The sequence below is a fragment of the Cajanus cajan genome, chromosome 3 (assembly GCF_000230855.2).
Source record: "Cajanus cajan strain Asha chromosome 3, NIPB_CcT2T_4, whole genome shotgun sequence".
Taxonomy (NCBI): domain Eukaryota; kingdom Viridiplantae; phylum Streptophyta; class Magnoliopsida; order Fabales; family Fabaceae; genus Cajanus; species Cajanus cajan.
In genome coordinates, this window is record NC_138519.1 from 53,627,489 (window position 1) to 53,699,577 (window position 72,089).

At 33.3% G+C, this 72,089-nt stretch overlaps 3 protein-coding genes and 1 long non-coding RNA gene across 9 annotated transcripts in view; 3 read left to right on the forward strand and 1 right to left on the reverse strand.

Annotated features, from left to right (window-relative positions):
* LOC114915808 (CAAX prenyl protease 1 homolog) overlaps positions 1-2,600 on the forward strand; it is an 11,361-nt gene extending 8,761 nt beyond the window's left edge. For all 5 annotated transcript variants that reach the window (XR_014432480.1, XR_014432481.1, XR_014432482.1 and 2 more), the window contains 5 exons: positions 289-360; positions 550-615; positions 2,027-2,096; positions 2,195-2,288; positions 2,380-2,600. Coding sequence is in view for 2 of the 5 variants with exons in the window: in XM_083070952.1 (XP_082927078.1) it covers positions 289-360; positions 550-615; positions 2,027-2,053 (165 nt within the window). In the remaining 3 variants the exon portion in view is untranslated. The remainder of the gene's footprint in view (positions 1-288; positions 361-549; positions 616-2,026; positions 2,097-2,194; positions 2,289-2,379) is intronic.
* Positions 2,601-15,799: 13,199 nt separating this feature from the next.
* On the forward strand, positions 15,800-23,418 carry LOC109814277 (beta-glucuronosyltransferase GlcAT14C). Of its 2 annotated transcripts, none has more exons than XM_020378662.3 (4): positions 15,800-16,555; positions 21,112-21,187; positions 21,286-21,404; positions 22,805-23,418. In XM_020378662.3, the coding sequence occupies exons 1-4, from the start codon at positions 16,003-16,005 to the stop codon at positions 23,317-23,319; spliced, it is 1,263 nt and encodes a 420-aa protein (XP_020234251.1). In that variant the 5' UTR covers positions 15,800-16,002; the 3' UTR covers positions 23,320-23,418. The 2 variants fall into 2 exon arrangements, with proteins under 2 accessions (XP_020234251.1, XP_020234252.1); XM_020378663.3 differs by having other exon boundaries at positions 15,803-16,555; positions 21,289-21,404.
* Positions 23,419-38,620: 15,202 nt separating this feature from the next.
* On the forward strand, positions 38,621-43,524 carry LOC114916897 (uncharacterized). Its single transcript, XR_003805558.2, has 3 exons — positions 38,621-38,713; positions 42,187-42,244; positions 42,366-43,524. It is a non-coding gene; the product is annotated as an uncharacterized LOC114916897 (long non-coding RNA).
* LOC109814269 (beta-amyrin 11-oxidase) lies at positions 40,356-54,532 on the reverse strand. The gene is made up of 8 exons (XM_020378649.3): positions 54,197-54,532; positions 53,362-53,848; positions 52,765-53,028; positions 41,509-41,598; positions 41,300-41,378; positions 41,082-41,188; positions 40,878-40,999; positions 40,356-40,558 (listed from the first exon to the last, which is right to left on the reverse strand). The coding sequence occupies exons 1-8, from the start codon at positions 54,427-54,429 to the stop codon at positions 40,468-40,470; spliced, it is 1,473 nt and encodes a 490-aa protein (XP_020234238.1). The 5' UTR covers positions 54,430-54,532; the 3' UTR covers positions 40,356-40,467.
* Between the last annotated feature and the right edge of the window lie 17,557 nt (positions 54,533-72,089).

Sequence of the window (72,089 nt, forward strand, 5' to 3'; positions counted from 1 at the left end):
TGTTATTTATCTCATTATAATTGTATGTTCCTCTTCTTTTAATTACACTATATAATCAGAATCAATTAACAATCTGATTATATTTTTTTCTTTTAAGATAACCTGCTACCTGCATGGTCTATATTCAATTAACATGATATATATAATGTTTAAGCATTCGAAATAGTTAATTAAGTATTTTGCAGGAGGTCCCAAGTTTGAGCCTCCGTGCCATTATTCTTTTTATATAACCTTGGCTGATTTTATTTCCGTAGCACTTGACATCCTTTCACCTGCATTTAATTGCAGCATACTGTAATCCCCCTACAACAATTGGTCAGCTTTGGTTTGAACCTTGTGAGCAGATCATTTGAATTTCAGGTTACTTGCTTTTTCTTCTCTTTTCATCCCTCTTTTCTTGTCAATGTATTTTGTTTACCAGTTACTTTGTCCAAATACATTTCCATTTTCACCTACCCTTTTATAACTCCAACCAAGACCAAGCATAGACTTGATCTTCCATGTGTGTGTGCTATTTCTCCTTTTGATTTTGGTTGTGTATTTATGCAGGCTGATGCCTTTGCTAAGAAGCTTGGATACGCCTCTGAACTACGATCTGGTCTTGTGAAACTACAGGTGACATTTTATTATCAATACTTGCATATGATTGAAGCTACTTCTTTCTACTCGATCTTTACACTTCTTTAATTTTTACATATTTCAAAATTTTAAATACTTTCTAAATTAACTCTTATATATTAGAAACAAACTTCTACCTTGTGTGAAAAATTTTAAGAATAAAAAAAGAGAAATAGAATAAAAACTTATATAAAAAAATATAGCAGGTTTTGTAAGAGGAATTTAGTTATATGGGAGCTTAGGGAAGAGAAAGAGATGGAGAGCTATGAACAATCTGATGGTTAGTTATGAGCAGAGAGCCTTGCCCCCTATAGGAGCTTAGCACTTGGCAATAGGAATATTGGTTCCTCTGTAATCTCTCATTCTCATAAATAATAAACATGTTTATTTCCAGTAGTGACTATTTTCCCTGTTGATTTCCTATTGTCTAAGAAATGTTCCCATTTTGGTTAGTTAGTAAATAAAAGAAACAGATCATAAAATTAGAAATAAAAAGGTTATGAGAGTAGTAGTTTCCAAAAATATGAAAGCCCGGTGAAGTCAGTTTTTCAGCTCCATAATAGAACTTCCGGTGCCAAAGCCACATGTTTGCTGAAATTGTACATATATGAATGGATTTGCTGAAAACATGAGAAGAATGATAAGACAGGTAAGTATTAAAATCACATGAACCAACTTACGCGAGAGAGAAAATTCTGGGTGCTATCTGGTTATTCTGCTCAATGTCTTTCACCATAACCTAGAAAGAGAAGAAATGAAAGGGAAAACAAATAGAAATACCCTAGAGTTAAAGTCTTTCCAAAATGAGCACCTAAATGTTAATTATTTGAACAGGTGACCCCAACCTTAGATTTCAACCTATTCCTTCAACCGAATAATAATTCACTCTACAATTAAGAATTTTATGAACGAGAAGTGAAGTTTTAATTTTACAACATTCATCTTTCTTGCATTTAAATGTAAAAAGTAAGTGGTCATACATGATCACGTGGCATCCTTTTAAAGTGACACGTCAATCAAACTGGCAGTGGTAACTTCCTCGGTTTGTTCATACAAAATTAATAGATGTACACCTTGTTATCATATATACTAGACTAGAAAAAGAGAGAAAAATATAAATGTGATAAATAATTAATATGATTAAATAAGAAGATAAATAGAGAGAAAATAAAAAAATCACTGAATTTATATTAACGGTTGGATTTTATATATCAATTCTTGTATGAATAAACAATTCAATAAATCCTTAAGAATATATGAATAAGGATAATAAGCTAATTACAAAAAATATTACAAATAAACATACTTGATTTATTAGATAGGTAAATTGTTTAAAAATATCTAATTTCTTTTATTGATTATCATTACATTTGACTTTACACTAATCATAATATCATTTTATAATTAGGGCCATGGAAGGATATCATATACTTAAGGGTTCAAAGATGAAGAAAAAAATGAGTTGGGTCTCTCCTAAAGTAAGATTTTAATTCTAGCAATGATATTTTTTTTAAGTAATTTAGTAATTTTTTTTAATTACTATTCTATTGAAATTGATTTTATATTCTTTTTGTAGTCTCAAACAAAAAGGAAATTATGAGTGCGGATACTATGTAATGAAGACAATGCATACTATTGTCGATTCACAAATAGTATCTGGGTGGACTGAAGTAAGTTTTACAATTTTGAAAGTTTTTGTTTTAACTTCCCATTCTATATATTTTATGAATTATTACTAATTATTTTAATTTTTCTTAACAGATATTCATAGATCAATCACCATTGCCGCTAGAAGACATAAACATCATTAGGGAGCAATGGGCCACATTTTTTATTGACCATTACTTTAACTAGTTTGGGCTTATGTTTTATAGTATTGCTTCAACTAGTTAGAACTTACATTTCATTGAGCAATGTAGTCCATTTATGTATTAGATGTATTTAAAACTATTCAATTATATATATATGATTAACATTTATCATCTTGTCATTTGTATGCGATTTGTGCTTCATTGAGAAAATATTTTAAACTGTCTGGTTTTTCTGCAAGTTTTTTGTTCTGAGCTGCTCTCAAAACAAGTCAAATATACAAAAAAAAATCACTACTTTTAAGATCGGTTATGCCATAACCGATTTTAAAAGTAGACTTTTAAAATCGGTTGTTACATAACCGATTTTAAAAGTCTTGACTTTTAAGATCGGTTACAAAACAACCGATTTTAAAAGTCTTGACTTTTAAGATCGGTTATATAACAACCGATTTTAAAAGTAGACTTTTAAGATCGGTTGCTGTTATAACCGATTTTAAAAGTCAAGACTTTTAAGATCGGTTATAAATCAACCGATTTTAAAAGTCTCTTTTAAAATCGGTTGATAACCGATCTTAAAAGTCTACCTTTTCAAAATCGGCTCTTTTAAGATCGGTTCCATAACCGATTTTAAAAGTCCAAAATAATCGATTTTAAAAGCCTTTTTTCCACTAGTGTGATTTTGAGTGCTCTGTAGACACTATGTGAATATGATGAGATGATGTGAAAAATGATGATTATGTGAATATGATGAGATGATGTGAAAAGTGATGACTATGAGAATATGATGAGATGATGTGAAAAGTGATAATGAGACATGATAATGTGATATGGGAATGAGAAATGATAATGAGATATGAGAATGCATAGAGTCTTGAATGACATGCATCATTTGCATAAGTGTTTTAAGGGTACGATATGGAATACACCGCCAGAGAAGGCCCCCTAGTGTAAAAGCTTTGGAGATTAGTCCTGGGGATAACTCGGTTTGGAAGTCCCAGTCTCGCCCATTGTGTGCATGGGATGTATCTTGCGCGGCTTAGCTATCTCGATGAGACTCTGGTAGTATATCCTTCTAGTGAGAGTGCGCAGAGGGTGTGACCCGGCATGTACTCCTAGACTACTCTTCGTGTATTGCTAGCGGCAATATGCCATGTGATGTTTTACTGGCGCCACATGCATGATAATATGTAGTCCGTGTCCATGCATATGCATTCTTAATGTTATATGATAAAGTGATGGTTTATGTCTTGGATGAGTGTGATGTTATTATTAATTTATCTATGTTATACTTATTTTGTTTGTGTTTGGCTATTCGGCGTATATTTCTACACTGTGAGCCAGAGTGAGATGTTTCTCACTCCCTTTTCTCGTGTTGTTCTGTTTTGACTGTTATACAGGTGATCATCAGCGTGAGGCTGAGGATGTTGGTGATGAAGCTTAGGCTTCTATGTTGGGTTTTGCTCTGATAGGACATGTGACATCGGGACATAGATAGAATTAGTTTAAAGATGTTCTTATTAAATTATTTTAGAAAATTCAGTTTTATTTCTTTGTAATTTTACCGGCATGTTATTTGGATTAAGTTTATGAATGTGAACTCTTTACCCTTACGTGGCTGGAAATTTGATTTTTAATGATGAGAATTTTTATATTTTTTATAATTACGGTATATGTATGTTGGGGTAGAGGGTGTCACATTAAGTGGTATCAGAGCCAGGTTGATCCAATCGGCCGTGAGCTATGTACTTATCACGACTCTGTTGTGTACTCTGACTGTGTCTTGTTTGTTGTGTACTATGGTGATGTTTTGCTTTGATGATGATGATGTTCTTCTTGTGTTGATATTGTTGAGTTTGATATTGTTATTTTGTAATTAGAGGAATGATAGTCATGATAGTTTTAGCTAATACCATTATGACCGCTTTTCTTCATTCTTATGATTGCTTATTTGTTTGATACTTCTTGCTTATGTAAGAAGTAGTGGTTGAGTGATATCGCTTGTGTTGCAAGCATATGTGCGAGCTGTGATAGACGAGATATTGTGCTAATATTGTAGGAACTATTGAGGCCTTAGATTTGGGTAAGAGATGATTTTTATTTTTTAGTGTATTAAGAGTTTACGATTGGTGAAATTTTTGAAAGCTATAGTTGTAGCGATAGAATCCAAGGATGGTGTATGTTGAGAATTGGAGTTTTGGTATTCTTAAGGAGATTGAAGTGTTGATGATTTCTAGAGTTTGATGGTTGCATGTTGACCTTTTATGGTTTAGGTAGCATGTGAATTTTATTTTCTAAGCCTTTTGTACTGAATATGTGAGTTGTTTGGTTTAGATTTGTAGTGGAAAGCTTGAATATGGAGTTGAGGTGTGAGTTTGGAAGGGTTGAGGTATTTTTGTGGCCTTAGATATATTGATATATTATTGCTGTTTGGTGTAGAGGATATTTTCGCTGCAGTTTTTTTGTGCCAGTATGAGTACTATATTGACAGATTTAGATTTTATGGTCTTCAGAAAAGTTGTAGCCTTGGACGTTATCTTTCCAATGGAACTGGAATCAGGTAAAACGGAGGTCTAGAACTCTAGTTATAGCTACTTTGGTGATCAAAGGTCTAGCTGTAAGCGCTGAGTATATCTGCTGCGGTTTTTGAAATTTTTAGCTAAGAAGATGATCTTTTTAGAATCTTATGTCTTCATAGGAGTTGTATCTTATTCTCTTAGCTTTCTTTTGAGATAGGTTTGAGATCATTTGGATGAGTAGAACTCTCTGTGTGTTATTTTCTTTGATAGTTGTTGAAAGGAGAAGTAGGCTGTAATAATGTTTTCGGGTTAGTAGGCAATGCAAGGATAAGAATTGATTTTGTTAAGATGTTTTGGGGTGTTTTTATGTGGATTGAGAGGTTGTTTAAGGTTGTATGATGCTATGTGGTAAAGGTTGTTCATGTACATACTTATGCATGGTATATATGAAGGTTTAAAGTAGGTATTTTAATATGATTTAATATGCATGTATGTTGATATGTGGATAGATGACCTTAGGGATCAATTGGTGAATGTTGTGTGGTTAGTGAGCTTGATCTTAGGGTGTGATATGATAATATTGTAGTTGAGGGTGGAGATATATCCAAGACGGTTGTATGTTAAGTTATCTAAGTATTACTATTTTATTTTATTTTATCTTATTTTATTTTATGTATTGATTGATTGATTGATTGATTTATTTATTTTGATTGTATGAGATAAGTTTTCTAGTTCCTGTAAATTCCAGTTGAGGTAAACATGGATCTGTCTCAGGTAGAAGTTGTGTTTAAGTGGGGAGATATCTAAATCAGTTAGTGAGGGTAAGAGTTTTATGAAGTTAGCTTATTATTATTGGAGATTTATTGAAGGAATTTCTAAGATAGCATTGCCCTTAACTACGTTCATTAGGAGGAGTATTGTATTTATGTGGGATAGTAAGTATGAGAGTAGTTCCAACACTTAAGGCAAGATTGACTAGTGTTAATATTATTGGATTTTAGTAAGATTTTTGTGGTATATAGTAGTACTTATAAGATGAATTTGGATGCATTGTTGATGCAAGAAGGAAAGGTAGTAGCTTATGTTTCTAGGCAATTGAAAATTCATGAGAGGAACTACCTTATCTATGAGTTAGTGGTTATGATATTACATTAAGATTTGGAGACACTACTTATATGATTCTAAGCTTGAGGTATTTAGCGATTGTTAGAGTCTTAAATATCTTTTGACCAAAGGAGATAGTTGGAATTTCTTAAGGATTAGGATTTTAATCTCAGTTGCTATCTGGGTAAAGGCAATATGGTGACAGATGCCTTGAGTAGGATGATCTTTCATCTATCGTTTTGATAATTTAAAGGTTAAATTTGATTGAAGAGTTTAGAGATTTAAGCTTGATTTGTGAGCTTACCCTTAGAAGCATTGAATTGAGTATGTCGAAGGTGACTAGTGAATTAATGGATGAGATTAGAGAAGCCTAAGAGTTAGATCCTTTCTTAATGAACCAAGTGGAGAGGATTGGTAAAGGTATAGATAGCCCTTTTCGAGTGGAAGTTGATGGTGTTTTGTGGTTTCAGGATAGAATCTATGTGCCTAATAATCCCGAATTAAGGAAGATGATCTTAGAAGAAGACAATAAGTGTACTCTTAGTATTCACTTAGGAGTTATTGAGATGGATTAAGACCTTAGGCGGATGTATGAGAGTGGCGTAGCGGAAGCGTGGTGGTCTAAGGTGAAGAGAGGAGTAGAGGAAGTTGTGGACTCATGTGTAGTATTCCAGAAGTCTAAGTTGAAACATTAGAAAGTCAAATGCAGGAGACATATCCATTTTTATTTGTTTCAGGTAATTTCGGGGACGAAATTTTTAAAAGGAGGGGAGAATTGTAACACCCCGAATTTTTCTACTAATACAATGAATAATTATTATTTATTTTTGTATTTATGAAGATTATTTTCTTATAATTATTTTGATTAATTAAATGGGTTTGATTGAAGTTTTAAAGGTTTTTAATAATAATCATTTATGAAAATTATTTTGTATAATATTATTAATTATGATATTTTGTTATAATTATTATTTGAAGAAAATCATGTTTTAAATTGTTTTGATATTTTATTTTAATTTGATATATATATATATATGTTATTTATTTATTTATTAATTAACAATCCTGAATTTTTGTAGCTCTGGAACGGGCCGTTCCGGATGTGTTTTTAAAGGACGAAGTCTTGACTCAGAACGGGCCGTTCTGGTTTGGAACGGGCCGTTCTGGGAGAGATTTTTGTACATGTTCTATGTGCTCAGAACGGGTCGTTCCACCTTGAAACGGGCCGTTCCACCTTGAAACGGGCCGTTCCGAAAACCCCAGAATGGGCCGTTCTGGTTTTGGAACGAGCCGTTCTTGGAGAGGTTTTTAGACATGTTTTATTTGTCCAGAACGGGCCGTTCCAGATTCGGAACTGGCCATTCTGGCCGCGACCTGATGCTTATAAATAGAACGTTTTTCACTCTCTAAAACTCATTTTTTCATTTTCTAATCTTCTCCCTCCTTTCTCTCTGAAGACGAAGGGGAACCTAGAGGGGGCTTCCAACAAGATTCGGCTCCTGCTTATCGAGGTAAGGGGGGAGTGAGAAACCTCGCTCTGGGTGTGGGATTGTATGCTGGGTAGTGGGATTGGCCCCCAATCCTGTGTTTGTTGCATTTTTTGTATGCTTATGTATGAGGGGTTTTTTCCAATTGTATCTGTTTTGCCTATTGTTTTCTTATATGTAATTAATCGTATGAATTGAGATTTCTATGGGTTCCTATGGGAAACCCTAAGGGAATGCATTGATAATTGTAAGAGGAAAATTTTAAATGTTTTCTGTTTTACCTTCTGAGTTTTTTGTTGTGTTTCTTGATATTTGCTGAGTGTAAATATGTATATAATCTTGAAAATAAACAAGTTTTGATATGAATTAGAGTGCTCTGTGGGTTCCCAGAAACAGGCAAAATATGAATGTTTTCTGTTTTGCTTTCTGATTGTTTTGATGTATTCCTTGTTGAATGAGATGTATAAATATGTGTTTATTTTTGAAAATAGATCAGTTTTGATATGATTTTGAGTGCTCTGTAGACACTATGTGAATATGATGAGATGATGTGAAAAATGATGATTATGTGAATATGATGAGATGATGTGAAAAGTGATGACTATGTGAATATGATGAGATGATGTGAAAAGTGATAATGAGACATGATAATGTAATATGGGAATGAGAAATGATAATGAGATATGAGAATGCATAGAGTCTTGAATGACATGCATCATTTGCATAAGTGTTTTAAGAGTACGATATGGAATACACCGCCAGAGAAGGCTAGTGTAAAAGCTTTGGGGATTAGTCCTTGGGGATAGCTCGGTTTGGAAGTCCCAGTCTCGCCCATTGTGTGCATGGGATGTATCTTGCGCGGCTTAGCTATCCCGACGAGACTCTGGTAGTATATCCTTCTAGTGAGAGTGCGCAGAGGGTGTGAGCCGGCATGTACTCCTAGACTACTCTTCGTGTATTGCTAGCGGCAATATGCCATGTGATGTTTTACTGGCGCCACATGCATGATAATATGTAGTCCGTGTCCATGCATATGCATTCTTAATGTTATATGATAAAGTGATGGTTTATGTCTTGGATGAGTGTGATGTTATTATTAATTTATCTATGTTATACTTATTTTGTTTGTGTTTGGCTATTCGGCGTATATTTCTACACTGTGAGCCAGAGTGAGATGTTTCTCACTCCCTTTTCTCGTGTTGTTCTGTTTTGACTATTATACAGGTGATCATCAGCGTGAGGCTGAGGATGTTGGTGATGAAGCTTAGGCTTCTATGTTAGGTTTTGCTCTGATAGGACATGTGACATCGGGACATAGATAGAATTAGTTTAAAGATGTTCTTATTAAATTATTTTAGAAAATTCAGTTTTATTTCTTTGTAATTTTACCGGCATGTTATTTGGATTAAGTTTATGAATGTGAACTCTTTACCCTTACGTGACTGGAAATTTGATTTTTAATGATGAAATTTTTTATATTTTTTATATTTACAGTATATGTATGTTGGGGTAGAGGGTGTCACAGCTTTAGCTACAATATAAGTCAAAGGAGGAACAAGTCTATAACACTAAAGATGCATAATAACACCAAAGCCTCAACTTCCAAAGCTTGAAGGTAGAAAATGTTAAGTCAGACGAAGAAACTCCGAACAAGGTTTTGAGTGAGACAAATATAATACATGTTGTTATCTCTAACAAGTGTGTTAGTGTTTCAAAAAAACATAAGAACATGTAAAATGAAGAACAAACATATGTACCAAACGAAGCCAAGCCTAACACAAAAAGAAGATGGTCAAGTATCAGACAATACAGATGAGTTAGGACAAAGCACATCACAAATATCCAAACAAAAGTCAAAAAGAGTAACTAGACGAAGGACAACATAGAATGAAAGACTGTCCACACATAAGTTGATTAGATAAAAAGAAAAAGTCAATAGGTCAAGATCGTACGGGTAGACGAAGTTCAGAACTTGAGTCTCACATGAACTATCAGACGCAGACAAAGACTTCATGGAAGGTTTCATAGAAACAAGATTCAAGGAACGAATCAAACATCGTCTATACCCATAAAAAGGACTTACGAGGCTATCAAATGTTGAAAAGAAGAAGAAAGAAGAAAAGTAAGCACAAAAACGTCAAATCACAAGTGTGTCAAAAAAAGGACACCTAATTTTTTGATAAAGATAAGGTCTCTGCAACTAATCCCTAGGATTTTGTGAAAGTTAGAATCTGCAGATTCAGAATAGTATACACATTGTTCATAAACAGGAAGCAACATTTAATGCAAGATTAAGTGCATTAAATGAAAAGATCAAACTAGTCATGAACGACTATATCAGCTTCAACGGACAAATGCAACGAGAAAATTTCCACGAGACCATATATATATCACTACTTCAAACCTTGAAAAGTTGGCTTTCAAATACGAAATAAAAAGTGATATCAAGCCCACATAGCAACGAAGCCAGAGAAAGAGCGTATAGAGTCAAATGTACCATAGTGTATTCGTCTATGTAAACTAAGGAGTTCCAAACGTGTACATCTTATGAACAAAACCTTAGTGAGTGTACCAACTTATGTATCCTCTCCATGAGAGTAAACCAAACACTCAATCGTTATAAAGACTAAGGTTGCATACCTTAGTAAGTGTAGAAACCTTTGTATCCTCTCTGTGAGAGTAACCCAAACACTCAAACCTGATTATACGTCTAATATTGTAAAGCCTGAAGAGGCTAGGAAAAGAATACTTGTAAAGCCCGGAGGGGCTTGTCAAAGAATACTCACTACGAGCCTAAAGAGGCTGATTAAAGAATACTAGCACTAATAAGTGAAGCTGGCGGGCCAGGAGTGGTCGAGAATACTTGGACCAGGAGTGGTTCTAACCTGGACGGTCCATAATACTCATTGCTAGCCAGAAGTGGATGATAAAAATATACTAGCGCTAGTGAGTGAAGCTGGCGGGCCAGGAGCGGTTGAGAATACTTGGGGAACCAGAAGCGGTTTAAGAATACTAGCGCTGGTGAGTGAAGCTGGCGGGCCAGGAGTGGTCAAGAATACTTGGGGAACTAGAAGTGGTTTAAGAATACTAGAGCAGGTGAGTGAACCTAGCCAACCAGGAGTGGTTGAGAATACTCGTGACCAGGAGTGGCCGTGACTGGGATGGTCTAGAATACTCAAGGCTTGGAGAGGTCGAGAATACTTGGACCAGGAGTGGTTCTGACCTAGGTGGTCCATAATACTCAATGCTAGCCTGAAAAGGGTGATAAGAAGATACTAGCGTTGACGAGTGAAGTCAACGGGCCAGAGTGGTCAACAATGCTTTTGTACTTCATTTCATATCTAGTAGAACCTTTTAGTTGAAGGAGACTGGACGTAACTCAGTTGAGCGAACCAATATTAAAATGATTACACTGTTTTATCTATATTTCATATGCAAACTCTTCTTAATTGACAAATCATGTTAAAAACTTCGTCTACTGTCTACTCCTCATTAAAACCATTTTTCAGACGAAGACGCAAATTTTGTTTAACAAATATATTATACTGAAAAGTTTTATCTACTGCTTATCCTTAAATGAAACTATCTTGAAAAGGAAAATGCAAGAACTTTAATTATTATCATAAACCATTTTCCTCAGTAGAAAATAAATCTTTCAGACGCAATGACCTTGTGTTAAGCAAATTTTGCATAACCGTCTAAGATCTAAAAGTACATTGGACGAAGAACATTACTCTTGCGAAAATGATTTTAAAAATACATTTGTTCACACACACATATTAAACCCCCTTCTATGTGTTTTTTCGCTAACTTCAGAAAAGTTGTAACACCCTAAGTTTTCTAAAATTATTAAAAATGATGCTTTGATCAATTAAATGAATTTTAAAAAATATTTTAAAGGCTTTTAATAATTATGGGTGTTTTTAATAAATGTTTGGAAAATTTTTTTGTACAATGTTTATCATAGAAATATGTGTTTCTATGATATTTTGTTATAATAAGTATTTAGAGAAAAATATGTGTTTTTATTATAATTTTTTATGTATTTTATTTTAATTATAATTATATTGGGAGAAATATATTTATTTTATATATTATTTATAAGTTTTAATATTTGAGAAAAGGGAAGTGTGACTATGGTTAAAGTGTTTTACTAAAGGGTTAAACATGATTTGGAAAGTTTTTAAAGGGATTAACGTCAGTTTTCCTTTTTACACTTTCTCGTATTTCTTATGTTTCTTCTCTATGCGTTAAAGAACTGCCTGTAGATCAAGAAGGAGATCATCCCGAAGATCCATATCCTTCGACTAGTGTTCACCAAGGTAAGGAGGCGAGTAATCTTGCTCTAGGCTTGAGATAATTGTTGGATAGTAAGATCGACTTCCAATTTCTTCTCTATTATATATGTTGTATGAGGGAAAAAATACAATGTGTGACTCATGTTGTAATTTTTTCTTCCATATGATTCTTCAACTCTCTTTGTAAAGTATTGAATGTATATGCATTACTAATTTAGTATATTGAACTAATCTCGTGAATCTTAGATTGCCCATGGATTCTTATGGGAACCCTGAGAATTCATTTGGTGATTGTATAAGGAGATGTTTGAGCATGTGCTTATGTGTAATTCGTTCCTTTTAGAAGTGTAACTTTACCTTTGGATGCTCTTACCAATTGGATTTGGATTGAAGGTGTTAAGGAATGGTGTAGGGAAGGATAAAAATCTATGAATAACATAATATATCGAGTTCTGAACCATTGTAACTCGCTTTAAGAAGCCATAGTCTCACTCAAGCGAGTCCTGAAAGAGAGTTTTAGGTAACCCTCGCTCTAAGCAAGTTTTATCTAGCTCTGAGCAAGTTGATCTCACTTAAGTGAATGATTGGCTCACTTAAGCCAATAAATGGCCGGATTTTCTTTTGTGATTTTCATGAAAGTTGTAGCCCTAGATGTTAGCTTTCAAATTTTGTTGGAATCATCTTAAAACAAGGATCTAAAACTCAAGTTATGATTGAAGTAAATGATGTGAAATAATATAGAAAACTTGACAAATTGATATGTGTGGATCCTGTGAAGGTTATGTGATGACAAATTGACCAATTATGAATATGGATGGTAATAATATGATATTGCATTGAGTCTTGTGTGATATGCATCATATGCACATGAATTGACAAGTCGACAAATCAATACATATACACACACACACATACATACATACATACACACGAACACACAATATATATATATATATATATGTGTGTGTGTGTGTGTATATATATATATATATATGATTAGAAGCACATATATATGCAAATCATAGTTCATGTCCATTGCATCTCGTGTGCAAATACATATTGTGTATTGAGTAATTAAGATGAATGATGTGGCAAATTGTGGATGATGTATTTGTACCTTGTTGTTGATAGTTTAGTTGTATACAATATATGATGATGATGATATCTTGTTATTGTGTGTTGGACTATCTGATCTTATTCTATGTCGTGAGCTAGAGTGAAATGTTTCTCATTCTCCATTTTTTGTGTGTTATTTTATATGTATGCTATTGCAGGTGAGACTCATCATGATGTTGATGATGCTAGTGACGAGGCTTAGACCTTATGTGAGAATACTTTGATAGGATGTGACATCAAGGCATAGTTAGGATTTGGTATTCATGTTGTTCAATTGTATTTAGGGACATAGTCTTGGATTTATTTTGTAATGTTTTAGTATAGGTTATTGTTGGATTTAGTGACATGTTTATTTGTTATGTGGTGTCCTTCAGAGTTGATACTATTTAGTTGGTTATTCGTATATGAACTTAATTTTTAGTTAAAAAATGTCTTTATTATAGTTATTGTATATGTGGGGTAGAAGGTATTATATTTAGTGGTATCAAAACTTGGTTAATTCAAGCCAAACTGTGTTAGTTTCGTGACTGCATGTTTTGTGTGTACTCTAATGTGATGTGTGATTGGTTGTTTTGTGATATGTTTATTTGCTTTGACTCCTTTGTTGATTTGCTTATTGGATACTCCTTATATTAATAAAAGAGAATGATAAGTAAAAGGTTCTGAGAAAGCCTCCAGATAGTGTACCTCCTAATGAAGGAATTGAACTTCAAAAGAAAGTTGACATTCTGAGCATAAGCTTAGCGAAGATTGTCATTGGGAGTGAAAATCTTGATAAGATAGGGTATCTAAGGAGTCTAAACCTCCTTTATATTATCAGGAGTCTAATCAGAATGAGTATACTCTTAATAACTATGACAAGTTAGGGGGGACACATTATGATCCCTTAGGGAAGGTGTCCAAGCCATTCATAGGAAAAACATCCAGTTCCCACTCTAGCAAGGCATTTAGACCTTACAAAGAGAGACCCACACAATTGCATCATCATAGGAAGGCATCTAATATCTTCATGACAAACAAAAAAGACCAAAGGTCATTTGGGTACCTCAAAATATGGTTATTCCTATCGTAGACTTGCTTAATAGTAGGAAGAATACCCTACTTATGATACCTAAAGAAAGTGGTTCACCTTGAACTAGTGTGAGATTTTTGGAACACCTTTGAGTTTGGGCATACTCAGACAAAAAGTATTCTTAGGAAGGTTATGCGAGTCAACATTCCCAAAATTGCTACTGCTACATGATATTTATATGAAGGTGTTAAGATTCATTAGAATTGCGTGAAAGGTGCTAGAGGGAGACGTGTTGTAGACAAAGTTTTATTGAGGATTAATGCCTCCAACATCATAACTATTGTGACGGATGACTGTATATTAGGGGTGACAAAACAATCCATTTATCAATCATCCATCTAATTCATTCATAAGTAAATCCATTCAATTCTTCCATTATACAAATATAACAATGATAGATTGAATCTAATCCATCATTTTAATTTTATGGATTGATATTGATCTATTCACTATTTTTTAAAATTCATTGGATTAAATAAAGTGAGGGTATTTGATTAAGATTTAAAAGACTATTTTGACATAAAAAAATATTTTTGAACTATTAAAGATTATATAATAATATAATGAATTATAATATTTTTTAAGATTTTTTTAAAATATTTAAATTTTAAAACAATTTCATAGATGGATCAAATATCCATCCATTTAAAAAAAATTAATGAATGGATTGAATAGTTTTATTTTTCTTCCTTAAATGAATCAAATATATTAGGTTTTTAAATAATTTTTAGTAAATCTAAATAGATTAATAGATTATTTTTTATCCAATCCATTATAATGCAACTTAAAAATTATTTGATGTATCCATTTGACACTTTTGTATACACATATTCAACAACATGCTCAACAAATGAATCCTTCACAAGGCTGAGCCATTTCATCTCTTAGGCAACACATGTCAACCATGTAAATGTTTGCTGTTGACAAAGCTTTTAGTATGCCTTTCTTTCTGTTTATAAACATGTTGAGGGACATGAAAGGGATGAACAGGCTCAAGCAGGGGATTACCTACTTTGTGCTATTTTCCACAATCAAGGTGTTTACGACGTCTTCAAAGGTCTTACTAATGAACCGAGAGAAATATTCTCTACACTTGAAGCAAGTTGACTTTGGGCATTAGAACCTGATATAGATGAAATTGAACGATTATGTTATTGTGCCTATGGTTATGCCAAATGAAGATTAATTTTGTTATAAAACAGGTAAGTGATGAATATGAAATAACTAATTATGTTTGAATTGCTTATGCATGGACTCAAGCTTGCGGCCTAGGATTTATTCTATTGCTTTGGGACATATTTCTAAAATTTGTACACATTATTTTTATCCTGATTTTTCTTCTTATAATATATATATATATATATATATATATATATATATATATATATTATTTTCATTCCTTTAAATTTTAAAATCATTATTTTTTATCTTTAATAATCCTTGATAGATAAATAATTTTTATTTTAAAAATCTAAAAATTATTTAAAAGTATTATATACTAATGATTGTGAATAACATTTGAAATAACATTTAATCTTTCAATAAACAAATAAATAATTAAAAATAATCATATAACAAGAACTAAAAATATTATATCTAAATTTTAGATGGATAAAATATAGATTTTTTTAAAAACAATTTTTTAAAAAATTTTCTCATTGTATATACTAAAAATATATTTAAATCTTTCTAAAAAAAATAAAATTTAAACCTTGATTTTTATATTAATCAATCCGAGGTTCATTTTCAACGATTCATTTAGAGTACCACCTTATTTGACACCATCTTTCACCCACGCTAGTTAGTAGGTCTCCATCACAATGTTTTCCAAATCTAAAAGAAGGTAGTATTTCCCTCTCGGTCTGCGGATTTACAATTTTCTGACACAAACAAAAACATCGAGGCCGACAAAAAACATAAGAATGAATGAGAGGGTAAACCGAACCACCCACAAGTGGTAACAGTTGGAAATCGAAAAACATGAAACGAAACCACAATTTCCAGCACCACCCCTACCGACCCCCACGCAAATGGGTGATGGTCATCACCACCGTCACAATATGCATTCTCTTCCTCCTCCTTCTTCTCCTTCCCCACACCAAACCCTCTTCTTCTTCTTCTTCTTCTTATGCTGCTTCTGCAGCGTGGTCTTCTTCGCTGAATTTGACGGAAAAGCTAGAAGTGGGTCTTCCTAGATTGGCGTACATGTTGTCGGGCACCAAAGGGGAGGGAGCGCAGATGAAGAGGGTCCTTCAGGCAGTGTACCACCCCAGGAACTACTACCTGCTCCATCTCGATCTAGAAGCTTCCGATGCCGAGAGGCTTGAGCTTGCCAAATACGTCAAGTCCGAGACTGTCTTTGCGGCGTTTCGGAACGTCATGGTCGTGGGTAAGCCTGATTTGGTCACCCACAAGGGCCCCACCATGACCGCTTCTACTCTTCACGGGATTGCGCTGTTGCTCAAGAGGCTTCCCCATTGGGATTGGTTTCTCAATCTCAGTGCCTCTGATTACCCTCTCCTCTCCCAGGATGGTCAGTTACTCCTCGTTGCTTTTTAAATGTCTCCTATTGCTCTCTTGTCGATATATAGATCCCACATTCGGTAACATAGTCTATTTAAGTTGTGAACAACTCTCATTGTATGTGGGAGAAGTTTGGAGGACTCCACATAGTAAAGGCCTGATAGTAGGTGGCCTCATTAGTCTCACAATAATCAATAATCTTTAGGATAGGATTTCGAACCATGTTAAAGAAGGGATTAGAGTCTAACTCAACTTTATAGAGCTGACTTGTAAAGTTTGGAGGACTGGACATAGTAAAGGCCTTATAGTAGGTAGTCTCATTAGTCCAACAACAATCAATAATTAATACGATAAGATATGAAACCATGTTAACGAAGTGATTGGAGTCTAATTCTTGTAAAGTTTGGAGGGCTAGACATAATAAAGGCCTAATAGTAGGTAGTCTCATTAGTCCAACAACAGTCAATAATCGTTAGGATAGGATTTGAAACCATATTAAAGAAGTGATTGGAGTCTAATTCAACTTTACAAAATTGATTTGTAAGGTGATGATTGCTCTTTACTTATACACTAAATTGACCATACCATTGGTCCATGTTAGATCTCCAACAGAGATGTTATCAAACCACTAGAGATGTGTAATCCTGCTTGGTCCTTGGCATGGTGTGTGTGTATTGAAGATCTCATATGTTGATTTGTAACAGTGTATATACATGTAGGGGTCCTTCCTCACCTCATGAACTAACTTTGGGGGTTGAATTAGACTCACAATCAAATTCTAAGTAGATAATGGTAAATACTAAATTGAGAGTGACTAATGATAGATAAATTGGGTATGTTTGTGGATCTTTTACAAGCTTTGTTGGTTCTGGACATAATTACACAGTGATAGGATTTGTAATTTGCTTAATTAATTTTAATGTTCAACATTTTTTCTTATGGTAATGATGATTAGATAATTTATTCTTATCCTCCTAGACTCCAAGCTAGACTCACCTGGGCCATTTATAAATCGTTACTGATTAGTCTATACAATAACAACAACAAATTCTTGTCCTACTAGGTGAGGTTGGCGACATAGATCGCATGATGCTATTCAGCTCATTTAAAGACTAAATCTTCATATGTTACTAACCAGGTGGTCCCTCTTAACAATTTCCTTTAAAATCCTCTTTGATCTCCCTTTCTTCCTTTTTACATGGCTAAAATTTTTTAAGTTAATTCCTTTCCATGTTTTCGGGTATGATTGTCAGAAGCGGAACTTAATTGCATTTGTATCTCATATAGTGTGTTCAGTGATTTCACTATGTATGAAACACGATTTCATTATTTTGTGGTTTTCTTCTCAAGGACTTTGGCAGGTACTGAGGTTAAATCCCCAAATGAATAATAGAAACTGGTTGGCCTGAATAATAGCTATCCTGAACGAGAGAATATATGTATAGGTTATTAACTAAATAACATTTGGAACTAGAACTATAGGTTAAATATCATGCATTTCCCTTATTGCTCGAGCTGAATTACAAGGATGCTGCTGAAGGGATGACTGTTGGAAACTGTTAACAAACCGCAGATCTTATGCTATTTTTATAGGAAAATAAAAGTCATGTTGACTAATTCAATAAAGCTGTTTTATCTTCCTATTTTTTAGGCACAGTTTGTTAGTGGTTTTGCCTATTTATTAGAAGTTTTCTTTTGGCTATTCTGTTTATAAATACGTTGCTCTATCTCTGAATAAAATATGCATTCTGCAGTTCCAATTTCTTCTACGTTTCCTCTCTACTTTAGCTTTTAATATTTCCAATAATCAACAAAGTGTTATACAGAGCAGACTTCTTACGGGACCTGTGTTATGGATGCTGAGGCAAGTTTTTCATAGGCTGCTCTTCCTATATTTGATGGAGAAAACTACAACGTATGGGCTGTGAGAATGGAGTCCTACTTGAAGGCTTTAGGTCTCTGGGAAACTGTAGAAGAAGATTACAATGTTCCTCTACTACCTAACAATTCCACAGTGGCCCAGATGAAAAATCACAAGGAAAAAAAAACCAGAAAAGCAAAGGCAAAAGCTTGTCTATTTGCTGAAGTTTCGAAAACAATTTTCAAAAGAATCATGATTCTTAAAACCATAAGAGCAATATGAAATTATTTGAAGGAAGAGTATGCTGGAAATGACCGGATACGAGACATGCAAGTTTTGAATTTAATACGAGAATTCAAATTGCAAAGGACGGACGAGTGTGAGTCAATCAAAGAGTACTTAAACAGGTTGCTTTACATTGCTAACAAGGTAAGGTTATTGACCACAAAATTTGCAAATGCAAGAATTATACAAAAAATTCTTGTAACAGTGCCTGAAAAATATAAAGTCTCTATAACAACTTTGGAGAACACAAAGGATATGTCCAAGATCACCTTGGCAGAAGCAAAGAAGAATGATGAGATAGGAGATTACAATACAAGGTGCTTTCCAAGCACAACACTCAGGAGGGGGCATATATAAGAAGAACAACAAAAGGAAGCAATACAAGAAATGTTTGCTCCGATTGTACACCTTGATACAAATAGAATGCTACTTGCTGTGATTGTGCATAAAGGAAGGAAAATTTATCATTTAGATGTAAAATCTGCTTTTCTAAATGGTTATTTGCAGAAGGTGATATTTGTTAAATAGCTCGAGGGATTTCAAATCAATGGATAGGAGGAGAAAGTTTACAAGTTAAAAGAAAGCCCTTTATGATCTTAAATAGGACCCTAGAGCTTGATATAGCATGATAGATGATCACCTTCAAGATCTTGGATTTGTCAAAAGTTCAAGTGAAGCTGCATTATATGTGAAGTTGTTAGATGCTAACTTAATCATAATTGCTATCTAAGTTGATGATTTGCTTGTGATAGGAAGTGATGAGAAACTCGTAAAGGAGTTTAAAGATGAAATGCTCAAAGCATTTCAAATGATAGACCTTGGCTTGATGACCTTTTTGGAAATGGAGGTAAAAAAAGATCGTGATGGAGTCTTCATTTGCCAAATGAAGTATGCAAGGGAAATACTTAAAAAGAATTTCATATGGAGGACTACAAAAGCACTACAACTCCAATGAACATGGATGACAAAGCTAATAAAGTTGATGTAAAGCATTGCAGAAGTCTAATTGATTATGTAATGTACCTTAAGCCTAACTGGTTGCTTAATGTACCTTACTACAGATAGATTTGACGTTCTCTTTGCAACAAGTGTACTTTCAAGGTTCATGCATTGTGGTAGTGAATAAACAGAAAGCTAACCCTTAAAAAGAAGTGTCTTCTATTCCATTCATATTGGTTATAAACTGGTAGGAAACTGGATCCAAATTAACTCAGTGAACTAGGATCCTACCTGGTGGCTACTGAGAGTATGCTTGGGAATTAGGTTTTGGAGGTAAAGGGAAGGGAGGACAAATTTTTCATTTCTAATAAATATTCTCTAGTTTATTAAGTTTGTTTAAAGAAAAAAAAATAATATATTGGCATAAACGTAATGCCGTAATCTTTTATTTATTTTTATAAACATGGTATAACTATCTTAATTTAAAATAAAATAAAAATCCCTTGTTTTCCTTCTCCACCAAAGCCTCACTAGGCATACTCCACATTGTGCTTGGGGCCAAAGGATTTCTCCCTGACTGGGAGCTTGTGCTGTTACTATTTTCTGCATCTTCTTACATTTTCTCAACAACAATACTGTCTCTCTTCTAATTCTGTTTTGGGCATAATCAGTCTATGGATAGAATTTTTCACCTATCATAAACATCGATGTCACAAAATTAATTTCATTTTGTTAATAGGCTTCTACAAAGTAGCAGGGAATATGATGAATTCCCATTAGATTGTTAGTTAGGTTAGTTGGTTGAAGAAATAAGGCATGTTACTTAAAAATGAGATCGTGGTGGAGAGATTATGTTCTCATTTGTGAGAGAATTGGGGCCTTTGAGCATTGGGAGGCGCAAACTGGAGGATCTGCAAGCTAGGCATTATATTTGAGGGAGAACTCCATTATTTTTTCTAAGCTTAATTATATTTTTTGTTCCTATAGTTTTACAAACTTTACCTTTTAATCTTTATAATTACAAACATTCCATTTTAGTCCTTACACATACTGTTTCTGTTTCTTTTTGTCCCTATAATTTTATAAACTTTAACCTTTTTGTCCCTAGAATAATAGACAATAGGGAATAAAAGGAAATAAAAATGGAATATGTAGAGACTAAAGTAAAATGTTTTTAACTATACGGACTAAAAGATAAATTTTATAAAACTATAGGGACAAAAAGGTACTTAATCTTTTTTTTTCTTTTTTTTTTTTTTCTGATAAGATAAGAGGTTTCTAATAGTATATGGATAGGAAGGAAATGTTTCAAGTTTTCATTTGATCATTCTCATCTAATTTTGTCGTTTTTATGTCAAATATATCAATGAGTACTTTCCTTGAGTGTTTTGGCTTCCTATAAATAAATCCAAGTCTGTTGTTGTTTCACATATATAAATTATGCTTATTTTGCTGACATTTTTCCATATAACTTGTTTCAGATCTCTTGCACATCCTTTCATTCTTGCCTAGGGACCTAAATTTCATTGAGCATACAAGTAATATCGGCTGGAAAGAGTATGTATATTATCTATCCATTGATATTGTCTCAGTTGGTTGGTAAACTATTTGTTCATGATTGGTGTACTTGTAAGTAGTAACTGTAACTTTGGCAGCAGGCATCAAAGAGCTAGGCCCATCATTATAGATACAGGCTTATATCATTCAAAGAAATCTGGTGTCTACTGGGCTAAAGAGAAAAGATCTGTTCCATCTTCGTTCAAGTTATTCACAGGTATTATTTATTTCTACAGCTTTGGTTTTCTTATTTTCTACTAGGTCCTAACATATCCCTTTCTTTTTCTCTTTTCATTTTTTTTTAAATATATGCTGCTTAAGTTTCTCTGAATCACCTCTATTCTGCCTTGTAAGTTATCTTGTTTCATTGTGATAAAGATCAGTGTCATAAAGTAATAATTTGACTTCGGCATGCATGATAGGCTTTGCACGTGCTGTGATTTCTTATTGATAATAGCTCAACATAATAACAGATTTGCTGATAGCCAATAGGGAAGGCCAAGCGTTCAAACAAACAAGTTTGCACAGAAACAGTCATTTATATTGCATGTACCGATTTTTCTATTTTATCCACGGCACTGCTATCAAATTAAGTCTTTCAAACATCTCAATATTCTTTTGCTTCTTGTAGATTTATCCAAAAGAAGTTTATATTGTTGTCTACTTTCAGAGGGTACATATTCTTTAAGGCGATAATTTTCTTTAGAAGGTTGCAATGTAGCTCTCTTTGGCCCATAGCTATATTTCTGGAAACATTACTAGTCTTATTAAGAAAAATCTAAGTCCCACCTATCTTAGATCATTAAAAGGGGTTACTTATCATTTATCCACGTAACAAGTCTAATAGTGCTGGATGGGAGGAGGGTGTATTGAAAAAATGTAAGTTTCACATCGACTAAAGATAAAACAATTAAAGATTGTATAAATGAGGGACAATCCTCAACTTACAAACCGATTTTATAAGGTTGATTTAGGCTTTTAACCCACTTTCTAAGAGGTCTTGTTCTTGTTTTTAAATTATGTTCATTGCGTAGAGCTTTTGTATAGCATAGTAAACTTGTTCACGATCTCCAATGAAGATTAATCACATTTTTGATAGTTGATACTTTATAACAATATCACATTTACAAAAAAAATATCTTGCTAGATACATCATACTTAGTGTGGAATGAAAAGCGCATTTGGCGATAAAGGAGTTGACAACAGTAAAACACATGGATCATTTTTTGCCTAATGGTTGAAGTGTCCAAGTTGGTTTTAACATATGGGAGAAACCTAATCTATTTTAGGCATATTTCGATAAGCTTCTCTAAAACCACTTCTGGGAAAAAATTGAAATTAATTTCTCTATAAATTAAAACCAAGTTATTCATAAGTTAAAAATAAGATCTTGAAGAAGTTAATAGGAAATAATTTTTACAAATTAGCTTATCCATAAGTTAATTTTTGTTTTTGAAGAAAATTATTTATTTTGCCTTTTATTTTTCTCTTCAAGAAGTGCTTCTAGCTAAGTTTTCTCAAATAGCCCTTTATCTTCTTACTTTCTATTCTTATAAGTACTTATTGAGATTGAAATATACCTCATTAGCTAATGGGTATTTTGTGGCTTCCATCCAGGGTCTCCATGGGTTGTCCTGACAAAATCTTTTCTTGAGTTTTGTGTTTGGGGTTGGGACAATCTTCCTCGCACCCTCCTTATGTATTACACAAATTTTCTTTCATCCCCTGAGGGCTACTTTCACACGGTCATTTGCAATCATAAGGATTACCAAAATACTACCATCAATCATGATTTACATTATATAAGGTGGGACAACCCACCAAAGCAGAGTCCAATGTTCTTGAAATTGGAGCATTTTGATGACATGGTCCAAAGTGGTGCACCTTTTGCTCGAAAGTTCACCAAGGATGAACCGGTTCTCAACAAAATTGACAAGGAACTCTTGAGAAGATCAGTTGGTCATTTTACACCTGGAGGTTGGTGTATTGGGAATCCTCTTTTGGGAAAAGACCCTTGTTCAGTTTATGGAAATCCAATTGTAGTTAAACCTACTTTAAGATCAAAGAAGCTAGAGAAACTAATAGTCAAACTGTTAGATTCTGAAAATTTTAGACCAAAACAGTGTAAATAGTCGTTACTGCAACGTGAAACTTTTATACACTTTTATTGCATCTGTGCCAATTTAACGTTATGAATTGTTATGAAACATGCTTCTAGTATGTGAACTTAAGCAGGTGTTATCGATTCCTACGATGGATGGAGTGTTTAATTTCTTGGGTCAACCCCCTTTGTTTTCACGAGAAACGTTGTTTTAATAAAAATTCCAGAATTGAGTCATGTTTAATTACTAAAACAAAAGAGGGTTTGAATTACATGTTCAAACTTTAAAAAGAGAACGGATTTGAATTACAGATATTCTAAAGGAGAATGATAAAATATCTTATCTTTATTTTATATATATATATATATATATAAATAATGGTGTTGATTTATTCTTCGTTAATTCTGGAAAAAAAATGCATGTAATTTTGCAAAAATAAAGATAATTTATTTTGTATTAATTCTACTAATGATAATAACCCCTTTTAATGTCTATTCAATCAACAACCTTTAATTATAATAAAAAGAGACTCTTCATTTGAAGTGCAGAACTCCTCAACTCTTTTGTAATTGAGGTTATGTATTCATTTAATAATAATAGCCCTTTTAATGTCTTTTCACTCGGCTACCTTTAATAATAATAAAAAAGGACTTTTCGTATGTAGGGTATGGGCAACATGGCTCCTCAGCTCCTTCACAATCAAGGTTATGTATTCATTTATTCTACTAAATAAATGATGGATGAAAGTGACAAGGAGAAAGTTATAAGTGACTTAGACAAACAGTAGATTTCCAATCCATGTATGACAAAATCTGATGGGATAGAGTTTACCGTAAAAGTGGGTGAGTATATGGGGTGGGGCTTATTGTAAAATAGTATGCAAGAAGTGGAAAGCTTTTTTTAGAGGGTGTGAAATGCTAATAAATGGGGAGAAAAGATAAACATTAAAAAGGGGTTAAATAGTATATATCAAATACTCACGTTTTGGTAGTGAAACAGTAATGCTAGTTAGATGGAGTATGACAAGAAGTTAGATGGAATATCCAAGTTACTATAAAAGGATCAAGCCTTCAAACAACAAATAATGAGAGAAGTATTGTAAATTAGGAAATCAACATATGTTGAGAAGTTTGTATTGAGAAGCATATTGAAACATATAAAGTTGAAGTACTATAAAGAATCTTTTCATTATAAATCTTGTACGTAGTTCTTTGTAGACTATTTAAGCTTTCATTGTTAATCTTGTAATCATTCATTACCTTTGTTGTAAGGGTTAAGCCTAGAGAGGCTTGTTGAAAGAATACTTAGTATTTGAGCCTAGAGAGGTTGAGTTGAAAAGAATAATTGGTGTTGAACCTGGAGAGCCTTGTTGAAAGAATACTTGGGTAATTGCTTGAAGAGGCAAGTTAAAGACTACTTAGAGTTGAGCTAGAAGTGGCTTGTTGAAAGATTACTAGTATCTTAAGAAAGATAGTGAAACTCAATCTGGTTGGATTGAAAATTGGATGTAGTTTCTGTATTTGAGACAAACCAATATAAAAGATCTATACTCCATCTGTTACATTTCAGCACTTCGTCTGTCAAAGCTTTTACAACTTCACTACATTTCAAAAGGTGCGAGTTTTTGGTATACATTATACTTTAATCCTTCAACACACAAAACATTATTTGTAGTAGGTATAAAATTTTTACCTATCTTACCTATACCTCTGATATTTCCTTTTTTGTTTCCTCTGAAGGAGATGAAACCTTTATGAGGTTAAAGGTTTAAGAACATAGACCTTTTCTCCCATCATATATTATGAGCATCCATTTTTCATGTACCAGTGTGAATTATTTCTTTTCCCTACCAAGGATATCTACAACAAAGATTATCTGTGATTTTGGTACCTAAATCATTTTTGGGCCTTTCTTGTTAGTACCCATGACCTTTGATTTATCTTTTCATCTGTTTATAGCTTATTCTCCTTTTCCATTGGCTTTGTGGAAAGTAGTCTTAGGTTTTGATCAAAATGTCCTAGATCCAGAGTCAAAGCCAAGATCACTTTTGTTTGATGGAAGTCTTATATGTTTCAAAAGTATGTTTAGTTTTGAAGACCTATCAACAAATTTAGTCATATCCCTTCTGAGTTGTACATTGCAACTTCTAATGCTATAACCTTAGGTGGGACTCTACTGATGATCTTTTCCTTGAGAGTTTGTATCTCTCTTGTAGCATTTGACATGTTCATCTTGAGTTTTTCATTTTCATTTTGTAAACTTTTACATTTTTCTTTGAGTTTCTTGTCTTCAAGAAAGATCATGTGAAAGTTTTTTAAGAGAGTCTCATAGGACATCTCTTCCTCATCATAATCAGATGAACATGAGTTGGGATAAAATTTTTTACCTCAATCTTTATATCGTCAAACTTAGAGCCACTATCCGTCATGAGATATATGTTAGCTTTCTCTTCATCTGCATTACTACTTTTATTGTTGCCCAGATCCTCTCAGGTGGCCATTAAGCTTTACATGGTAATCTTTCTATTGGTCCATCACTTTCTTAGTGTAGGAAATTCATCTTTCATATGTCCATGCTTCTTACACTCATAAAGGATGACCTCCTTGTTAACATTTTGGCTAGGTTTCTTGAACTTGTCCTTCTTTTCTGGAAGTTGCTCAATCTTCCTTTGTTTTTTCAACATGTCTTTGAACATTTTAGACATGAGATATATCTCATTATCTTTATAGTTCTCAAAGTTGTCATATGAGCTGTTGGGCTTAGACTCAACCTTTTGAGTTTTTCTCTTTTCTCTTCTCGTACTAGTTTCACCACTTCTTAAAGCAACTAACTTGTTAGCTTTAAAATGGTCTCTGTTGTTTAAGTGAACTTCATGAACTCATAGAGCTCCAAGAAGTTCATCAAGAGTAAGAGCCTTCAAGTCACATGCTTATGAAATTGTTGTGGCTTTGGGCTCCCAAATCTTTGGAAGACTATCCAAGACCTTAAGGTTGTTGTGAGCTTTTGAAAACTCAATTCCTAAGGATTTTCACCCATATAGAATTTTTGGAATCTCCCAAACATTTTGTCAATGTTCTCATTCTCCTTCATGGAGAACAAATCATAATGACCTTAAAGAGTGACAACTCATTTGAGCTAACATCTTCAGTACCCTCATGAGTTATCCTGATGTCCTCCCACATCTCTTTGGCTATAAAGTAGCTCCAGAACTCATTGTACTTTGTTCTAAACAAGGAGCAATCCAAAATGTATCTAGCTTTTATGTTGAGTTGTAGAGTGTTGTAGTCCTCTTGAGTAAATTGGCTCTCAAGCTTGGTGATTGTCGCAACCCGAAAATTTCCGATCTTGCGACCTATGGTTTAGACATCCTTTTGAAGATCTCATCAATTAAGCAATGCCCGGACACCAGACTAATCCTTAATTAATGGTTTTAAAAATAGGTTCATGGAGTCGCCACCAATGTTTTACTCAAAACATTGGAAAAAGAAAAGTTTTTTTTTTAAAAAGAATCCAATAATGGCCTTGATAACCAGAATTGGGTTCGGGGGTTGGTTACGTGTAGGGAAGGTATTAAGCACCCCTACAACGCCCTCAATCAGTACCCTATGATGAAGTTAACATGATAAGAATTAATAAATTAAATATTAGATCCCCTTTATTAATAACTATTTACATGCTTGAAATTTAAATGATACAATTAACCCTAAAATGTCTTCATGATTGTTTTTATTATAACAATATTTATTATAGATAAGAAATAAAAAAAGAGAGAAAGAGATTAACTGAAATACCTCCTGAATGAGCTCTATTGAATCTTCAAAATAGGGAGATTTTAGGTGCTTTGTGGCAACCTTTCACACTACAATATGCCTCACAAATCTCAAGAAATACAAAAGAGAGAGAAAGAGAAAAAGAGAGAAATTTTGAGCTCTAAGGAGTCTGGATGAAATTTGGAGCCCTGAGAACTGTGTTCGAGCTGTTTATTTATAGGCATTAGAAGGGGGCCAAAATGGCCCGTTCCAGATTCAAAACGGCCCGTTCTGAGCTAGTCCGTTATGGGTAAAATAAGAATCTGGAACGGCCCGTTCCAAAAGTGGAACGGCCCGTTCTGGGTTTGAATTTTACTTACAACAAGCTATTTCGGAACGGCTCGTTCCAAACTAGGGTTTTAGGCCCATTTGATGATTTGGAACGACCTGTTCCCTATTTAGAACGACCCATTCTGGGAAAGTCTATTATGGGTAAAATAAGAATCTAGAATGGCCCGTTCGTAAAGCAGAACGGCCCGTTCATAAAGCAGAACGGCCCGTTTTGGGTTCAAATCTTGTTTAAAATAACCTGTTATGGAACGGGCTGTTTCGTTTTGGGAATAGCTCGTTCCGGTCTTGGGAACGTCCCGTTCTAGGCTACTAAAACTAGCTTATTTAGGCTTTAGGTCTTCTGATGTCATGTCTTGTTGTTTCCATGCTTCGAGAGCTCCTTTCCTTGATAATAGACTTTATTTCATTGCTTTTGTGAGCTCCGACAAAATTGGGTGTCTACAGCTGCCCCTCTTTACTTGTCCTTTGGAATAGCTATGTGTTGCTTTTCCAAAGGCAAGTAAAGACGTAGACATTTCGTCTGGGTCTTCTCTTCGTTTCTTTGGTGCTGGCGCTTCTGCATTACTTCCCTTGGATAGGTGTACTTGCTCGTATCTCCACCTTTTAGAGCAGTTGAGTGTTGGTTGTGTACTCTATTGGGTAACAAGGCTGACAAACTGTGCACCTGATCTTCAGTCTTCGAGTAAAAGCTCCATTATTTCTCTTGTGATATTGTGTCCCTTTATTTGTTGCTTGTTTAAGAGGGAGTATTTTCGTAGCCTTTCCAGGCTGACTGATATTTTAAGGCTTCAACCAGCCTCTTCTAAAGGTAGGTAACCTTCTCTGTTGTTGTAGTATTTTCGTAGCCTCTCCAGGTCGTAGTATTTTCATAGTCTCTCCAGGCTTTAGTATTTTCATAGCCTCTCCAAGCCGTAGTATTTTCATAGCCTCTGTAGGCCAAAGTATTTTCGTAGCCTCTCCAGGTCGTAGTATTTTCATAGCCTCTTCAGGCCGTCTGCCGGTGATGATGATGTGATTACCCCTTTTCTTTGGGGAGAACGTCTGATGAAGACGAGGATTACTAGTAGGTGGTGCCCTTGTGCTGACGGGCAAAGGAGTAGATGGTTGACAGGGATTCTGGTGTTGCCCCTACCATGTGAGTATTGTGATGCCTCTCCAGACGTCTTCATTGTGGGATGATTGGTAAAAGTTTGGTGTTGTTCTTGTCAAGGTGAGTATTGTAACGCCTCTCCAGGCGTCTGCTTGTGATAGAGTTTTTTTTGAATTTCATTTTTGTTTAGCTTCGGCTTTTTCATGTTTGAAGCTTGCCTTTTTTGCTATTTTTCTAAATGCTTCGGGTTTTTTCAACATTTACGAAGCTTGCCTTTTTCTCATGTTGCTTTTGCTCTTTATTGTCATCATTGGTGGAGGGATCCATTCTATGATGTTATTTGCTGAATCTTTATTAATGAGTATTATTTTGGAAGCCACTCATAGCTTTGGTTAGGAACTCATTCCTGATCTTGGCATTTTCTTGGATCACCCTTCATTTAGTTGAGGAGTAGGGCGCGATGGCCTCTTCATGCTTATGGGTTTGCTTATTCGGTCGATTCCATTCTATTCCACTATTGATATGTCTTTGCTTAGTGGACACATAGAATCACTTGGGGTTGCCATTTGACACCGCTTCGACTCATGCTTGGCTATTGAGATTTTACGAGTGCTTTGTCCTGATGACTTCTTCTAACCCATAGAAAGTAGCATGCATGCCCTTCCATATGCCCCTAACTCATATGCATTCGATGCAGTTTATGCTCATGTATTTAGTCCTAAACATGCAATTAATTTTTTTTTATGTCGGGAGATTAACCTGTGCGTGAAAGTTGACAATTCCTTTTTATTCGTGTCATTTGTGATTATTACCGGGATATATTCTTTTGAACTCAAGGTTTCAGTGGCTCCTCAATTATCAGTGTGTAGTCAAATGTCTCTAAACTCCGTTAAGGGACATCTTAGCCTTCCCTCTACGAGTATTCACTGTGCATTTTTCGTGTATCTTTTCGGTACCATTTTAATGCCATGAGGGTCAAGAGAAAAGAAGAAAGGGGATGTTTGTATTTTTTTGCAAAAGGTTTATTAGAAGGGATTTTTTTTTCAAAAGGGTTTTTTAGAAGAATGGTTGGCTAAGGTGGGTTTTAGTGTTTATGGCTATTAAACAAAGCATATTTGCTACAAAGAAGCTATCATTGTGTTTTAGCTTTTTTGGAAAGTGGAGTGATGACTCGGGGTCGTACTTTGATTCGATGATTCCTCTGAGCCGCCTTTCGGTTTTCAACTCAGGTTGCTTCTTTAACATCCTAACTTTTTCCTAGGTTACTTGAGATGTGTTCCCTTGCGGACATTTTTCTTTCGATCTTTTCTTTTGCCTAGGTTAACCATTTTTACTTGTGGGTTGCCTAGCAGATCTTGCCTTAACTTTTGCGCAGCCCCCTTAGTGGGTTTCCTGCCAGGCCTTCATTTTTTGCAACGCTCGTGAGGTATGGGATGTCTTTATTTTTATTAAACGCTAGTCATGTTTGAATTTCTGATTGTTCCTTTGTTATCCTTTCCATGCTATTATTGAGTAACATCTTCGTCGCAAATACATTTTGTTAAGGGTTGATGGATGAGGCCTAGAGTGAATATTTAGAGGGAGAAGAGAAACGAAAGAGTGTTATGGCATTTAAAACAATACTTTCAATTTACACGTGCCCCTTCAACAAAGCTCGAAGGCCCGGGCATGCCCCGAGTTTGTGATTCATACACAGAGAGATAGATGAAGGTTTCCCCCTAGAGAGTCATGGATGATTTGATAATTTCAAAAAATCGTTCCACTTGCTTGGACGTCGGTGTTTTGAACTAGGAGTGAGATCTTTATGAATTCTTGCTTTCGAAGGGAATACTCGAGCCACCTTTCAATTTCAACTCATATAGACATTTTTGTATATCCCTAACTTTTGCATAGAACGTATCCTATCGGGATTTTGATTCTTTTTCTTTACCCTAATTTTTGCCTAGAATGCCCTTTACGGGTTTTCATCCTAGCGGGTTTTTGTCGTGCAATGTCTTTTATTCCTTAATTGGATTTTGTCTTGTAATTCCCTAGAAGCAAGGATTCGTCCAATCTTGATCATTCCTCCTATCCCAACAATTGTCATTTCGTCATGGGAAAGTCTCGTTGTTTGAATCGTCGATTTGGGTCTGTGATGCCCCCAATTGCTAATAAGTGTTCCCCGATTTGATGTGTCGGGTTCGCATTTGATTACAGTAATTTTCCATTATCCGGCTAACACGAACAAATTAGATTTCCCTTTTTATTTTTGTTTATTATTTACAAGGAAGGCGTGTTATCTATATGAAACGTAAAATAGAATGCAAAGACACTTGAAAAATTCAACAAATATCATTCTCATTGATTCTTGTTTAGAGAACATCTTTGCATACTATTATATGTGCCTCCCATTTCTAATGAATGTATGCTAATGTACTATCCTACGAGATGCATGATATTTTTTTTCTGCCTAAATTTTATCATTTTTTTACTAAAGGTTATGATGCATGATTTTTGCTATATATTTTTTGTTTTGTTTTTTTTTAAACCAACTATCCTATATGATGCTTTAGAGCTAGGGTATACAGAAGAGTGTTAGTTTTTTTTTATTCTTTATTTGAAATGAAAAAAAAGAGAACACAACAAATGCAACACACATATGCTCAGACAAATGTACACCCGCGAACAGTCACGTTTAAATCCTTGGTCTGTGGTCCCTGCAAGAAAAGTGCATTGTATAGGACAGCTCTAATCTCATTAGTCTTTAAGGCCCCCAAGGTGCCCCCATTATAGGGACCCAGTATCTCTGTCGCCATCACCGGGCAAACTCTAAGGTTTGTCGCAGTATTTCGGGCTAAAGTAACTCGTTATCACCTTGAGTGTGATTTTCGGCAAGGCTCGCAGGCTCTAAGGCCAAACTTGGGCTGGTCGTACGTCAACCACTCCCTATGTTTAATACCCTCATGCCCCCGGGTGTAGGGGGAACTGTTGTGTGCAAAGATTTGTGTACAATTTTTATTCAAAAAGATGCATAATTTAAATAGACAAACAGATATTAAAGTCAAACAAATAAAGCAAACAAAGTAAAGGGAAAAAATATTTAAATTATTATTTTTATTTTATTAACTTCATCAATCAAATGAGCTTGACCCTCTTTAAACTTCCCCAGTGGAGTCACCATCTGTCGCAACCCAAAAATTTCCGATCTTGCGACCTATGGTTTAGACATTCTTTTGAAGATCTCATCAATTAAGGAATGCCCGGTCACCAGACTAATCCTTAATTAATGGTTTTAAAAATAGGTTCATGGAGTCGCCACCAATGTTTTACTCAAAACATTGGAAAAAGAAAATTTTTTTTTAAAAAAAGAATCCAATAATGGCCTTGATAGCCAGAATTAGGTTCGGGGGTCGGTTTCGTGTAGGGAAGGTATTAATTAAGCGTCCCTACAGCGCCCTCAATCGGTACCCTATGATGAAGTTAACATGATAAGAATTAATAAATTAAATATTAGATCCCCTTTATTAATAACTATTTACATGCTTGAAATTTAAATTATACAATTAACCCTAAAATGTCTACATGATTGTTTTTATTATAACAATATTTATTATAGATAAGAAATAAAAAAAGAGAGAAAGAGATTAACTGAAATATCTCTTGAATGAGCTCTATTGAATCTTCAAAATAGGGAGATTTTAGGTACTTTGTGGCAATCTTTCACACTATAATATGCCTCACAAAATCTCAAGAAATACAAAAGAGAGAGAGAGAAAAAGAGAGAAATTTTAAGCTCTAAGGAGTCTGGACGAAATTTGGAGCCCTGAGAACTGTGTTCGAGCTATTTATTTATAAGCATCAAAAAGGGCCCAGAACGGCCCGTTCCAGATTCGGAACGGTCGTTTCTAGGCTAGTCTGTTATGGGTAAAATAAGAATCTGGAAAGGCCCGTTCCAAAAGTGGAATGACCCGTTCTGGGTTTGAATTTTACTTACAACAAGCTATTCTGGAACGGCCCGTTCCAAACTAGGATTTTAGGCCCATTTGATGATTTGGAACGGCCCGTTCTGGACAAGTTTGTTATGGGTAAAATAAAAATCTAGAACGGCCCGTTCCTAAAGTGGAACGGCCCGTTCTGGGTTCAAATCTTGCTTAAAATAATCGGTTATGGAACGGGTTGTTCCATTTTGGGAACAGCCCGTTCCGGTCTTGGGAACGACTCATTTCAGTCTTGGTACAGCCCGTTCTAGGCTACTAAAACTAGCTTATTTAGGCTTTAGGTCTTCTGATGTCATGTCCTATTATTTCCATGCTTCGGGAACTCCTTTGCTTGATAATAGACTATATTTCATTGGTTTTGTGAGCCCGGACGAAATTGGGTGTCTATAGTGATAACCATATGTCCTTGCATGATGATTTTCCAAATGTGGTATTAGTTGGATTTAATGAAAATCTCCATTGTTGGCCTTGTAAGAAAAACTCTTTCTATAGATACTAGCTTTCACTACTCCCTATAGTGGATCTTTTCCTTTAGCATGATTAGATGCTCAATCCCGTTAAAGGTTGAGCTCTGATAACAAACTATGGAGAAAACACACACTAGAAGGGGGTTGAATAACATCTATCAAAAACTCACACTTTTTTGAGTAGTGAAGTAGTAGTGTTAATAAACAAGAGTGTAGTAGAAGAGGTAGACAAAACACAATAATTTTTATATTGGTTCGTCTCATCCACTAAGAATGCATCTAGTTTTGAATTCAACCAGATTAAGTTCCACTATCTTTAAAAAAAAAGTTACATGTATTCTTTCAAAAAGTCACTTTTGGCAAGTGTTCTTTGAATTTTATGTCTAAGAAATCTACCCAAGTATTCTTTGAAAAAAAAAGTCTTTTCGTGCTTCAACACCAAGTATTCTTTTACAATCAAGCCTCTTCTAGCTCAAACGAGTACTTTTTTACAGACAAGCCTTTCCAAGCTCAACCCTATAACAATAGTTATATCTAGGTGAAGTTTTACAAGTGTTGTATCATCTTACAAACAAAACGTGATACAACCAATTAAACACAAATGTTTTTACAAAAAGAATGGATACATATTTGTATAAGATGTTCTCTTTTTCATTGTTACTCCATCATCATTCTTTTTGTTCTTAAAATTCTTTATATAGTAGCCTAGATGAAGATGACCATTGCACCACTTGGTTCCTCACAAGCTTACTTTGTCTATCGTTATTCTAAGTCTCTTGAGATGAGAAATGTTTGTTGAAGCATTAAATGCTTGCATTAATTGCATTTCACCAAATTGTTATTTCTTATTTGATTAAGGAGGCTACTTATTAGCTTTAAGAAGATAAATGAACTTTTTTTGGCGTGTGTTAGAAAAAAGTAGCTTATGCATCAACTTTTACTAACTTTCCCTGTGATTTTAGGGATCTTTCTATCCTTGTTTCTTGTGCATAACATGACTTTATTCACTTTAATAGATTTGTGAGTTCCAATAAGTTTTCTTTGTTCAATTTGTTAAGGAACTAATTAGTCATGCATTAAATAGTCATCAACCATAATAAATGATACGCATTTAAGAATTTATGAAGTAAGATTGTATACTTTGGTTGATAACATGTTGTCTGTCTAAAGGTTTACGTCTTATATTTCGTCTTATTTATATTTTGCAATAATATTTTTCCTTTAGAAAAATGTTCTATTTTTTTTTATCATTAAAACTCAAAAGTTTGAGGGATCTATGATCATCTTTTTACCTAACATGCATTATATGCACACAAATTGGTAAATTGTTATATATGTGCACATATTTTTGTGATTGGTGCCACATACATGCAAATCGTAGTTTGTGTGTATGTGAATGTGTATTGTTCATTAAGAAGGAAGCACCTAAGCAAGAAGAGCAAAGGATTGCTCATGGACTAACTTAAAAGACTCTCGGATTTTCTAAGACTAAGAAAATATTTTGGGACTTTTAGGAAGAGAATTTTCTACGCAAGATATGTTGAAACTCTCATATATTCAAAAGTGTCTAAAATGGTAGAGACTTAATTTATAGGAAAAGAAGCTAGAACAATTGGCACCAATCTCATGCCATTCTTTGACACCAAAAATTTGAATTCAAATTTCTCAGTCACTCCATGTGCTATGTAACAGCCCAAATTTTTTACTGGGTTGTGGGCCCAATTCGTTGCCTGGAACGGGCCGTTTCGAAAGTGAAACGGGCCGTTCCGGAATAAAGAATTTGCCTAAAAAAGGTAGTTGAGAACGGGCCGTTCCGGTTGGAGAACGGGCCGTTCCAGTTGAAGAACGGGCCGTTCTGGTTGGAGAACGGACCGTTCTGGTTTAGAGAACGGGCCGTTCTGAAGGTAGAACGGGCTGTTCTGCTGGGTTTTGGAACGGGCCGTTCCGATTTTGGGAACGGGCCATTCCAGTTGAGATTTTTGCTTGGTTCTGGAGGGTCCAGAACGGCCGTTCCACTTTTGGAACGGGCCGTTCCGGATTAGCTGAGGCAGATTCCTATAAATAGGAGGCCTTACCTCTCATTTTCTCACATCTCTCATTCTCTCTTCCTATTCTCTTCTGTTCTTTTTTCTTCCCCTTTTCTTCTCTCTGAAGACCATGGGGCACTTAGAGGAGGAGACCAAGAAATCCCTGTTGTAGTTTCAACTGCTGTTTATCCAGGTACGGGGGAAAAGGGGATTATTTATATGTAGAGTTACATGAGGGAATTGGGTAGAGAAAGAACCCTAATTTTATAATTATTTCTGTTTAGAGAATTCTTTGTTTTATGTGATTCTGTATGAATTTAGGATTATGGATATATATTTTATTTGTAAAAATGATGCTCTAGGAGAGAGAACGAAATTATAGAAAAGTGCCTGTAAGTTAGGTTTTAGAAAAATTGGACTATTTATAATTGAGAAATTGAGGATCTCATTAGATTCTGTGTGTGTTGAGGATTAGAAATATATATTTAATTTGTAAGAATGATGATCTGAGAGGGAGAACGAAACTGTAGAAAAGTGCCTGTGGGCTAGGTTTTGAAATAATTGGGGGTTTTACTGTTTATGTTAAAATTATATTAAATTGATAATTTCATTGATTATAATATTAATTTATGAATGTTATTGGTATATTATTTGATAAGAATTGATGATCTAGATGTGAATTGCTTCAGGGGTGTGTAAACCCTTATTTTGTTGGACTTGTCTGTTGTGTATGTGATATGGAATTGTGCATGGAATTGAGATATGAAATGAGATGTTGTATGGATGTGATTATGATTGTGATTGTGGTGCCTCACATCAATGACTAGGGATGGCACGGCCCCTGGGTAAGTGGTGCTACAGGGAGGGCGTGACCCTAACATGGTGTGGGATGAGTAAGACAATTAACACACACCACTTATGTCGATTATGGTAGCCCTGACATAGGGTTAATTGCAAGAGACTGTATGAATTGTAATTTGATTGTGGTTCCTCACACTAAAGGATCAAGGATGATACGAACCCTGGTAGTTGATGTTTCAGGGACGAGCGTACTCCCGGATGATCAGGGATGATACGAACCCTGGGTAGGTGATGCTTCAGGGACGAGCGTACTCCTTAATGACTAGGGATGGCACGGCCCTTGGGTAAGTGATGCTACTAGGAGGGCGTGACCCTGGTTTGGTGTGGGAGGCAATTAACCTGTATCACTTGTGTCAGATGTGGCGAGGTCTTGGCATAGTGTTAATTGTAAGATTGGTGTGAATTATGGATGTGGAAATGATATTGTTAATTGTAAGATTGACATGAATTATGAATATGGAAATGATGTTGTAAATTGTATAATTGGTGTGGATTATGATGGATTGAGAAATGTATGTGAAATGAGATATGTTAAATGTGAATTGAGATGTGAAGATGATGAATGATTGATATATATATATATATATATATATATATATATATATATATATATATATATATATATTTTATTAAATAATGAATTATGATGAGATTATATTGTGATGTGTTTGTATGTACTTTGCATATAGATATTTTCTTTTCTCACCGTATAAACTGTGGATATTTTAGGTGAAGAAGATCCGGCTACGAGTGGCATCTAGAATGTCAACAGTTAAATTATGGGAATGCTATGATAATGTGACATCGGGGCAAAGGATTTCTAGGACAGAATATTTATATGGATTTGGTATTGTAATAAATGATTTTAAAATTGTAAACTCTTAAATTTTACCTTTCAAGTTTTATTTTTCAGTCATTTTCTTATATTGAAGAAAGAACAGTTTTGAAGTTTTATGTGAACCCTTTTACGAACCCTTTGAAAGTTTATTCTTCTTAATTAAATTATATTATATATGTGTTGGGGTAGTAAGGGTGTCACATGCTAGGCCACATGCTAGGCCATGTGCTTGGTTCAATTGTGCATTAAAGTTGCATTTAGATGTAATTTGGAGTTGATTTGGGATGACCCATGTGAAGCCACCATTGGCTTAACACATGTGAACCAAATGCAACCCAAATTCCCTCTAAATGTAACTTTAATTTTAGCAATTTTTCCTAATTAAGTTTTCTCTCTATTTTCCTATTCTAATAGCCTAAATACAATGACCTATCAAATACAAATAATAGAAAATAATAAAAGGAACAAAATGAGCCCAATATTAGGTACCAAAATACTCAAGGCCAATAAAGCCCAAAAATAGGTCCACTAAATCTATGGTCTAAAATCCTAATCTAGGTGGCCCAAAAATAAAAGACCAAAACATATAAATCCTACACTACTATGATATGTACAAATAAGGTAGGTTACTGTAAAGCCCATGTGAAGAGTACTCTGGACCCACCAAGCCCATTGGACCCACCAAGCTTTGAAGCAATCAAATCTTCCTGTATGTGGCACCAATCCGAGAGTCTTTTAAGTTAGTCCATGAGCAATCCTTTGCTCTTCTTGCTTAGGTGCTTCCTTCTCTAACCTTGGTGTGTCTTCAATCAATCATTTATGGAGTTTCAAGTCCAGAATCCAACCTCAAGGAGAAGATCTGTGCATTGGAGTAAGGAAAAAGAGGTTCCATCTTTACTTTACTTACCTCACTCCATCATGATGCTAGTGACGAGGGTTAGTCCTTGTTTGGGAAGTGCTTTGACAGGATATGTGACATTGGAATACAACTTGGAAATTTTCATTTTATTGTTATTTATTTTCTAAGAGATAATGTTAAATTTTTTGGTCAAGTTTTATTTTGATGACTTATTTATATATTGATAGGGGGAGTTTTTTATGTGCTATCCTCTACCCACCTTGATTTTACTCGGTTGAATTTTATGCATGAATCCAATTTTGAGTTAAGAAGCCATTTAGATTGATTATTATTACATGTGTGATAGAGGGTGTCATAGTCGTTTCTTTCTAACTTGCATAATATTTTTCATGTCTCTCAACTTTGAAAGTAGGTTCATGACCCTTCTCATGTTCTTGAATAATTAGACAACTTTAGTCAAGGTTGTTTGGGGAGGAAACACGGAGGAAAGTGTCACTTGGGAACTAGAAAGTCAAATGCGTGAATCTTTTCCTAATCTTTTTACTTTAGGTAATTTCAAGGGTGAAACAAAAAGGAAGCAAGAATTGTAACATCCTAAATTTTCTAAAATATTAAAAGGATATTTAATTAATTAAATAGGTTTTATAATTACATTAAAGAATTTTTAAATAATTATGAGTGTTTTTGTTGATTAAAGAAATATTTGTGAAATTATTTGTTATATTAATTATTATATCTATATTTATAAGTGTATTTTATTTTTTTAATGTGTTTTATTTATATATTATGGTTTTAATTATTTTATATATTTTATATATAAGAATTCTTTTAGATAAGGAACATAAATATCTCAAAATTATTTGATTTTAAGAGATATTATCTTATGCATTTATCAACTAGAATTTTATTTAATGAATTAGAATAGTAATATATTTTGATAGATATTTTAAGATAATTAGTTATTTATCTACTATTTTTAAAGATATATTCTTGATTTAATTGTTTTGATAATAGTAAGCATTAATCAATTGGATTTTTGTTGACGGGCCACGCATGGGGTAGGGTTTGCATCTATTTAAATATGTTGGTAAAATTAAGTTTTTCTCACTTCACAAAATTAACTCGTATGTCTGGTAATGAAAGAGTACTAGAGACTGCTAGAGAATAGCTCGGAGACCTAAACCTAGATCTTAGCATCCATGAAGGTAAGGGAAAGTGAGAATCTCACTCTGAGTGCGATTTATCTGTTGGGTAGAGGGATTAGTCCCTAATTCCTTTGTATGTATTTGATTGTGTGAGGAATTAAACTCAAAATCTTGTTGTGATTTTAATGTGTTTTTATTGTTGTCTTGTTTTCCAATTGCAATGTTGTATTCTAATTGTATTTTTGATCTATAAAATTTATATTTAAACATAAATCTATGAGTGTCTATGAATTCTCTTTAACATTATTTTTTTTATTTAAGGTTTGGTTTTGGGGATTTTGTTTTGTTTGTTTTCTATGGATTTTGTGTTGTTGTGACTTGAGTTTAGATTTGGATTCCCTTATTTGTTTATTTAAACCTAAAATTTTGGATTTGGATTTTCTTTTTATTGGTTTTTTATTAAAACGGTGGTGTCGTAATGCGAGAGAGGAACGTGAACAAAATTTTAAATCGTAATTGTGGAGTCATCAAATACTTTGGTAACAATTTAATGTGACTTTGAAAAATTTGATGTTTCCAAAATCATTTATTTGTTTTAATCGTTAATGTCCCTATACATGATATTCCTTGTTTTTTTTAATGTTTTAATGTTTCAAAAATATTTGGTGATGTGGATTCCTCAAAATCTTAGGGGGAAAATAAATGTGATTTTAGAGATTTCAAAATCCTCGATGTTGTGGTCTTATTCTCGTTTTGGTCTTCTATTTAAAATACACTAAATTTTTGCATGATATAGTCTTGTTAGTGAGTAACATACTAGGGTTGAAATTTGTAATATTTTGAAGTATGTGATATGTGATAAGTAAAGTGATCATATGAAAAAGTATACGTACAACTTAATAGGGATGTGATTTTTGTGAAATGTGAAATTGTGTGATTTGCATGAATATGCATAGTCAAGTATGTCATTCATCATTTGTATAACACGTTTTGCGATGGATATGATGCCTAATACAATATTAGGAAACATCCTTTTGTGTAAAATCTTGAGGATTAGTGTTTGAGGATAGTTTGGTTTGGGAAATCTTAGTCTCGTCCATTGTGTGCATGAGACATATATATCGTATACGACTCAATTATCTTAATGAGATCCTCGTAATATGTCCTTCTAATAAGAGTGTTGTAATGGCTTGACCTAGCATGTATTCCTAGATTACTTAGTCTTCGAATAGGGATAAAGCGTTTTACTAGCACCACATGCATATAGTTAGGAAAGTCTAGTCCTTGCATAATCATAGCATGTTATTTGTATTGGAATTATAATGTGGTTTATGTTGTAATGTGCTAAAATATGAATTGTGGAGTAGTGTTTCGATTGTTATTCTATGTTTGTATGTGGATTGATTAACGTTATGAATATTTTATTTAAGTGTTTTTGTTTATGTGTGGTTACCCGACCTTATATATCCTACATTGGGAGTCAAAGTAAGATATTTCTCACTCCTTTATTTTTCTTGTGGTTTTTTTCATGTGTGATTGCATGAGATTTCCTTTTTGGGGTGTTCAGTTGATGGAAAAGGAAGCTTTGATACTTGTGACATCCTGGTTACAAGGGATATATATGGCTTTACATTTTTTTGCACTAGAAATTTAGTTTATTTCTTTTAAATTTTGAATTTGACTTTTTACCTCTATTTTGAAATATTTAATACAATATTCTTTTTATTAAACATGAGAAGTAGAGGGTATCACAAACAAATAGAACCATAAAAATTATTAATAAGCCGTCTCCAATATTCATTTTGCTTAACTAATTAAGAAGAGACTTTGATAACTTTAGCCAAATCTTTGGGATAAGAGAATGAGAAGTTAGGAACATGAGATTTTGAATTCATTATCTCCAACCTACAAAATAAAGAGGTATTAAAATCATAATGTAATCTTTTAAATTAGTACTTAAGGAACATCCAAATGAAAAAGAAAAAAAAATATAAGAAATAGTAATTCGTTATCAAAGCACTATTAAAGAGTAAGTGATCTAAGATAACAGTTATTATATGAATGATAAAATAAAATATTTTACAAGTGGTTCATTAAAGAATACTTTCCATACATCACATCATTGTAAAATTCTAGTGTAAATTCGTTGGATTAATGTGGAGAATCAATGTGAGATGCAGATTTAAATTAAGGAAAGAAAAAATGACAATAAAACAATACTAACCTGTAATTAAGGAGAAAATAGTGTAAAAATATAGTAGTTTCGAGATTGGATATGTCTTTTCCTGGACAAAGCCTGCTTCCACCTCCAAAGGGAAGGAAGGTTCCTGCTGTAGCATTGTAATTCTGCACATAATGATACACACAAAAGATATTTGTAAAAGTGATCCAAAATGGTTCAAAATAGGTTGTACAATATAAAACTTACATCCCATCTTGATGGATTAAACTCTTTTGGATTTGGGTAATATTCAGGATTCATATGAATAGCTCTTAACCAAACTAGAACTTTCCATCCCTTCTGTATGATATAACCTGAAAATATTGAGTGAATGACAAAAGTTTTTATTGCTATTTAATAACAAGAGGTAATTAGAAATAAAGAATTTATATATACTATAATATATTTGCAATAATATAAACAACCTTTGACATTGACATCAGCAGTTGCCTCTCGAAAAATTGCAAAGGAAATATTAGTAAGACGTAACACTTCATTAATTACCTGCAACAAGGCATAACAAGATTCAATGTCTTATTTGTTTGATATATTTTCTTTGAATATGTTTGAGATTAAGTATTCTTTTCAATGTAAAATACGTGCAATAAATACGCCATTTTAATAATTTACTTACTTGTGAAAGATAAACCATTTGCTTAACTTCGCTATGACTTAGATGTTTCTGCGATGGCGGTCTTGCCTTCACTATTTCTTCTTGCTCTTGCTACAATATATAAACAATATATAGATTAACTACAATATATTAACAATATATAGGTTAATTGCGTTATTTGTTTTCTATAAACTTTGATTTATGTAAATATAAAGCACAAGATTCTATTAATAAACAGAATTAAGAATCATCCTTTAAGAATATTCATTATTAAAAAGCATAGAATTAAGAATCATTCTTTAGGAATATTCATTGTAACTATAAAGGGAACTTAGAGTTTCTTAGTAATTAGTTTTTTTCTTTCTATCTATTTTATTTTTTGTTAATTTGTTATGACTTCCCAAACTTATATATAGCCTCGTCCTCACTTGTAAACATAAATATTGGAAATACATTCAGTTTCATATTCTCTTTGTTTTTCCTTTCTCTCTTTTAATCTTAAAATCAATGGCTTTAATTACCCAATCCTCATCCTCTCCTTTAACAATGATTCCAGTTTTCATAAAACTGAATGATGAAAATTTCTTAACCTGGAACATGCAAGCATTAGGAACAATTCGAACACATAAACTACAAAAGTTTCTTGACCAAATGATCTTTATGTGGCTCTTAGCATCTATGTCTTCTAATCTTTTGCAGGTTTATTTTAAATCATAGACTCGTGCAAAGGTGAATCGGCTAAAAACGCAACTCAAAGGTATCAATAAATCTACATCTTTGAATCAATATCTTCTTTCTATGAAGAAAATCGTGGATACCTTATCCTCTATAGGTTCCCCTATTGATTCCTCTGGAACATACATGCCAATCTTGCTCAGATTCATAGCAGATTTGGCAGACATCAAGGTGGAAGGTTTCAAGTGATGGAGGATCATCCTTGGAGCTACATGTGGGACCCATCACTAGGTCCATTCTAGGAGAGTGGAAGAAGATAGGGGAGTTAACACCCCTAGAGACATGCTCCTTATGCTTATAGATAATTCTCCTAAGCCTTGTTAGTATAAGATTTATTTTATTCCTATTTTGCCCTTGTCTTTAATTTCTTATTTTACCCTTGTATTGTAGGTACCTTGGATAGAGAATTTATTTTATTTGTATTTCCTATTTACCCTTATATTTTGAGATGTCTTAATTAGAGGATTTATTTTTACTTGTAATTCCCATTTTAACCTTGTATTTTGGGATGCCTTAGGTTATAGGATTTTATTATATAGCTAGGGAATTATGATAGGAGTAGAAAAGTGGCCTATACATGTTTTTGGTGTTTATTGGAGTTATTTTTGGACTTGGAAATGCTTAGGCCCAAGAGGAGGGCACCTAGGTTGTAGCTTAACCAAGCCAAAGATTCCATCCTTGGCCACCAAGAAAGCGTGACATGTAGGGTTAATTTGGCATGGGTTTGTGTTTCATTTCCCTCACATTTAGCATGGAAATGTGCACACTCCTAAGCCTAGCCGTCACCCTAGCATGACTACCCATGACCTCACATCCTAATCTATATATACCCTAGGCTATGCTCCATGTATTCACTTTGGATTATTATGATATTGAGTGAGCATTTCATGCCTCAAAATCCTATCCTTAGTCATTAGGTTAGTTTTGGCCAACCTTCTCCTATCTCCACCCTTGGAGAGTGAAAACCCTAGAGTAGCCTCTACCTTCATTTGGAGTAAGCCAACCTTATCATAAGAGCCTCCACACTTCACGCCCTCTTTCCATCTTCCCTTGAATGTCCACTTTCTTCTGTGACTAGAAGATCCTTGGTGTTCTATGATCCTTGGAGCAAGGTGACCATTCCATTGAAGCATACATCTATCAATGGAGAGTGGTTTCCATCATTTTGGTATCTAGAGCCAAGGTTCATCAAGGGTAACTTCTATTTTTTGGTCTTTCTTCATTGTATTCGGTCATGTCAATGTCTTCTTGCTTGTCTTATTGTTTGGCTGAATAGATAATCAAAATATATGTTCATATGATCTATGTGTCTTGTCTTGAGTTTTGGTTCATTTTATGCATTCTTATGAACCTTCATAGTTTAGGTGGTATTCATCCTTTTCGCTTTTAGGTTTTGAGTTGCATATGAACATGAAGAATATGCCATGAACATGCTTTTTGATTTTGAAATCCATCCAAGTTTTGTCTAGTCTTGTTATTCCTTTTGTCTACAAAATTCTATGTATGTATGCCAAACACTTAGCATGAATACATGAACAAAAAAATTTATGATGCATAGCATAAAGTGGGCGTGACATTTAGAAGCCTTTAGGTGTCATTCATGCATGCTATTTAGTCCTAGCATCTTCCATGTGTTTTTGAGCATCCATGTGTAATTTGATTCCTTGTTCGTGCATTCAATTTGCAACCCACTTTTCCTTGCATTTCCACTTGAATTTGGTCAATATTTGATGCTTTGCTATACCTAAAAGAATCTAAGAGATTTGCTGGAAAAATTTTGCAAAACAAATTGTACTATATAGTACAAGAAACTTTCCACTCAAGATACCCTAAACACCTCTAAGAATCCTCCACTTGTCTTCTTCTTGTTTCTCCAAAATTTGACCTAAAATCTAACCATACACAAGTGCAAATGTACAAGGTAAGGTGCCTTACGATGGAGACACAAAAATGAAGATGACAAATGGAGAAACCTCTTTTATAAAAAAAGTATAGGTACTTTTTTCTTTTTTCCTTCTAATTCAATTTCACCTCTTTTTCTCAACAAATTATTACATGTACTTGCTATAACAAAGAATTTGCTTAGTGTTTCCCAATTTGCTAGGGACAGCAATGTCTTATTTGAGTTTTTTTCCTGACAAGTGTTGTATCAAATCTCAGGCAACTAGGAAACTCCTACTCGAGGGAAACTTAAGACATGGACTTTATACATTTGATGATATTTCTCTTATTACAAGTCCTTGTACATTTGTTCCTACTAACGTAACTTCATGTAATTCTATTTCATCTAGTATCTCAGTTGATAATAGTACTAATAATGCTACCAAACTGAGTTTGTACAAACTATGGCACTCCAGATTAGGGCATGCCAATTGAAAAATAATCCAACATGTTCTATAGAATTCTAATATTTATGTGCCTAGAAATTCTACTTTTAGTGTATGTAAAGCATGTTGCTATGGTAAATGTCATAATCTGCCCTTTTATTCTTCTAAAGCAACATATAATAAACCTTTGCAACTAGTTTTCTCTGATACATGAGGACCTACACCTATACCTTCATCAAATGGAAACAAGTATTATATCCACTTTCTTGATGCTTATTCCAAGTATACATGGATTTATCTAATCCAATTTAAATCTCAAGCTCTTTTATGTTTTATGCATTAGAAAATGATTGAGAATCAATTAGATATGAAAATCAAATGCTTACGAACAAATGGTGGCAAAGAATATACTATTTTTTCATGTTTCCTAAATGAGCATGGCATTATACATAGGCTTAGTTGCCTTTACACTCATGAAAAAAATAGGCCAGTTGAAAGAAAACATAAGCATATTGCTTAAGTAGGTTTATCCATGCTTGCAAATGCATCTATGCCTCTAAAGTTTTAGGGTGAAGCTTTCTATTCTGTTGTTTATATTATTAATTGACTACTTACACCTACCTTGAGTTATTGTACACCTATGGAAACTTTTTTTTCAAAAAACCCTGATTATCATCTCTTACGGATATTTGGTTGTGCTTGTTACACTAATATGAGACCTTATAATAAAAACAAACTTGAGTTTAGGTCTCAAGAATGTGTTTTCCTAGGATACACATCTAATTATAATGGATATCTTTGTCTATCCAAAATAGGTAAGGTGTTTATATCTGGACATGTAATCTTTGATGAGGATTTGTTTCCTTTTGTAGTAAATCCTAAATTTCTAGAGGAAAATGATTTTGCAGCTGAGGTCACCACACCTACCCCTTTACCTTGCATACCTATATCACAAAATTCTACATATATACAACCAGATACTTTAGCAATACCACCATAATCTTCACCTTCTAACCTTGAACATAACCAACCAGCAACTTCTTACCTACCACCACCACAAATTTCCCACCAGCCACACCACCTTGCCCTTCAAATACTCATTCTATGATCACTAGAGGAAAATATGGAATTAGGAAACCTAAAGTACTGAATGTATCAACTAGTTCTCCCAAACCAAAAGATGATATCTTCATTGAGCCAAAAACAATCAAGATGGAATTTAATATACCACACTGGAAACAAGCAATGGATACAAAATATGAGGCATTGCTCAAGAACAAGACATGGAGCTTGACCAAACTACCTCCAGGTTGTAATCTAATTGGCTGCAAATGGGTCTACAAAGTTAAAACTAATGCAGATGGAAGCTTAAATAGGCACAAGGCACGCCTTGTTGCTAAGGGATTCCATCAAAGAGATGGATTTGACTTTCATGAAACCTTTAGTCCTGTAGTTAAACCAACAACAATCAGAGTTATGCTTAGTATAACTCTTACATAGGGATGACATCTTAGGTAGCTAGACATTGCAAATGCCTTCCTCAATGGTGACCTTCATGAAAAAGTAAATTTACGTCGGACATGACAAGGTCTGACGTAAAAAAGTCATAAAAAATTTTAAAAAATAAAAAGAAAAATAAGTGCAAGCAGAACGGCCCGTTCTGCTTGGAGAACGGCCCGTTCTTCTTGAGAGACCCAGGAGTGCGTTCTCCAAACCCGGACTTGGTCACTTCCTTCTCCTTCTCCAGCTTCAAAAACTCGAAATGCAACACAAACATTATTACGAAAAAAACATCTCAGAAAACCCAAACTTGATGGAAGATGCTACCTCATAGAACCTCGCAGAAAAGCCCATGACCACGCGAAGAAGAAACAGAAGAAGGTGCAGATGAGGAGGACAACCACGATTTGAGGAGGAGGCGGAGGGATGAGGAAGAAAAACAGAAGAAGGAGGAGGAGGCGCGGGAGAAGGAAACCATGAAGATTTTGAAATTTAGCTAGTGCGCGCTCACCTTTTAACAGGTTCTGTGGATTATTTATGTCGGCCCTAATTGGGTCTGACGTAAATTTTAACATCTACGTTGGACACAATGCATCACCGACGTAGATGTTAAAATTTACGTCGGACCCAATTAGGGCCGACGTAAATAATTCAACAAAATTACGTTACATGCCACCACATTTTTATTACGTCGGGTGTTTTTATATTCGACGTAAAAAGGGTGACGTAGTATCCTAATTTTCCACTAGTGATTGGTTTGTAAACTTTACAAGTCTCTCTATAGACTCAAACAAGCTCCTAGAGCCTGGTTTGAGAAACTCTATACTACATTACATTTAGTTGGATTTCAAGCTACCAAAAGTGACTCATCACTCTTTGTACGGTTTCATCCCAAACATACAACCTTTATTCAAGCTTATGTAGATGATTTGGTGATTTGTGGCAGCTGCAACATAGTCATACATCATCTAATCAACTTCCTATCATACAAGTTTCCCATTAGAGATCTTGGTTTTCCAAGTTTTTTCCTTGGAATTCAAGTCAATCAACTAGCGACCAACACTCTTATCTTAACTCAAACCAAATACATCAACGACTTACTCAAGGAAGCCAACATGGTGACTGCCAAACTAGTGAAAAAACCAATGATGAAAAATGTGAAGCTCAATTCTTCTGATGTTAGTCCAGACTTTGATAACCCTACACTCTACATATCTATTATGGGAAGCTTATAGTACTTGATAATTACATGACCATAAATCTCCTTCGTTGTCAATAAAGTGCGCTAATTCATGCAAACACCTAAGGAAAGTCACTGGCAAGCCACCAAAAGGATCCTAAGGTATCTTTGTGGAACTAAATTAAAAAAATCTGTTGATTTGCAGGTATCAACATTTTGTGATGCTGATTAGGGAGTTGATATGGATGATAGAAAAACTACAATAGGGTTATGTGTCTTTCACTACAAGAAAATGACGATTTTGCGACGGTTATATGGCCTACATTGCGACGGTTAGAACTGCCGCAAAGACAACATTGCGACGGTTTGGGAACCGTCGCAGAATTGTCCGTCACCAGGCAATTTTGCGACGGTTATCAGAACCGTTGCACAAACCGTCGCAAAATTGGAATTGCGACCGTTTCATCAACTGTCGCACCAAATGCCTCTATATTAACATTGCGACCCTTTCATCAACTGTCGCACCAACTGCCTCTAAATTAATATTACAACCCTTTTTTTACCCGTCGAAAATTATAATTTTTTTTTTTTAATAAATTTGTTAATGTAACAATCCTCATATTTGACCTTTCAAGGATTTTATTTCACGATATTTCACTGTTTAGCATGTTTTATCCTTACTTGTGCAATTTCTGGGAAACTTCCCAGAAGGTCACCCATCTCTGTACTACTCCAGGTCAAGCACGCTTAACTGTGAAGTTCTGATGAGTAAGCTACCGAAATGTATATGTATGTTGTCAGTATAACTTGTACAAATTAATTCATTTAAGTCATCCTCAAATATACAATCTCATATTTGTACTATAATAATAATATATAATAATTTTATATTACGAATAATAATAATAATAATAATAATATATTTAGTTATTCTTTATTTATATGTACTTACTTTTATAATTAACATCTACTTATTTCGATTTAAAATTATAATTTAAATTATTTAATTTTTTTAACTTATAACGATAATATAATTTATAAAATTATAAATATTTATTTATTACATACTTATAAATTAAATTTTAATATTTTAAATAAATTATTAATTAATTTAATATATTTATTTACCTTAAATCAAACATATAAAATTCAAAAAAAAATGTATTTATCCTTGATTTATTTTCTAATTATCAACTATTAATAAAATACTAACTTAAAATCTTATCTAATTATATATAATATTCTCATATCAAATTTAAAACCAGATATTAGTTATACAAAAATATTAAGATCATATAGTAAATTGTCAATAAGATTTTAGTTAAATAATTTAAAATAATTAATGTTTCAATTATATTGTTAATTAGCAAATAATTTATTCCAAAACTAATTAAATTTTTTTATATTAATTATTAGTAAAATTTAATAATTTTTAAATTAATAATTAATTGGATCGATGAAATTCAACACACACGATGAATTATTGAGTGGAACAACTTTACCAAGAGTTATTTTGTAAGTTATCTTAAATCAAACATATAAAATTCAAAAAATGTATTTATCCTTGTTTTATTTTTTAATTATCAACCATTAATAAAATACTAACTTAAAATCTTATCTAATTATATCATAATATTTTCATATCAAATTTAAAACCAGTTCTTACATTTTCGACAAATATAAATTTTTTTGAAATATTCCATCAATAATATAGCTTTTCCTACAAAACTTTTCTCATTGAAAATATAAATTTTCCGACAGATTTAATTTTGTTTTTATAAGAAATCATCTTCGATTAATATAACATTTTATATATATGATTTAACAATAAAAATTTTTCAATTTAACGGTTAAATTTACAAAATTCACATTAATATAAAGTTATTGAGTGGTGTAACACTTAGTAAAATTTACACTGATGTAATTATAAACCCCCTCATATATATATATATATATATATATATATATATATATATATTAAATGTGACTTTTACTAAGTATTACACCGCTCAATAACTTTATATTAAATGTGAATTTGGTAAATCCAACTGTTAGATTGAAAGTTCATATCTCTCATAGATTATATATACAAAACTTTATATTAACCCAAGATGATTTGATACTTCATTTTTATAAAACAAAATTGATGTAATATATTCATTTCAAAATACACTAAAATATAAACAATTTGATTACCTTCCAGTTGTTGTTCAATTTTAACAAAATTTGATATACACTTATAAAGTGATATGAACTTTCAATTTAAAGGTTGGATTTACAAAATACACACTTAATATAAAGTTATTGAGCAGTATAATACTTAATAAAAGTTACATTGGTATAATTATAACCCCCGATATTATATATATATATATATATATATATATATATATAGGGACGGATGCACGTTTGGAATAGTGGGCACTTGCCCCACTACTATTTGACATATACATAATTTTTTATCTAAAAAAATAATATATTTTAAAAAATAAAAATTATATTCTAATAAAATAAAAATATAGATTCAGAAAAAATGTTTATTTATTTTATATCTATCAAATTTTTGAAAGAAATTAATTCTCATGTAATAAAAAAAAATTCTTAATAATGAATTACTTTTTTAAAAAAGTTTAATTATAATATATATATATATATATATATATATATATATATATGTGTGTGTGTGTGTGTGTGTGTGTGTGTGTGTGTGTGTGTCTTAATATTCACATATATAATGTAATATATTAAAATAAAAAGTTTTTTGATAAAATAAAATTTTTATCATGCATGTTTATCTTTGTATACGTTGATTGAAAAAATTAAAATAGTAAAATTGTATATATTGATTAAAAAATTCAAAATAAGAAAAATCAGAAGATTTATGTTCCATTTAGAATTGTTATTATAAGATATATTTTAAAATAAATTATCATCTAAAAATATATATTAGATATTAAAAACATATTTATATCATAAATAAATTAAACTGGATTTTTATAAAATTTAACATATTTATTTTTATATTTTTAATAGTGTTAAAAAGATGGACATTTAAAATAAAATTTATAAAATTTAACATTGTAAATTATTCAATAATATGTGATGCGATAACTCAAAAATTAAGTTATAAAATGATAATTATATTTATTTATATACTCTAACACATCTTACATACAAGATAAATTCATAAATTTGTTGAAAGATAAATTTATATTCTAGTCACGATTTTGAAATTATATAAAGAAAAAAAATCGTGTACCTCATGTTAAAGAAAGTATATATAAAATTGTTAATAAAATATAAGTTCATTAAGATAATATACATAATACTTCAAAAAAAAAACTTTTAAATTCTAATAAAAAAAAATGCTGAAAATTTTGCGACGGTTTATGAACTGTCACAATGTTAAATTTGCGACGGTTTATGATTAACTGTCGCAATGTTAAACAAATTTTGCGACGGTTTACGATAAACCGTCGCAATGTTGAACAATTTTGCGACGGTTTATGATAAACCGTCGCAATGTTAAACAAATTTTGCGACGGTTTACGATAAACCGTCGCAATGTTGAACAATTTTGCGACGGTTTTGAAAAACTGTCGTATGAAGGGTCGCAATATCAAAGCGACGACGGTTTCTAGATAACCGTCGCAATTTGTCCGTCTCAATTTATCATTTTTCTTGTAGTGTTTCTTGGTTCCAATCTAGTCTCTAGGTCTTTAAAGAAGCAACATGCTATAAGCAGGTCCATTATGGAAGCTGAATAAAAAAGTATTGTAACTATAATAGTAGAGCTTACATGGTTAAAGTATTTACTAATTGAGCTTCATATACCAGTTCCAAAACCCCCACTAATTAATTTACTGTGATAATCTTAGGGTTGTTTTACTCTCAGCAAACCCAATTTTGCACTCAAGAACAAAATATTTTGAGCTTGATTTGTTCTTTGTTAGAGATAAAGTTAAAAAAAAAGAGATACAAGTTCATCACATTCCATCAGCAGAACAAACAACATATATCTTTACAAAATTGCTTACTACTGCTTCCTTTTCAAACTGTATGTACAAACTAATGGTTCATTCTCATACTCCATGAGTTTGAGGGGGAGTGTAAAGGGAACTTAGAGTTTGTTAGCGATTATTTTTTCTGCTTTCTATCCATTTTATTGTCCATTAATTTGTTATGAATACCTAGACTTATATATAGCCTCATCCTCTCTTGTAAACATAGATATTGGAAATACATTTAGTTTCATGTAACTCTAAGATCTTTAGTAACTATACATGTAATATTTATTGTACCTATGTTAAAATGTTACTTGTAGTTTCAATAATGAACATTACATCTATATAAAATGCATGTAAAATAAATTACGGGATAAAAAAATAGCATTAAATTTTTGTTTTATTTTTTATTTTTTTACAACAAATTAAATTCAACATGCATCTAAATTCTAAAGTGGGTTTATATGTTTATTCAACATCTATAATTTTTAAATTTTTTTATCTCTTAACTAATTTACTCAATTATCTCATTCTTTTAAAGTTAACCAAACATTTTTTTTATAGCAGAGGAAGAGAGTAACTCTTTTTCATTGGTCATAATAATTAATTAAGCAATAATATTTATTTATTTTTAATGTTATTGAGAAAATAATTAATTAAATAATTATAAAATCAAATATATTTTACGTTCTCATAAATATAGATATATTTGTTTCTCGTTTTTGCCTTTTTTATTTTTTATTTTTTTACCAACATGCTTCAATGCCGATTGCTTTGGCCCTGCCGTGAACCGGGTCTGAAAACAAAATTTCTTATATTTTTTTATTACTTTGTTAATTGAACAAAATTTACTATGCAGGGACATAAAAACAACTGTTTCTTAGGACATGAAACATGTTATTAACGTCAGGTATCATGACCTGGGAGGAATCCCCTTATATGAGGCTGCTTCCACTAATTTTTTATTATCTGTACACATTTATAAATACAAATTGACCTAATAATTATATTATATATAAACATTTTCCTCACCAACATATTTTATTCTGATTATTTTCATTATTTAAATTAGATATTCTTAATATTATTCTTTAAATTATTGATTATAAATTCAAATTTTAGATTATATATATAATCGTATTTATTTATTGTGAATTTAATTATTATAATTTAAACATTAAAAATAACTTTACGATTTAATTATATTAAAGTAAATTTGTATCATGTAAAATGTTAAAAAACGAATTTATATATACAAATATTATACCCACAACTTAAAATTTCTATATTCTTACTTTTTATGACAAATTAAAGAACAAAATTAAGTCACGATAAACATTTTTTAGATTAAAAGCCAAAAATTATTTTACGAACACCAAAAATCGTTAAATTTGTAGGCTAGCTCTTTTTTAAGTCATAATGATATATAACAATATTTAAGGTGGCACACGCTTCATGAAAACTTTTGTGTGCTTTAAATTTATAGAAGTGATTATTCTAATTGCATGCACTCTATATTAGCTTTATTTACCTTGGCTTTTCTGAACACATCGGGATGTAGTGTAAGATACATAAGTGACCACATCAAACCAGTTGCTGTGCTTTCATGACCAACAAATAGAAGCCCTATGACTATATCTGCAATCTGCTCATCTTCTAATTCCTCTCCATTCTCTCTTTTATCTTCCAAAAGAATATCAATAAAATCCTTTTCATCATTGAGTTGACCCTTTTTTCTCATCAACCTCCTTTCACCCACACCAGATATAACCACTTTTAACAGCTTCTTGCGTACCTAACATACCATGTAATAAAAACCATATAAATGTGAATTTAGAATCTTAAAATTAAGAGAAATGATAGCGTACTCTTTTTAATACTATTTTATTAATACTTTATTTTTTTATTGGTTGACAAACAAAAAGTTTGGTAGCTTGCTACTATTAAATAAGAAGTGAGAGTTATTAAATCAAACGTCAGATTCACAAAAAGAATTGTGATTTTAAATAAGTTTCACACAATAATAATAAAAAAATTATAAAGAGAGTGTTATTAGAGACCATAATGTTAGTGAAATTCCTTTTAAGTTAATAAAAATAAGAAGAAAAGTGAAGGAAAGGAGATGAACCTGAAGTGCTTTATGATATGTAAAACCAGGCAAGTTAATGGGCACACTAAATAAGGGATTACAATCCGAAAATTCCCTAAATAAATCTTTTACTTTTGCGACGATGGGTTGATTGTGAGATCCAAAGAAGACGTAGGTGATGACTTTAAAGGTAATCTTCTCCAACTCCTTGAAAATCTCAACAGGGTGCTTTATGCTGGATAATTCTTCTAGTGAATCAATTACTATCTCCTCAATACGTGCCAAGTACATCGCTAACATATTTTGACCCATAATCGGAACAGAAACTACTCGTCGTAAGCGCTTGTGTTCAACATTAAAGACTCCAGTCGAGGTATTACTACCAAGTAATTCAGAAACAGATTTTGGATACGCCAATTTAAAGTTCTCATCATCATTCAGCACTTGTCTACACATCTCAGGAGCACAAACAATCATGCTTGGTTTTCCAAACAAATGTGTCTTGTAGATACCACTTCGTCCATATCTGAATCATACATGACAAAGTCAAATGAGACTAACTAATTATATACGCATGGGAGTGCAAGAATGCTAGCTATACTTTCTCTGACTTTTTTTTTTCTTTTCTTTTTTTTCATACTCCTTATTATTTGTCAAAATTCACAAATTTTTTGCATCACATATTTCATGTTGATCAGGTCTTGATTTAATAGTACGACCTAAAAAACTTAGTATTTGTAATCAATTATAAGTATTGTAGATAATAAAGAGAATATTAGAAATAATATCTCTAATATCTTTCTCATATAATAATGATGATGAATATGATAATGAGATGGGAAAAAAGAAAGAGAGAGAATTTTTTTTTTCAAACTTGGAGACAAAATTGTTGATGAATGAATCGAGTTGGCCAGAGGATAAGACTTTGATGAAGGGTATCATATTGCCAATAAGAGGCCAACCCATATCACCAGGAGGCAATAGGGATTGTTTGTTTCCTAATTTCAGATCATAATACCATCCATTCAACCTCCTCACGAATTTGTTTAGCAAAACGTAAGAAGCCAACAAAGTGGCAACACTCATCCAAACCCAATGTAATTCCATTTTTCTGAATGGCTCAAGTTGCTGATATTAGTCCGCTATATATAGCAGCTTGTTATAGTTAATTATATTGACTTTGGAATTTATCATCACGTGCGCTCTGTAGAAAGATTGACTTATAAATCTGATCTGGATTTTGTACTTATTACAAAAAAATATGAAAATTTAGACACTCCAACTCACCTATTCATTTTATTTGACGTTTAAAAAACTTTTGAAAATAGAATATAATATAACAGTTAGATATAATAAAAATATGATATGATAAGAGTGGTATATATAAACATTAATTCTATCACATATTGAATACAGATCATGATAATAAATAAAATAATATTATTACAATATATGTTTTATAATTAATATATGCTAATGAGATATTATATAAATTATATTTAAATTATAAAATTTTGTTTCATTAAAATTACATATAATTTTCTGAAAATTAAGTTTTACTTTAATTGTTTAAAATTTTACATTAAAGAAAATATAATTTTAAATATATAATAAAAAATGGTTTGTAACATAATTTTATTCAATAAAAGTTATATAAATATTTTTGAACTTATAATTATTATTCATGTAACAGCCTAGACAAACAAAAATGAGAGAGATCCAAAAATTGTAAAAGTATGAGATTGTATAGTTGATGATGACTTAAAGAAATTAATTTATACTACCTATACTAACAAGATGCATCTACTTTTTTTGGTAGCTTATCCCATAAGAACTTAACAGTTAAGCATGTTTGACGTAGAGTAATTTAGGGATGTGTGACCTTTTGGGAAGCTTCTCAAAAAGTATATAAGTGAGGACAAAGCATGCTGAAAAATCTTAGGATTGGTTTATGGGGTCAATCATTAATCATAAAAGCGGACGAATATCTCAAAAAGAGCTACCCACAAAGGATTCTGATTGGTGAAAGGTTCTGACCAATGAGAAGTTGCATGAAGTGTCATTGTGTGAAGTGTTATGGAGTAGAGCCACTGAGAGGTGTTACAAATGGTATTAGAGCTTGGTTCTCTCCCAGTACGGTGTGGTTCAAGAACAAACCAAATTAAAGCTGGAGAACTTGTAACAACCTGGACACACCAAAATGAAAAGGATCCAGAGATTGTATAGTTGAGGATGACTTATAAATTAATTTATACTACCTATACTAACAAGATGCATCTACTGTTTTTTTTTGTAGCTTATCCCATAAGAACTTAATAGTTAAGCATGCTTGACATAGAGTAATTTAGGGATGTGTGACCTTTTGGAAGCTTCTCAAAAAGTATATAAGTGAGGACAAAGCATCCTGAAAAGTCTTAGGGTTGGTTTATGGGGTCAATCATTAATCCTAAAAGCGGACGAACATCTCAAAAAGAGCTACTCATAGAGGGTTCTAATTGGTGAAAGGTTATGATAAATGAGGAGTTGCATGAAGTGTCATCGTGTGAAGTGTTATGGAGTGAAGCCACTGAGAGGTGTTACAAATGGTATTAGAGCTTGGTTCTCTCCCAGTACGGTGTGCTTCGAGAACAAACCAAATTAAAGCTGGTGAACTTGTAACAACCCGGACACACCAAAATGAAAAGGATCCAGAGATTGTAAAAGTATGAGATTGTATAGTTGAGGATGACTTAAAAAAATTAATTTATTATACTACCTATACTAACAAGATGCATCTTTTTTTTTGTAGCTTATCCCATAAGAACTTAACAGTTAAGCATGCTTGATGTGGAGTAATTTAGGGATGTGTGACCTTTTGGGAAACTTCACAAAAAGTGTATAAGTGAGGACAAAACATGCTGAAAAGTCTTGGGGTTGGTTTATAGGGTCAATCATTGGTCCTAAAAATAGATGAACATCTTAGAAAGAGCTACCCATAGAGTGTTCTAATTGGTGAAAGGTTCTAACCAATGAGGAGTTGCATGAAGTGTCATTGTGTGAAGTGTCGTGGAGTGGAGCCACTGAGAGGTGTTACAAATGGTATTAGAGCTTGGTTCTCTCCCAGCACGTACGGTGTAGTTCGAGCATACTTAACTTAGAGTAATTTAGGGATAGGTTACATTCTAGGAAGTTTCGCAAAAAGTGAGTGAGGATAAAACACATTGAAAAGTCTTATCTTGATTTGTGGGGTTAGTCATTGATCCTAAAAGTAGAAGAACATCTCAAAAAAGACTACTCACGGAGGGTTTTAAACAGTGAAGGGTTCTGACCAACATGGAGTTGGTCAAGTGTCATCATATGAAGTGTCATGGAGTGAAGGTTAACTAGTGCACCTATTTTAGTGTTACCTGACCCTAGTGACACGCTCTACTCCATATGCCATAATATAATATAAAAGATACATTTTAACATAAACTAGACTTTGTGAAAATAAAAATTACAATGGAAATAAAATTTAAACTACTCAAAGTAAATAGCAAGGATCAAATCCTAACTAGTCCTAACTAAGTCTCTGATGTCATGTTTCTTATCAGAGAAAAACTCAATGTTGAGGACTAAGCCTTATCATCGACATCCTCAATGTCATGCTGATGATTCCCTATAAAAATCACAAGAAGACAATACAAAAGAAAAGGGAGTGAGAAACATCTCATTCTAGCTCACGGTGTAGGAATATAAACCGACTAGTCAAACAAAAATAACATATACAATATTATATAAAATACACAATTACACATCATCTTATTTAACTCATTGATAACATAGTAATTAACAACATATAAGATTATAATGCATATGCAATGGACACAGACTATATGTTATCATGCATGTGGCACCAATAAAAATATCATATATCACACTTATGCATTGCTGCTAGCAATACACGTACAATAGTCTAAGAGTACATATCGGGTCACACCCTCTACACACTTTCACTAGAAGGACATACTATTAAGATCTAGTTGGGATAGGTAAGCTGCATAAGATATATAAATCCCATGCTCACAAGAGTATGACTAGGACTTCCAAACTAAGCTATCCCCAGGGTTGGTTCCCAAGCTTTTACACAAGGGACCTTTCCTGGTGGTGTATTCCTCATCATACCCTTTAAAAACATTTTATGCATATGATGCATGTCAAACAAACTCTATGCATTACATTCACATGGTTTTATACCATAACACATCACATATCTTATCATATCATATCATGGCTAAGCCTCACTTAAACTTCTCATCATATGACCCTCATAGGATCTATACACATCAAATGCATCAATGTCAAAGAACATCAATCAATTCATAAATAGCTCATAATATGTCATATCAATGGCACACTCACATACAACATTTTCATATAACTTAATCTTCTATGACATCGCATGGTCTAAACACCTTAGCTAGAGCTATGTATATGTTATTAAGTTGATCTTAATTTTATTAGAAATTTAAGACAATTATCTCCAACTTCTATGTTGATCTCAAGAGCTAAATATGTCATCCACTATTTTAAATAAATACAAAACCACAACGTTCCAACCTAAATTTGACAGCCTGAACTTTTCTCACTAATTTGATCATAACATGAGTTCTAAACCTCCTTTTAAGGTGATTCAAATGGAATTTCAAAGCTAACATCCAAGGCTACAACTTTCATACAGATCACGAAACCTAATTCTTCTATTTAAGTCTAATCGAAAAGCTTACAATGTACGCACGTTATATTTTGCGCACATAATATGAGGTTCATCTTTTAACTCACATAACACATAACTCAGTTATTCCTTGATACTTTTATGTGATTCTTGAATCTAAACTGTAGCTTTAAATGTCTACTTTCTAACCCAATAATAAAAACTCAATTTCATTAATCACATGTAGAGAAATTAGATAAATAGCTAGCTATATTCATACAAGAATTTTCAAAATCTGACACAATTCAAACCCATTTTTTTTTTCTAAATCCAACTAATAAAATCTCTCTATAGATTATGTTACACTTCTAAAAGACACAATTTATACATATAACTACATACCCAATTAATCTCCTCTTACAATCACAAATGCATTCCCTATGGGTTTCCCAATAAACTCAGAGATCTCAAATCATACAATTACAATCTCAAAAACTGAAATTAATCATTCATTCAAGTAACTCATACAATTAATTACATACAAGTGTAGACACTAAATTTCGTCCGGGGCATACAAACAAGGAAATAGACATCTAGCATGAAGAAAAAGAGCTCCTAAAGGACTAGAAACGACATTATATGACATCAGAAGGCTCAAAGCTCAATAATGGTGGTTTAGTAGCTCGAAACGGGACGTTCCCAAACTGGAACGGGCCGTTCTAAACTACTAAAAAGGCCTAGAAACCCTAGTTTGGAATGATTCGTTCCAACACAGGTTGATATGAGTAAAATTCAAATCAAGAATGGGACGTTTTGCTTCTGGAACGGGCCCTTACAGATTTAAATTTAACGCATAATAGACTGATCCAGAATTGGACGTTCTGAAACCAGAATGGGCCATTCTGGTCAGTTCTAATATTTATAAATAGAAGAGTCGAGCACAACTCCTGGGGCCGAAAAAATTTGTCCAGAACACTATATAGCTCGAAATTTCTCTTTCTTTCTCTCTCTCTCTCCTATTGTGTTTCTTGAGATTTTGTGAGGTATATTGTAGTGTGTTAGGTAACCAAAAAGCACCTAAGAGTCTCCCTATTTGAAGATCTAATAAAGCTTGCTACGAGGTATTATTCATCAATCTCTTTCTCCATCTTTTACTTCTTTTATTTTAAATATGATCATAATAAAGGAAACCATGTAGACATCTTAGGGTCAATTGTGTAATTTAGATTTCATGTAAATAACCATTAATAAAGGGGATCAAATATTTAAACTATCAATTCTTATTACATTAGCTTCATCATAGGGTACCGATTAAGAGCGTTGTAGGGGTGCTTAATACCTTTCCTACATGTAACCGACCCCCAAACCCAATTTTGGTTATCAAGGCCATTATTGGATTTTCAAAATCTTTTCTTTTTCCAATGTTTTGAGTAAAAAATTGGTGGTGACTCCTACAAACAATTTTTCAAAATCACTAATTAAGGATTAGTCTGGTTTTCTGGCATTCCTTAATTGATGAGATTTCCAATTGGAAGTCTAAACCATTGGTTGTAAGACTAGAATTTTTTGGGTTACGACAGATGGCGACTCCATTTGGGACGTTTAAAGAGGGTCAGACCCATATAAATGATAAAGTTAGTAAAATAAGAATAATATTTTAAATAATTTTCCCTTTTACTTTGTTTGTTTTATTTGTGTGGCTTTATTATATGTTTGTTTGTTTAAATTCTGCACTTGTTTGAATTAACAATTGTACACAAACCATAGGACACAACAGTCCCCCTATACCTAGGGGCATGTGTTAAGTCAGAAGAAGACGATAGAACTTCCCAACAAGGTTTTGAATGAGACAAATATAATACTTATTGTTATTACTAATAAGTGTGTTAGTGTTTCAGATACAAGTACAGGAAAACTGAAGAATGGAAAACATACATCCACACCAGAATCAAGAATCAAGAGATATGAGTCAAGCATCGAATAAAGGCTGAGAAAACAAAGGGAAATGCATCAGACGAAGACACCTACACAAAGGAGTAAAGAACAATGCAAGAGCTGACAAGATGTTAGACAATAAGAACAAACAAACAAAGAGAATCAAAACCAGCACAAGAAGGGAGATAATGGAGACTTAGACGATACATGACCATGGACGATGGGCAAGTCTTGACTAGGGCACTCTAGATTGAGTCAAGTACCTACAACTAGCTACAACAGCGGAATAGACAAAGACTCAGATACACAGACGAATGTTAAGCAAGCTGGAATGCGTCTGAAGACACAACAAGACAAGTCATCTAACATCTACACTCTCAGAAGAACATATGGAATCATTAAAGTATAAGAAAGAAGATAAGACAAATGGACGAGCATTTATCAACGTGTGTTAGAGCAGGTACACCCACCAGCCAGGAAAAGACAACACCTCTGCAACAACAGCACTAAGAAAGTACAAGAGATCTCGAAAAGTGCAGATTTAACAAGCAAACATTAAATGCTAAGTCAGAGGCATTAAATGTAATATTTCATGAAGACTGTACAAACCAGATGAAAGAATCAGATGATAAGCAATCCAGCATAAGGACGAAATCGACTATTACTAAAATGAGACATCAAAGTATTAGATGAAGCTTATGAGGAATAGTCAAGGGAAGACAAGAACCAGTAAAGTCAAGACAGATGAAGCTAATGACATAAGAAACCAAGAGTCAAGAGATGAATAACTGGAACACAAACATATACCAGATGATCACAAAATCTTCAGACAAAGCCATGTCAAAAGGAACTACTCTAAAGCACAAATCAGACGAGGGATGTGTCTAAGGCTAGAAGGAAGTCAATCATACATCAGACAAAAGTCAGCACAGACTGAGAGACACTCCAAAAGGAAAAAACATTTGGTCATTCACATTGTTAATCAGAACAAAGAAAAGTCAAAGCACTAAACCCAGATGCTGAAGTACAAGTCAATCCTGAAGTGCATAGGACCATCAAATGTGGGACGCAAACAAACAAAGAATCACGTCTCAAGAAATAAGCGAAGGTATCCTCTATAAATATCCCAGACCGCTAAACGTAAAACTCATATGAAGAAACAAAGAGAAGTACACAAAAGCAGAGCATGCATGTGTCAGAAAAAGTACATTAATTTTTCAGAAGAGGACAACGACTATATTTCTGCAAGACCAGAAAAAGACAAATAATTTCTTGGTCTTAGACAAAGTCAAACACTATTGCAATAGGATAGAGAAAAATACACGCATTATCTATAAAAGGGAAGCAACATCTAATGCAAAGAGAAATGCATTAAATGAAGAAATCAAATTAGTTGTGAATGACTATATCTGCTTCAACGGACATATGCAACGGGAAAATTTCACAGGCCTATAAATATGCAATATCATCAAACAAGAAGTGGCTTGGCGAGAAGCAATGAAAAAATAATCATAGTCTTTGCCCAGGGGCTATTTACTTAAGAAAAAAATGATAGCAAGCCCACGAAATAGAGAGATCAAAGATAAGAAATTATAGTCATATGTACAATATAATATTGTAGTTTTATCTCTGTAAACTAAGATGTTCAAAATGTTAGTTATGAACAAAACCTTAGTGAGTACTGTAAACCTATGTATCCTCTCCATGAGAGTAATCCAAACACTCAAACACGAGTCTCTGTAAGACTAAGGTAGCAAACCTTAGTGAGTGTAGAAATTCCCAATCCTCTCTGTGAGAGTTATGTAAACACTCAAACCCAACCTACTCAGCTAATGTAGTAAAGCCTGAAGAGGCTAGGGAAAGAATACTTGTAAAGCCCGGAGGGGCTTGTCAAAGAATACTCACTTCTAGCCAGAAGTGGCTGATAAGAAAATACTAGGGTTGGTGAGTGAAGCCGACAGGCCAGGAGTGGTCGAGAATACTTGGGGAACCAAAAGTGGTTTAAGAATACTAGCATTGGTGAGTGAAGCCGACGGGCCAGGAGTGGTCGAGAATACTCAGGCCAGGAGTGGTCGAGAATACTCAGGCCAAGAGTGGTCGAGAATACTCAGGCCAGGAGTGGTCGAGAATACTCAGGCCAGGAGTGGTCGAGAATACTCAGGTTCAGGAGTGGACGACAATAATCATTGTGCTTTATTTCATATATAAGTGGAACCCTTCTATTGAAAGAGACTGGACGTAGCTTAGATGAGCGAACTAGTATAAATTGATTACATCCTTTATTTACTTAGACGCAAATTTTCATTGCTGATTAAACCTTTGTGAAAAACTTCATTCCAAGTTTACTTATTCTTAAAACTATTATTAGACGAAGCTGTAAGTCTGCTTGATAAACTTGTTACATGGAAGTTTCATCGGCTGCTTATCCTTAAATGAAACTATCTTAAAAAGGGAAAATACTTACTAATATATTTTCTTACAGTAGACGATACATTTTTCAGATGCAGTAATACTCTATTAAGTAAATCTGCATAACCGTTTGATATTCAAAAGTGCACTGGACGAAGAAAGCTACTATAGCGAAAACATTTTTTTAAATACCTTTGTTCACACACACACATATTCAACCCCTCCTTGCTTCTATGTGTTTTTCAGCTAACTTCAACATGAACGCGTAAACATAGGGAGTGGTTGATGTAAGACCGGCCCAAGTATGGCCTTAGAGCCTGCAAGCCTTGTCGAAAATCACACTCAAGGTGATAACTGGTTACACTAACCTGAAATACTATGACAGACCTTAGAGTTTGTCAGGTGACGGTGACATAGGTACTGGGTCCCTATAATGGGGGCACCTTGGGAGGCTTTAAAGACTAGTGAGATTAGAACCATCCTATACAATGCACTTTTCTTGACAGGAACCACAAACCAATGATTTTGATGTGCTTATTTGTGGGTTACTGATCGAGGCCGTACCCGGTCAAATAAAAACAAGTAAATGTAGTACTATGAGGCTTTCCTAGGTCATCTCCCAAGGACCACTCTTTTTTGTCAAAGGTTCAAACACGAAGTGGGGGGTTTGATTAAGATTTATCAAGGTTTAAAACACAATAAAATGCAAGTAAAACAATAAGTAAAGCAGGTTGACTCCTTGTTAAGATTGCAACTCTTTTATCCCTAGTTCACTACAGATTTCTCTGTTAACAACTTAATCCTTGTTCCATCCGAGTTAACCAACTAAGCGAAGATTAACTCAAGACTTCCCTACACAAATTAAGTAAATGTATACAACATTGAACCTCTCCCCAGGATTAAGCAAATTGTGGTCTTAAACGCAGCCAACCCGGATTCATTAAGCATGAATGAATGTTGAAAACATTTAATACAGAAATCAAATGAAGAAGAAGAAATCAGAACAGAGATGTATATACAAATAAAACCTCAAATAGAGCTTTCAATTCGCTCAAGGATCCAACCCCAAGGGCTTTAACCTTCCATTAAAACGAAAATACAGTAGAACATAGTCAGCAAGGAAGAAGAAGACAAAACTGAGAATCTGTATTCACTTTCAATATCAAAATGCAAGTCTCCAGTCAAAAAAAAGCAACAAAACGTAAAGGAATAAGAAGAACAACTGAAAAACGTGAAGGCAGGAGCAAAAATGGAAGAAGAACTCAAAGAAAAATAAGTACCAAAAAGATAAATAAATAAGGGAAAATAATGACTCATCAGTTACGTTGCATGAGCATATGTTTGTTGCAATTTGTTTATTCAAACTGTTCATTTATTATTGATAATTCCCCTAAGATAAAAAAATAAAAAAAATGCACTATCATGAGGGAAAAACTAGTGTGAAAATAAGATCTACGAGAAACATATATCCCTTTTTTTTAAAAAGGGGGGCATCATGCATTTTCTAAAAAAAAATAAAAAAAAAGAGAGTAAAAAGAGGGACATGCATACCATATACATTTCTAGGATCACTAGGAGATTTCTCACAAAGACTAATGAACTCCAATTAGTGTGACCTTTGTCACATCGTAAAAAATTACGAAAAAGGACATTATGATTTCATTTTCAAAGGAGTGGTCACAAAGTCTTTGATGAGAGACCTCCTTCATGCATTCTCTTTCAATAGATTAATAGGTGACCTTTCTTTTTCTGAAGGTGGCTTTTCAACCTTCCATACTTACAAAGGGAAGAGTCATGGAAGCTCTAGAAGAAAGAACCACATACTTTTCAGGGAGCTCATACAGATCAAACAACAAATGGCTAAAATGATCAAGGCCGTGATCAAAATGCAGCACAACATCGATTACACTAGAGGATATTTGCGGGCTCTAGAAGAAAGATTGAGAGCCGTTGAAAAACACAATTTTGACGGTAAATAAGTTTCTGAAATTTGCCCAATGCTGAACATCCGATTCATATGCGGAACCAACAAACCCCCACGATCGGAGGATAATCAATCACAAGGGGTCTATGGGAAGAAAAAGAGGAGAGAATTAGTGCTACCACCCTCCTTGTCTTTCCTCAGAAGCTCAAAATAGTGTCAAAAGTAAAAAAGACTTTTGACAAAATTCCTATGAGCTATGCAGATTTGTTTCCTCAACTACTAAGGGCCCGATGTTAGTGAGAATCCAACCACAAAGAAAGCAGCAACTACCTTACCCACTATGGTATAGGCATGAAGAAACTTGGGACTATCACTCAGGGGCAATAGGGTACTCCATCGAAGATTACAGAGCCTTGAAGCTTCGCGTACAAGAGTTTACAGACGCCAGATGGCTCAAGTTTGAGGCCAATGTATCTAACATCACTAAATGACCAAGATAAGTAGCAATCTTGGGATGGTTTGTTAGAAAGCTGTTAGGGGGTTCTCTAAAGTATAAGTTTTTTTTTAGTTTCAAATCATAACCTTCACCCACGGTTACGAGTTCAGACAAAATAAGGGTTTTGTTTTTTACATTTATCAATAATATACGTCATCTCTACAAACTCCTGTGTTTATTCTTTTCTCTCTCTTCTTGTGCGTCAAATTCTGAAACCAATCAAAATACCCCAAAAACAAACATGACTGAAGATAATAAAATTGATCAAAACTCCGAACATCTACGATGCATTATCTAAGTCTAAGGCAGATAAGGAGATCACTTCTTCGAGACGCACAATGATAAGAAAGTGATTAGATGCATAACCATATGATTCTTATTGCATAAGAGGAGGCTTACACAAAAAAAGACACTGGTCCTCCCCGACGTGGATAACAAGAAACTTTGTCGCTCAATGAACGTTAACGAAGCAAAGAAGTATTATATCCAAAAACCGTCACTTGCAAAATACCATTAGGATGAAAATCCCCAAAGGGAGTCCTAGGCAGAAGTTAAAAAAAAATTGAAAGTTCCCACTAGGATACATCATAGGCAAAAATTAGGGATTCAAAAAGGATAAAAATAGCGAGTGATGACTCTCCAAGTTGAAAGCCAAAAAACCGATTGAATACTTCTACAAGGGGCCAAAATTCTAGGAAGAATATGCCCGAGACTCAAACATGTAGTCCAAGATAATTAGGAGAATGATTATAACTATTATCCAAGGAAATGTTTGTTTAAAAACTTAAACACTGACCTAACTCGGCCACCCATTCATTCTAAACACCTTTTGTATTCCTTTATGTATAAAGCTTTTATAATTAATAAATAAACCTTTTCTTTCTTTTTCTTGTCCAATCATAATGACGTAGATTGTTGATGGTTGTTAAAAATCAAATAAGTCCAAAAAAAATGAAAATGAAATGACCCGTTATGATGAAAACCCATTAAGGGCATCATAGGCAAAAGTTAGGGCAAAAGAAAATAACAAAGATACCCGTTAGGATGCATCCTAGGTAAAAGTTAGGGTTTCTAAAAAAAAAGGACCCCTAAGACAACTTAATGCACTAATTGTCTGATATGACTAAAGTTGAGCACCAACCAATCAAAGCAGCCCCTTTAAAGGAGAAAAGGAAAGCCACCTTTCAAAAATCGAAGTAAAAATGCACTGCATACATTTGAAAGCATTTCACACACTTAGAACATTTTCTTTACCCCAGGGGAATTATTCAAAATATACAAAGATTAGCATTTTGCACAAGCATTTAACATTTATGCATTTCATTTAAAAAAAAGAAAAAAGAAATCCAATCCATTCCTGCTTTGCATGTTTTTTGGCATTCTTGCATTCTTTGTTTGTGTCTACCTATCATGTGTTAGAGGGAATCAAGAGGCCAAAGAACTCGTATAAAGATCAACAACTAGACAGTGCTTTAAGAACCAAAATCATGTCAAGAAGTGTAGCCCAATATCGACACTCCTTACAAGTGGTTCTATATAGACACTAAGCAAAGAATGACACGTCAACAACAAGATGGAGTAGAGTTGGTCGAGGAAGAATAATTGAGTCTACAAGCACGAAGAAGCCACCAAGCCTTACTCTATCTTCGACCGAGCTATACTCCTCAACCGAAGGATGAAAGATCCAAGAAAATTCCAAGACCAGGAATGCTTTCCTACCAAAGCCAGGAGTGGCTTCCAAAATAATACTTATAAAAATAGATTCAGCAAATAACATCATCATAGGATGAGATCCCTTCACCAATGATGACAACAAAAGATAGAACAGAACAAAGACAAAGCTTCAACAAAAAAAAAGTCAAAGCTAATAAAAATAAAAATAATAAAAGAGTGCTAGGAAATCCTCACTCTGATGAGAATCAGCCTACAAACAAGGGGTAGAGTCCCCTCACAACAAGGATCAGTTTAAACAAATGAAGCCAAACAAGTTCAACACTCAATCATAAAAGAGAAAGTCACCAAAGCTCTACCATAGGAAGATGCTTGGAGAGGCATTACAATACTCACCTAGTGGGGCATCACACATCCCGTTAGCCCTAGCCCAAAATGGAGGGCATCTCAAGCATTCCCCTAGTTGATGATCCGAAGGGAATCCCATAACACTAATGAGAGGACACCATCGAGTTCCGCAAGTACAAGATCAGTAAAGGTTGCTAGATCCTCAAAACTAGTACAAGATCGGTAAAGGTTGCTAGCTCCTCAAAACTAGTACAAGATCGGTAAAGGTTGCTAGATCCTCAAAACTAGTACAAAATTGGTAAAGGTTTCTAGATCCTCAAAACTAGTACAAGATCGGTAAAGGTTGATAGATCCTCAAAGCTAGTACAAGATCGGAAAAGGTTGTTAGATCCTCAAAAACTAGTACCAGATTGGTAAGGGTTGCTAGATCCCTAAAACTAGTACAAGATCGATAAGGGTTACTAGATCCCCAAAACTAGTACAAGCTCGGTAAAGGTTGCTAGATCCTCAAAACTAGTACAAGCTTGGAAAAGGTTGCTAGATCCCTAAAACTAGTACAAGCTCGGTAAGGGTTACTAGATCTGCAAAACTAGTACAAGCTCAATAAGGGTTGCTAAATCTCCAAAACTAGTACAAGCTCGGTAAGGGTTGCTAGATCCCCAAAACTAGTACAAGCTCGATAAAGGTTACTAAATCCTTAAAACTAGTACAAGCTCGGAAAGGGTTGCTAGATCCCAAAACTAGTACGCAACTTGGTATTAGGTCGGCTAAAACTCCAAATATCAGTCTAGCTTGGAGAGGCTGAGCTTAGAATATACCCCCTCTTTAACAAGTAGAAGCAGCAAGAAGCTTCTATATCAAGCCAGAAGCCTAGACGGTACAAGTTTACCATCCTTGTCACCCAATGGAGTATACAACCCAACACTCAGTTGCTACAAGGGTCAAGGATACCGGTAAACACCATTTACCTGAACGAAACGATGTGGGGGCATCTACACTATTGAAGTGAAAGGAAAGATTCAGATGCAACAATAAAAGAAGCGACATGGAACATTCACATGAATCCTGAAGCCTAGACGGTACAAGTTTACCATCCTTAACACCCAACGAGGCATACAACCCAACACTTAGTTTCCCCAAAGGGCAAGGATACTGGTAAACACCATCTACCTGAAGCAAACAACGTGGAGGCATCTAATGTCAAAACAAAAAAGAAGACCATGATCTCCACCTCACTATCACAAGAGAAGCAACTAGAGCAAATGGCATGGAGCATCTACTCGAAGACCGAAGATCAGATGTACAGTTTGTCACTCTTATTACCCAATAGAGTATGCAACCCGATACTTAGTTACTCTAAAAAGGCAAGGATACAGGCAAATCCACATATCCAAGGGAAGCAAGGTAGAAGCGCCATCACAAAGACACGAAGAGAAGACCCGAATGAAATGTCTATGTCTTTACTTGCCTTTGGAAAAACAACACATAGCTATTCCAAAGGACAAGTAAAGAGGGGCATCTATAGACACCTACTTTTGTTCAGTGCATACAAACAAGGAAATGGAAATCTAACATGAAGAAAAGGAGCTCCTAAAGGACTAGAAATGACATGATATGACATCAGAAGGCCCAAAGCCCAATAAGAGTGGTTTAGTAGCCAAGAATGAGCCATTCCCAAGATGGAACGAGTCGTTCCAAACTACTAAAAAGGCCTAAAAATCCTAATTTGGAACGGGTCATCCCAACACAAGTTGTTATGAGTAAAATTCAAATCAGGAACAAGACGTTCTACTTCTAGAATGGGCTGTTCCACATTCAAAATTAACACATAACAAACTGATCCAGAACAGGCCGTTTCAGATCTAGAATGGCCTGTTCTAGTCAATTTTGATGTCTATAAATAGAAGAGTCAAGCACTACTCCCAAGGCCAGAAAAATTCGTCCAAAACTCCGTATAGCTTGAAATTTCTCTGTCTCTCTCTCCTATTGTATTTCTTGAGATTCTGTGAGGTATATTGTAGTGTGTTAGGAAGCCAAAAAGCACCTAAGAGTCTCCCTATTTGAAGATCTAATAAAGCTTGCTATGAGGTATTATTCATCAATCTCTTTCTCCATCTTTCACTTCTTTTATTTTAAATATGATCACAATAAAGGCAACCATGTAGACATCTTAGGATCAATCGTGTAATTTAAATTTCATGTAAATAGCCATTAATAAAGGGGATCAAATATTTAAACTATCAATTCTTATTACGCTAGTTTCATCATAAGGTACCGAGTAAGGGCGTTGTAGGGGTGCTTAATACCTTTTCTATACGTAACCGACCCTTGAACCCAATTTTGGTTATCAAGGCCAATATTGGATTTTCAAAATCTTTTCTTTTTCCAATGTTTGGAGTAAAACATTGGTGGCGACTCCTATGAACCATTTTTCAAAACCATTAATTAAGGATTAGTCTGGTTTCTAGGCATTCCCTAATTGATGAGATTTTTAATTAGAAGTCTAAACCATTGGTCGTAAGATCGAAATTTTTCGGGTTACAACAACAATAAGAACAAAAAAGTGAAACAAACACAATTAGAGAAAACCCCTCATACATAATCATATAATAAACATAGAATTTGGGAGTCAATCCCACTACCCGACATACAAACTCACCCAGAGCGAGGTTTCTCACTCCCCTTACTTGAATAAGTTCTAGATAATGGGTGCACAACTCTGAAGAGATTTTCTTCCTACACCAGTTTTTTGAGCTCTGAAGCATGTACGTGAAAATAAAGGCATAAAAAGGGTTTGATTATAAAACTTCTCTTTTAAAAACCTATGTCGCTACTGGAATCATGATGGTAATGATGTAAAAATATAGTTTTATGAAGCCGCCACTAATATTTTATTTTAAGGGAAAAACATTGGAAAACTGTCTTAAAAAGAATAGTCTTTAAAATCAAAATTGGGTTCGAAAATCAATTACGTGTAGGGAAGGTATTAACACCTTACGACGCCAATAAAAAAATAGTGCCTTTAATTAATTGTCCAAAATTACATAATTTTATAAATATTTAATTTACCCCTTGAAATATATTTTATTATTCTTTTTTATATAACTTTTATAGATAATTTTTTTTTGTATTTTATTTAAAAAACTTACATAATGATTTGAGCTAACAAATAAATAATCTTTAAACTCTCATAATAATGCTAAAGATAGAATTAACGTTATTAGTTTTTGAATATTTTATTTTATTAAAAGATATCAACTTTTATTTTTTATTTTATTTTTTAAAAATTATTTTAGTACAAGAATTTAAGCTAATAAATGACTAGCATTAAACCCTATCACTTAAATAACATTAAAGATATAATTACTATTCAATTAATGTTATTAATAAATGTTTTTATTTTCATAAAATAATTTTTTATTTTATCTTATGCATAAAAGCTTATGGTAGCAAATGACTATTCTATAAACTTTTATAATTTACTTGATATTAAAGGTAGAAGTGCTTCTCAATTAATATCATTAACCATTAAAAATAACTTATATGTGAAGTAGGATTATTTTTATCTAAAGAAATAGATTTTGCATAAGGATTCAAGTTAGCAAATGACTAATCAATAAATCTCCATGATAACGTTAAAGATAGAAGTGCTACTCAATTAACGTTATTGGTTGCAACACATATTTATTTTATAACATTTTATCCAAAGATGACAACTTTTAAAATTATTTTTAAAAAAATTGTGCAAAAGAGTTTAAGGTAGCAAATGACTAGTTATTAAACCCTCTCATTTAAATAATATTAAAGATAGAATTTCTATTCAATTAAAGTTATTAATAAATGTTTTTATTTTCATAAAATGATCATTTTTATTTTACCTTATGCATAAAAGCTTATAATAGCAAATAACTATTCTATAAACTTTTATGATTTACATGATATTAAAGTTAGAAGTGCTACTTAATTAATATCATTAACCATTAAAAGTAACTTATATGTAAAGGAGAATTATTTTTATATATTTATCTAAAGAAATAGATTTTACATACACTACAAGAAAATTGCCGTATAGTGACACAATATGTGTCACTAAAAATTACGTTTACTCACACAATAAATATAATATATGTTGGTATATTGTTAAAGAGTGTAGGTATAGACTATAGTGACACACAAAATATGTTGTTAAATCTCATTCAAAATCAACACTAAAATTATATGTAGCTATATGTCAAATAGGTATATACATGCATATATTATACCTATAGTGACATTTTTTGTATGTCACTATATGGAACATTTTTTGTAGTGATAAGGATTCAACTTAACAAATAACTAATCAATAAATCTCCACAATAATGTTAAAGATAGAAGTTCTACTTAATTAATGTTATTAGTTGCAATATATATTTATTTTTTAACATTTTATCCAAAGATGACAACTTTTAAAATTATGTTAAAACAAATTGTTCATAAGAGTTTAAGCTAGCAAACAACTAGTTATTAAATCTCCATAATCAAGTAGTATCAAAGATAAAATCGTTATTTAATCCACACTATTAATTTTTACATCAGTGTTAAATTTTTTTTATAAAGAAATCACCCTTGCAGCAAAATTTAAACTAAACAATGGTTAGTCATTAAATTCTCACCATTCAGTAACGTCAAAGATAACATTACTATTTAAATAACTAAGTAACACTATTGGTTAGTGCATATGATCATATTCTTAAATAAAACAAAACAAAACATATTTTATTCCATACACATAATTCATGATATCACATGGTTATTTTATAAACTTTTATGATTTGAGTAGCATTAAAGATACAATTTTTACTCAAATAATGTTACAAATATTATGTATATTAAAATGTCATTTTTTACTAATCTTTCGATAATGTACATGATAAGAATTAGAAAATACAGTCATAGTCTCTCATTTTCATTTTTTTTGCCAGAAATTGTATTTGTTGCTAAAAATATAGTAATATTATAAAAATGAAACGAAATTGGGACGACCTATCTTTTTTAAATCTCCTTTTGATTGAAAAAGACTCAAAGTAACTTTTTAAATCCTAATATAAGCCTAACATTCAATAGAATATTGAGTCATAATTACCAAATGAAATAGAAGAGAAAAAAGGGTAAAAACCTTGAGAAGCAATGGAATATAATTCCTTCGTGAAGGTTGTACTACGAGGCATAGCTTGTCTCATTGAAGTCTCCAAAAAAATCAAAAACAAATAGTTGTGATAAAACACTCACTTTCTCCATGCCCTTGGCCATCTGTTGTATATGCTATTTTATAA

Excerpts from the sequence above, each read along its gene's own strand:
- LOC109814277 (XM_020378662.3), top strand. The coding sequence starts at position 16,003 with ATGAAACGAAACCACAATTTCCAGCACCACCCCTACCGACCCCCACGC. Across the intron at positions 16,556-21,111 it reads CCCTCTCCTCTCCCAGGATG|ATCTCTTGCACATCCTTTCA; the intron begins GTCAGTTACTCC and ends AACTTGTTTCAG. Across the intron at positions 21,188-21,285 it reads AGTAATATCGGCTGGAAAGA|CAGGCATCAAAGAGCTAGGC; the intron begins GTATGTATATTA and ends TAACTTTGGCAG.
- LOC109814269 (XM_020378649.3), bottom strand. The coding sequence starts at position 54,429 with ATGGAATTACATTGGGTTTGGATGAGTGTTGCCACTTTGTTGGCTTCT. Across the intron at positions 53,029-53,361 it reads CATATCATAAAGCACTTCAG|GTACGCAAGAAGCTGTTAAA; the intron begins GTTCATCTCCTT and ends ATGGTATGTTAG. Across the intron at positions 41,599-52,764 it reads ATGTGTTCAGAAAAGCCAAG|CAAGAGCAAGAAGAAATAGT; the intron begins GTAAATAAAGCT and ends TATATATTGTAG.